At 40.7% G+C, this 72,089-nt stretch overlaps 1 long non-coding RNA gene across 1 annotated transcript; it reads right to left on the bottom strand.

The window, feature by feature from the left end:
- Positions 1-48,178: 48,178 nt before the first annotated feature.
- On the bottom strand, positions 48,179-71,870 carry LOC125619442. Its single transcript, XR_007351005.1, has 4 exons — positions 71,859-71,870; positions 62,374-62,381; positions 56,385-56,388; positions 48,179-48,600 (listed from the first exon to the last, which is right to left on the bottom strand). It is a non-coding gene; the product is annotated as an uncharacterized LOC125619442 (long non-coding RNA).
- Positions 71,871-72,089: the final 219 nt, after the last annotated feature.

Here is a 72,089-nt window from a genome sequence, read left to right as displayed (position 1 = left end):
AGTCCCCTCCAAGGCACACACCTGACTTAGCCAACCCCCACCCCCTCGGGGGCCCTCGTCCCAGTAGCCCATGGAGCAGGATCTAGCACTTCAAGGCATGGGCCGCGGGGAACACTCAGGATCCCAGCCACAGTGCCGTGAGTATCACATTGACGCCAGCTTGATGTATTTAAAATCAGGTGCAGATTGCCTCTGAAGACAACTTCCTCCAGATTTCAATCCGTTGTTTCCCCTAGAATCTCTTTTCTCCAGTGGGTGAAGGGAAACGCCTTCATGTGTCCACATCCTTCCAGCCTCAGGTGGGACGATGCTCTTGGAACCCTCTGCATCTCTGCTCTGATACTGGAATTCTCAAGTTCAAACATTTTAAATACTGAATTTATATGTGTTTTGTGAGTGTAAGTGAGAAAAGGGAATACTATGAATGATTTAAAATGTCATAGTTCATTCTTAAGTTTTTATTCACAGACAAGGAAAAGACACCCGAAGAAAAGTCATTAAACGGGCAACAGGAGCCCAGGACTCTTTTTACTAGTGCATCCCTCAAGTTGCCCTTGGTCCATGCAACAGTTGCATTGTCTGATTCCTGGCATCATTTAAATCTGTTTTATTTGTTGGTTCAGTGCTTTGAGGGAGAGTGAAAACTCTGATGAGATTCTGTTCACGAACACTATATACTTATTCTAGAAGAATTCATTAAATTGTGAAATCGGCCAATGAATAGTGGCTGAATAAAAATGTTCAAGACAGGAATATTTAAAAGAATTAAAGTGGAAAAAAAAATAAAGTTCCACTACAAACTGGAGTAGTCCCTGGCTAGAGTGAACCTGAGGTGCAGGGAAAGTGACACTAGGCCAAGGGAGGTGACACTGGTGGTGGCCCTCCACGTGCAGAGCGGCTGCTGTGCTCTCTTCTGGCCCCATGCCCGTCCTCCGGGGCTGCCTCTGGGTGGTGCCCGTGGTCGATGACGTGCGGTGCCCACACTCGCCTCTTTCTGGTCACAGGAGAGGACTTGCCCCTCGCACTCTGGTTCTCTGTTCTGTTTCTCCTTCTTGTTTCAAGTGGACTTTCGTGTCTCCTTAGGAGAGGTGCAGGATGCTTTCTCTGAAGCATGTTTTTCTTCTTTCCTTCAAGGGTCAGGAGTGCTTCATGCAGATTTGTACCGTCCATCACAAACACAAACACATGCCAGTCACAAACTTCCCCCAGGTTTCCACATTGCCCACGTGGCCTTCTCACGTCCAGCACAGACAACGAGCCGTGGCTCTCATCTTTCCGCTTTTGGAGGTCCTCCCAAGTGAATACGGCATGAAAAGTGCCAGGCACGGCCCTGGAGGAACTGCTAAGCCGTTTTGCAGGTGGTCAGGCTGGCAGGTTTCAACGTGTGAGTGAAGACTGTTTGTGGTTCCCCGGCTTCGCCAGGACGCTGATTTTTCTCTCAAAGTTTCCACTGTGATCCCGAGTATCCTGGATACTTGATACATAAAAACACTGGGCAAATGTATGGCTTACCTCAGTTCTGGAGGACTTGAGGGGACACTCCAGATTGGCTGCTGCGACATAGCAGAAAAATCACAGACTGGGTTCTGGAAAACTTAGACATCTGAGATGGACTAGCTACAGGCTCAGCTACTTGGAGTAAGATCGTCTCCTTTCTGAACTCCATCTTCTTCATTAATAAACTAGGAATTTCATCTATTTCAAAGGGATCATTAAAACCTGGTAGAAGTTTGTAATGCACAGTACTATCCTTAGCCCCTGGATGTGAGCAGTGTGGTGGGATTACCTTGAATCCTTGCTGTGGTTGGAGTGTGGTGTGTCCCTTCTCAAACTCCTGTTGAAACTTAATCCCAAATATGAGGTTTAAGAAGGTGGAGCCTTCTGGAGGCACTTAGGATGGGATGAGGTCATCAAGCTAGAGCCACATGAGAGAACTCTGGTGGCTTTGAGGTCAGAGGGCACAGACACAGGTTCCCTGGCGTCTGCTCCCTCCGGACCAGCAAGACCATCACAGATGTGGCCCCATGGGTGAGCACCTCAGGACCAGCATCCTTGGTTAAACCTCACTGGTCCGTGGCACTGTGCTAACAGCAACAGAATCTAGGCTAGTACGACCCTCATTAATATCATCTTCTTGCATTTTATTCCGTGTTGAGAGCCACAGCCGAAGCGGCCCCAGCAAACTTCCAGCTGCCAGCAAACTTCCAGCTGCCGGCTGATGATTGGCTCACAGCGCCCCAGCAACATCTAGCTGATTGGCTCCTCTGCGGTGATGCTCATTGGGCTGTTTCCCTGCCCTTTCAGACCACGGAGCTGCTCATTGGGGGACTTTTTTGGCTCTGCCCACGTGACCCAGCCAATCGGCCTCAAGAGCAGGAGGATTGTGGGAGGTGGGGAGAAGCTTGTGGGGGGAGAGAGAGGCTTGTGGAAAGCCGGTGGTGGCAGTTGAGGCTCTGAGGGTTTTTCCTGAGAGGCTGTTTTGTTTGGCGTGTGTGGTTCTAAAAATAAAGTTACTTTCTTTTGACAAGTGGCTCCTGATTGTGCCCAGCCAGACTGCGGCAATTCCGGAATAATTTTCAATCATATTCTCAATATATGTAGGGTGAAATTTTGATTTTACCATAAATGTGTATGCTAAAAAACTTTGGAAGAATGTATTCATTGCCTTTTTTTTTCTTTTTCTTTTTTTCTTTTTTTGTACTGGGAATTGAACCAAGGGATACTTTACCACTGAGACACATCCCCAGAACTTTCTGGTTTTTATTTTGAGGCAGGGCCTCACTCAGTTACTGGGACGTCTCACTAAGTTGCTGAGGCTGGCCTCAAACTTGCCGTCCTTCTGCTTCTGCCTCCAAAGTTTCTGGGGTTGCAGGCCTGCACCGTTCTTGCTTACTCTTTTAAGTAATTTGAAACACACACACACACACACACACGCACACACGCACACGCATGCATGTGCACACACACACACATACACATACATTGCTGAAAGAGAGTTTTTGTTATTTAGGAGAATTTTCATTCCTCTTAAGTTGTTCATAATGTTTGACCTGGAGTTCTTTGTGTGCTTTTGCCTTTCAACATTTTAGTCACAGCCACCAATCCTGTAGGTACACACCCAGGAGCAGCCTCAGTGACCTCTGGCCCCTCTCCTCTTCTCTGACCCATGAGTCAATGCCAGTGGAAATTGATGTCTCAACCATTTTGAGACATCTTGGCTTTTATTGAAAAATTGGAAAGGACACACAAGAGTTCCTCGGGAAGCCTTGTTAGCTAAATGCTGCAGTGAGGAAACCAGCGAGCTCCCTGCTCTGAGTGATGCCAGAGGCCTCTGTCCATGTCCAGGAGGCCCCCGAACAAGGGAGTTCACAGCCACGTCCTTACTACCCCCAACGCTGGGCCTGGACTGAGTCCATCCTTCCCATCAGGAGCCCAGGGAAGGACTCCTAGGGTGCATCAGCCATCCCATGACATGAGAAAATGTCAACAAATCAAGTCCTCCCAGAAGCTAACAGAAACCTCACTGGTGCACACAGTGTCATTGTGAAACCTGGGAGAGAGAAGAGAGAGAACAATGACTCAGAAAAAAAAGACCTTTCCCTGACTCCTTTTAGTTCATGACACAAAGGAAAATGTCAAAGACATTTGCTTCTTATTCTAAGGAATATAAAAGAAAGCTTGAAGACAGGCCCGGACAAGAAAAGTATGAAATTCAATGGGGAATAATTGCCAAGTAAAATTTTCACTGGAAAGGGCAAAAGGCAGATTTATAGTGAAGAAATTTACAGGAACAATTTAGAAAAAAGTGTTTAAGGAGCTAAACAAAAAAAAAAATAGAAAAGAAAAATATGGGAGAACTGAGTGTTCAGAGAAATGAACCCCTGAAATCAAGGTTATGATTAAGCAGCAAGAACAGGTGAATCAGATTAAGTAATCAAAGAAATCAGTGGAGAAGACTTTTCTGGTCCCTGCTATCAACCTCAGAGACCCATTGGGTACAAGTGCAACCGGTGCCCACATTTCAGAGAAGCACAGATACCTGGGTGTCCATTCCTGACTTTATCCCAAGGTGTGGCCTTCGCGGTGAACTTTGGCTTAGAGTTCTGTGTACTGAGGACATTTGAGCATCCACCGCATGGAGTAGATGCTGCTCTCAAAAATATGAAAAGGAGAGAATTATTGTAACAACTGTATTTTTGACCTCATATGGTCATAAAAAACAAATTGTATCCGGGTGTGGTGGTGCAGTCCTGTAATCCCAGCAGCTCAGGAGGCTGAGGCAGGTGGATTGGCGAGTTCAAAGCCAGCCTCAGCAAAAACTAGGGGCTAAGCAACTCAGTGGGACCCTATCTCTAACTTAAATACCAAACAGAGCTGGGGATATACCTCAGTGGTCGAGTGCCTTTGAATTCAATCCCTGAAACCCCCACCCTACAAAATTGTAAATTTGAAAGGGTTGGTGATAGCAAGCAAGAGAGCCAAAATATGGCGTCTTTTGTCAGAAGGATTAAAGGTGGTGGTTTGTGTCCAGATGACCAGATAAACACAAGATGAGGAATGTCTGTGAAAACTGTTCAGTTAAAAGTGGGTTGTCTAATTTACAGGTTATTATAATGCACAGGGAACAAGTTGTGGCAGGCTCCTGACTCACTACCCTTTTTGTCCCTAGTAAATTTACCTCAAAATCATAACCAGTCCAGTGATCGACAAGACAGCAGGACTGTCTTGTCCTCTGCGTCTGGGAGTGGGCACATGTCCCTGTGTGAACCCTGGGGAAGGTGAGGAGCTGAGCCCAACCTGGGTGAAGACTCCCAAGGAAGAAATTGACACTTTCTCCTTTTTGGTTCCTGGCTTCGTTATGTATACAGGTCATCTAATGGGCGATTGATTGGTTGCCTTAAGGGAAGAATACTTTTATAAAAAAAGAAACCAGGCATACATGTGGGGCCAAATACTGATATTAATTCATAAAATTCATCATCAAATAAAGGGCTTTGAAAATCTGAAAATGATGCTATCATAATCTGTTTTAAAAATATTTGTTTTTAAACTCTGCTTTTCACTCATGATCATGAAATATGGCCGAACGCTCCATTAACCTGCATTCTCCCCCTTACCATGTCCTGGGTTTCACTGGGTTTGTTCTTCATATAGACTCTGCTGTAGCTCTTTTTTTTCTGACTTCCTATCTCCCCTCATCTCCCCTTTAGATCCCTGTTGATACTACCCCAGTCCTGGCGATTGCATCATTGATCTCAAACTCTTCTAAAGCGTTAAGCATGGACATGTCACACAGCTTTCGTGAACTTATCAATTTTTATAATCATTTCAAAATCCCAACTTCTAAAAAACCTTTGATTTTTGTTTCCTGCAACATGAATTTTCACATTATTTTGAGTATGTTGGGGGGGTTACTTATTTATTTTTCATTTATTTCTACCTTTTCTGAGGCACAAAGTAAATTATTGATTTTAGGCCATGCTTTTACTACCTCTAACATGAATAATAAAACTATTGAAATTCCCTCCAATATTGATTTTGCTGTATCCCACAAGTTTTGATAATCGTGTTTTCATTATAATTCAGTTCAAAATAGCTTTTGATTCTCTGTTTCGTTTTTAAATTTATTCATAGGTAACAAGGTTTGGGGATCAAATATTTGCATCTTACCTCCTCTCAATAGCTATAAAATATTATTCCAATCTTATAGATAAGCATAAATATAACAAGCATGTTGTTTTAACGGATCATGTATTTTTCCAGTTGTGTGTGTATGTGTGGTGCTGGGGATTGCACCCAGGGCCTTGTGAACGAGAGGTCAGCTCTCTACCAACTGAGCTGTGTCCCCAGCCCCTGCCACTTTTGTTTAAGCCTTTTTCTTAAAAAAAAAAAAAAAAAAAAAAGTTTGTGGCACGTTTATAGATGCTCCTCTCAGCCTCTCATTATCTTTTTTCCTGCTCTTTCCTTAGTCTCCAGGAGAAAAATACCAAAATAAATTAAGTTTTTTTTCTTTGTTTTGCATCTTTGAGTAGCTATATAGACATATATGAAATAGGGTGTTTTTTCATATTTGTAAACTCTATTATAACTACAGAAATATACACACATATCTTAAGTCATTTCAATTTTTTCTCAACCCTTTATATTTGAAAATTATCTATATGAATACATATAACTCCAGACCTCTGATTGCTCTCATGTATTTAATCATATGAACACATCTCTTCATTTGTTGGCACAATGGTGGATATATTTAAGTTGTTTAAAATTGTTCTATTACAAGTCATGCTTTTTTTTTTTTTTTTGTACTGAGGATTGAACCCAGGGCTACTTTACCACTGAGCCACATCCCAGCCCTTTTTATTTTTTATTTTGAGACAGGGCGTGTTAAGTTGCTTAGGACCTCACTAAGTTTGCCAGGCTGGTGTGAAATTTATTATCCTCCTGCCTCGGCCTCCTGAGTCACTGGGAATACAGGCATGCCCCCCTGCGCAGCTGCTGTGAATAGTTTTGCACACGCCTTCTGCACACACACTTAAACACATCTCTGGGGTAACTGAGAAGTGAATTGCTTGGCCTGGGGTTCATGAGCCTCCCACTTTAGTTGCTATTAACAAACTATCCACCAACTTCAGGGCACCAGCATCTGTGAGATTTCCCCTTCCCCTACATCCTCATTATTGGCATCAACTGACAATTTTTAAAGGTTTTGTTAAACTAGTGTGTGTCAAAAGTTTTTGGATCCTTTTAATTTTCCTTCCCATGATTCCTATATTTATCACTCTTTAAACTCTTCCTTTAGAAGTTGCTGTGTTTTCTTTGATCTTTTTCTGATTGGCTTCTCTATTAGTTTGTGTATATGTGTGCATTCTCTAATCATGTAAAACATATCTTCAAGTTAAAAACACTGTTTCCCAATGTTTATTGTTAATAGGCTATGGCAGTGTGTGACTTGTTTATTAACTTAACAAAGTATCTTTTTATAGAAGGTTTAAACTTCATTCCCTACCTTGAAAACTTAAAGATAAGTTATATCACTTTGTCTAAATGATTTCTAAATTTATCTTCATATTAATATCCTTAATCCACTTGAAAATTCATTTTCAAGTTTTAAGGATCTAATTTTCCTTTCATCACAAAAATAGCTCATCTTTCCAAGATCAGGTTTTGATTTATTTCCCTACTAATCTATAAGTCTCCAAAAAGACATCACATTTTGAAATATCTATACTACTTTTTATTGATTATCTGTTTGACTCAATGTTATATATCTGTATGAATATAACAGTGACTTTGTAATTACAGTAAATCTGGATAAAAAAGTTGGTCACATGTCTCCTCTTTTACTTTTAAGAATTTCTTGGCTGTGTTTTTGCCCCTTTTCTCTCGTACATAAATTTTAGAATCAAATTTTTCACTTCCAAAAATAGTCTTTGAGATTTGACTTGGAATTGCCTTTTACCTTCTTAATGAAGGGGGGGATATTTAGTACCATGGACATTTTCAATATATGAATAGATCTCCATTCTTATACACACTAACGTTCTCAGTAATTATGTGTCTTACGCTTATTTTCCATGAGTGTCTTGCATTAGACTTGTTAAATTCATTCTTAGGCCCTCAAGAGTCTCTTTGGTGTGTATGGGGTGGGGTACGTGCTGATCTTAGCACTTGAGGCTTGCAGCCTGCTGTGATATTTCAGATCCACAGACTGAGTGTCCCAGCCACTGGGGTTCTTGGCTCTGTTTGTCAGTTGACCAATTTGCTCTCTCCTGCCTGCCCTGGTGTGTTTTCTGTAGATCCCACTCACGCCACCCACTGCCTCCCTCGGCAGCCGTACCTTGTGCTTCAGTCCTGCTTCCTCTGCATATTTTAGGCAGCGTTGCTAAGTGCGTGGAGCTGAAGGCCATCTCAGCATGGACTTGCCTGGGAAGGTGCTGAGTTTGGAATGAAGGTGGTCCTAGACACCATGCGCTACTCAAGTCTTAAACCCACATGTTCAAGCACTGACTCATGTTGTCCATGTCATTCTTCCTAGTCCACAGATGAAACTGATTTAAATACTCAGAAAATTATACAATCTGGAAACTTAGGAGGAAAAAAGAACAGGGTTGGGGAGGGTAGGTGTAAAACAACATTCTCTTAGAAAACATGAATTAGTCTTCTTCCTCTAACACCTCATATGACGATGACTCTTCATACTGCATTCTTCAGTACTCGAGAAAGGTATGCTTTGGCCTCTCGGTCATGAGCTCATTTATCCAACACGTGTTGAGTACTTTGAATGCTAGGCTCTGCCAATAAAATTGAAATAGTCTTCAACATTACCTTCAAGAAACAATGTGTAATTATAACGGGGATAGTCTCAAAATTACACAGTATAAAGGAGGAGGGAATAATAGTGTTCCCTCATGTTTTCTGGGTTCTAGAAACTGCATCATCAAATCTGTGATAGTGTCAAGAATTACACAGACTTTTGTTTTTATTGATTATGTTTCTATCAAGAATTACACATTTTTAATGATTACATCATTGGCTTTGTAGGGCAATGACATGGATTGTAACTGTTCCAAGAGTGCTAAAGACAATAGCAGAAGGTGTACTTAAAGGGGTATTATCTTGTTCACCAGTAACATTATGTATTTTTATCAAATTGACACTTGGCACAATTTATACATATATCAAAATATCGCATTGTATACTACAAATAGATACAATTTCATTTTCCAATTAAATCTAAGGTTGAGGAAAACATTAGGCATGTACTATAGTTCAAATATGTCTATACTGATATTTCTACATTTCTCTGCCATTCTTACATGCATCAAGAACCTCTAGGTTAAAATTGGCAGAGAAATAACTCTGGGCAGGTGGAAAGGGAAGGTGGAAAGAACTGAGAACATAAATTGAGAGAGCAAACGAGCTCGGTTTGGAAGAGGGATTACTCCGGGTAGAAAAGGAAGCAGAAGTCTAAGCAGGAGCAAGAGCAAGTGAGTCGTATTTCTCGGACCTTCCCATGGAGAGAACAGGAAGACTCGTAATTCACCCTCGCCAGGGACTGAGTTCACAAGACCCACAGGAGAGGGGCAGGCATTAGAGCATACTAAAAAATTTAAAAACATATAACACAGAAACACAGGCTGCAGGCTCAAAAAAAAATGAGTGCAGATATAAGGCGTTCAACACAGTGGACAAAGAGAAATAAAGGTATTAGCCCAGATTTTATTCAATATCAATCTTCTAATTTACCATAGTTAAATTTAATGTAGAAACTTTCCACATGGCACTTTTATCTTTTGAACTTTGCTTACTTTCTCTAGCTTTATTACTTTTTGTAATTAATTAAAAAAACTATGTTCCAAGTGATGAGTTTTATCAATGTTCTGAGAGAGTTAAAATTAAAAATGTTAATAAACATAATTCAATAATTATGTTAAAATTATTTTATTACTTCCTGAGGGGAGATTATTTAATCAAAGTCTAATTTAAAAATTTCTTTATATCTTGACAGAACTCTGTACTACTGGCTTATACATGAAAACAGAGCTTGAATGAGCCAAACTTATTGTAAAATAGTCATAGCATAACATTAAAATGTATATATTACCAAAGACATATTTCTTTATCTAGAAGTTAAAAGCCTAAAATAATATCTTAAATAATATGCTGCATTTCATTAACAAATCAATTATTTATTTTTTAAATATTTAATTGATTTTATTTTTTAAATACGTGACAGTGCAACAATGCATTGCAATTCTTATTACACATATAGAGCACAATTTTTCATATCTCTGGTTGTATATAAAGTATGTTGACATCAATTCATGTCTTCATACACATACTTTGGATAATGATGTCCATCACATTCCTCCATCATTGCTAACCCCTGCCCCCTCCCTTGCCCTCCCACCCCTCTGCCCTATCTAGAGTTCATCTATTCCTCCCATGCTCCCCCTCCCTACCCCATTATGGGTCAGTCACCTTATTTCAGAGAAAACATCCAGCATTTGTTATTTTGGCTAACTTCACTTAGCATTATTTTCTCCAAAGCCATCCATTTACCTGCAAATGCCGTGATTTTATTCTCTTTTATTGCTGAGTAAAATTCCATTGTGTATATATGCCACATTTTTTTTAGTCTGTTCATCTACTAAGGGACATCTAGATTGGTTCCACAATTTAGCTATTGTGAATTGTTCTGCTATAAACATTGATGTGGCTGTGTCCCTGCAGTATGCTGTTTTTAAGTCCTTTGGGTATAGACTGAGGAGTGGGATAACTGGGTCAAACTGTGGTTCCATTCCCAGTTTTCCAAGGAATCTCCACACTGCCTTCCATGTTGGCTGCACCAATTTGCAGTCTCAACAGCAATGTATGAGTGTGCCTTTTCCCCCACATCCTCGCCAATACTTACCATTGTTTGTATTCGTAATAGCTGCCATTCTGACTGGAGTGAGAGGATATCTTAGAGTAGTTTTGATTTGCATTTCTATAATTGTGAGAGATGATGAACATTTTTTCATATATTTGTTAATTGATTGTATATCCTCTTCTGAGAGTGTCTGTTCATGTCCTTGGCCCATGTATTTATCCCTGGGAAGACGCATACTTTACCCATTACTCATAATTTTCCCCCTGGGGGGGGCGGGCAGGGAGAAAATCTAATTTTCTCAACATTTTTCTCTTCTAGTTTACAGGTTTTTCTCAAGTGTGAGGAAAGCTTTTTTTTTTCTGTGATCTTTCTAGAAGAAAGCAGTGGACTGACTATCTAAGGTTTAAAAAACCCATTTGACATCTTCCCAGGGCAGCAGGATGTGTCCCCCTGGTTCTTGATGTGCTCTAACACAGAGGCCGAGCTGGGCCACGCGGCCCTCCCAGTCAGCAGGGCGCAGGGTGGCGGTGTTGTGCTCCCAGCCTCCACCGCCGTCTCCACAGCTTGCTCGCTGATGACTCGGTGTAACTGCATCCCTCTCCTCCTTCACTCACTCCAATATCTGCCAGCTACTCCTCCACAGTGAATTCTGGGGGTACACTTCTCTCCCAGGCACTTTTGAATTATAAAGTTAAGGATTGTCGTCCAGATGCCAACAGGGCTGGCTTTCCTCAGGGTTCAGAGGAAGGACGGAAACAGCTTTGATATAGAAAAAGAAGGAATGGCTCTGATTTTTAGTTTCCTCCTGGCATATCCCTCCTTCATCCGTGACACTCAGAAAGGTAGGCTTCAAGGAGTGCTACCTTAGGAGGCTGCAGACCAAACTCACCCACAGATTTTGTCCTCTGTGCCCATTCCAATCACTTAACCCTGGTTTGCTGAGGCCATTTCTGACATTGGTAGGGCACAGTGGAGTGAGTAATTCATAGTCCACTATATGTGTGTGTGACTGTGTGTGTATACATATACATAATACAAATGTCTAGATAGACAAGTGTGTGTGTGTACATATACATAATACAGATGTATTTTTATTTATGTAGTGCTCTGCATGTGATGTTGAAGCCCTCTGGGGGGAGTGGTGCCAGAGGATGGAACCCAGGGCCTCATGCGTGCTAGGTGAGTGCACAACCACTGAGCTACACCCCAAGCCCTACATTTTTAAATAATAATTTTACTATTAATATGTTCAGTGAATCTATTTGTTAAAAAAAAAATAAGCCATGCTTACAAAGTGTCACAATTTCTCCTTTTGGTCTTTATTTTGAGCTATTAAATAATAAATCCAAGACTCGGGAACATGTATTCCTAAGTCTCAAACTTTCTGTGTGTAACTATTGGGATTTTTACTTTAATGTTTTATAGTTTTACTTTAAAGGTAATGAAATACTTCATTTTCTAATGCTATTTGTAAAATATAGAGGTAAACCTAATTTGTACTCTCTGATGATAAAATATCATCATTTTAGACTTTCTCTAAAAGTCAATATTTTCCAGGACTCCAAATCATAGAATACATATAACACAAAAATAATATATACTACATTCATATATATATATACATATGAACATATAATATATGTGAATGTGAGATAGAGAACTCCAAGACAAGGAAAGGCGATTTTGATAAAATGACCTGGGCCCTTTAGTCTGATTGAGGATTATTGGCCTCACTGGATTTAAGTACTACATTAAATAATAAAGAAGTAAATATTTAAGAGTACATAAATTAAATAAAGAAAATCTATTTTTAGTTGAGAATGTCCTTTGGCACTGACAAAGAATATAGTACATTTTTAGTTTCATTTCATAGCTTTCAATGAAAAAATAGTATATAGTATTTGTTTTTTCCTTATATATTAAAAATAATGTAAAACAAAACTAGGAAATGGGCCAAGTTTCAAGTGTGAAGTAATTACAAAGATATTCCCCCAAAGATGGAAGCAGATAGAGGAGTAATTCAGAGTGGTAAATCATGGTGGTTCATGAATAAATTTTAGGGATGCTTTCTTTGATATATAAATGACAGCTGGGATCTTTTTTATTATATTTTTCTGCTTTCTTCTTAATGCTATTCCCGTTTTTAATTAACAAATAACATTGGGTGTATTTAAGAATACACAATTTCAGTTAGATGGGGGAATAAGAGACCTAGGGTATGTGGTGGTTACTAGTTAATAACAACATATCATACAATTGAAAATTGCTGAGATCAATTTTAAATTGTTTAGCATTATTAATAAAGCACTCTTATTACACTTGCAATATGAGAGTGGCATTTTCACTTGGTGTAACCTGTGACTTCTTAAGGGCAGCAATTCACCATGTCTTATTGATTCTATTATTACCAGTTTCTTGAACAGAGCCTGGTAGAATTTCATTTAGTTCATTAAATAAATGGTTGAATGCAGAGTTAGCTTAAATGGAGTTTATATCTTCTGGCATGTTGTATATTTTGGTACTCATTTTAGATACAGCTTGCTGTCTATGAAAAATTTTCAAAGAATTCTAATTTATTTCATTGACATGACAAGGGAAGCACTGTATAGTTGATAAAGCACTGGGGTTCTGTTCTTCTGATAATATATTTTGGAGTCCTACATGTGATTTAGCATACGCAACACATTTGTTATGCAGGTTGGCCATCTTAGTGGGAATGTCATTTCTTATATTCAGATAGCAAAGCCCTAAGCAACTTGGCAAGACCCAAAATAAAAAAATAAAAAGTACTAGGGATGTGGCTCATTGGTTAAGAGCCCCTAGGTCCCATCCCCAGTACCAAAACAAAAAACAAACAACAACAACAACAAAACCACAGAGAGAGAGAGAGAGAGAAATTAATGTAACATCACTTTGCAAAGAGTAATGTTGATTTTTGTCATCTGAATAATTATTGCTAATAGATTATTACTATTACAACATTAAAGTAATGACTATTATGTGTCAAAATTTATTTGTTTTGGTCAATATTTAATAAGACTAGTGTTTTTTTTTACTTTATTTATTTATTTTTATATGGTGCTGAGGATAGAACCCAGTGCTTCACATGTGCTAGTCACGAGCTCTACCACTGAGCCACAACCCAGCCCCAGTGTCTTATTTTTGATTAAAATTAAATAAGGAAACTTTATGTTGCTCATGTTAGACAGAGTTTGTTGACTTTATTTATATAGACTCTTACCAGGGAAAGCAAAACCAAAGACACTATTGCAACCGATGTGACGTTGCCAAATCTGTTTCTTTATGATTTCAAGTTTTGCTTTCTCATGTGTAGCCAGAATTTATAGACATCTCTACAGAATCTGAATAGAGAATCTTGACAGATTTTTATAATTTTTCTGCTGATATTTTATGGTTGTCTCACCCATATCTGTTTTATCAGCAATTTCTTTTCAAGCAGACGTCTAGTATTTATTATTCTCATGGTATTCTATTTAAATTTTATGGAAGTAATACTCTTCTTACAACCATACATCATTATTTTGTGCAATATTAAATTAAATTGCATAATGATGGTATTAAGTAAGACAGGCACGCACAAGTTGGAGAGTGAAAACATAGTCATCAAACTCTGGAAAGCAAATAATTCAAATGGCTGGGAGCCTAGCAGCCTCAAGTGTTCAGCATTTTATAGAGGCAATGGAAATTTTGTTAATCTTAGTAGCCAGTTAAGCAGAACCCAGAGTTTCTCCAATATTTCCTGAATTGTTCATAATTAATATGCATTACTGGAGTAATAAGAAACTAGCAGAAGAACTTCTCATTAATGATTAATGGTATTTCTTTTTATAACTATTGGAATGAAGCATAGAGGAGTCACACTTTATGTGTATTTAATGGATATCAAATAACTTGCACCCGATATACTTGAGGCATATGTTAAATTTATGAGAGACCTATATTAAAAAATGATGATAGAAATAGCTCACTCACTAGAGCATAAATCCAGACATAGTCTAAATATTTTATACCTAATTAATGAAAATAACTATTTTCAGTTCCTTTAAATATGACCTTGATTAAAAACAATAATTATCCTATCACACATGATATATTAAAATATGAGGCAAATATGAAGTTAATAAGGTAAAAATCTATAAACGAATCAACAGTAAGGTTCAGAAGTTACAATACTGGCTCAGCATTTTACATTCCAAAGATTTTAACCATTTGAAAAGTTCATGGCAGGGCAAATAATACCTAAACATGCTGCTTCATCTGATACACCTTAGTCAAGCTGCCCAGCGTTTCTTACTGTGAAACGTCTTCGAGTGCTTTTTGAAGAGTCATAAACAATCTTACAAAGCACAATGCTGAAATGAAAATGGAAGTTTCCGAGGAAAAGAGCCAAGAATCAGGTCAGTAAAGTGTATCTCACAAAACTCTGGGGCACCATTAAGCAACGCTTCACAGAGCTTCCTCACAGTCCTGCTCATGGAGCTGATAAATAAACTTGCTACTCATTTGGATGGGACTCAGGCTGTCTGTACAAAATAATTCAGAATGTTTCTGTTGGCCTCTGCCACAAATGGTACTGGTGCACTTGGTACTAACTCTACACATGATCAAGGCCATTGCTAGAGTTTATCTTTCATAGGAAACGTCCCTGAGAAGAACTGTACACTAAAGCAGGGGGTCTCACTTTCCTCAGTGACAATTTCAGTAGGATTTAAATATCATACTATTTATTCACTCATAAGATACATAATTTTTGTGTGACAGAATATAGATTTTTGAAAGATTTCACTATGGAATTTCACATGAATCAGTAAGAACAAAAACTATTTCTGCTTCAAGAAATTAATATGATCATCAAGGAAAAAATGAGACCACTGATTCATTGTCCATTCATTCCAATTACAGTCTTAATTGGCCACTTTTTAAATCATCTCATACCATATAACCCTTATACTGAATTTCTACATGTGACAAAATATATATGTAAATTATCTATTCTATTCATATATAATAAATGTCTCATTTTTTTTCTCAGAAGTAGGAAATGCATTTTCATTTTATTTAAACAAAGGATATGACTGGCCCATTGTCAGAACCATGGGATGGACACCTTTTTCCAAAGTTGCATGTGATTTAAGGAAGAGATGAAGGTGCCCTTGAAGGGAATGACAGACCGCCATGTACCAAGTAAAGGGTGACCTGCCACAGCAGAATATAAATGCAACCTCCTTCTCATTCACCTTTAATAAACAGTATCTGGAGTGACTTATGGGTCCTGAGGGCTGGCAGCTACGGTGGCTTCTTTCCCAGATATTCATAAAACATACCAAGTGATAAATGTTTGAAACTGAATGGGGAGCTCAGTCGTTGTAGGTGTTTACTGTACTGCTGTGAACTCTGATCGCCATGGCAAACTCTGAACAGCAGCAGCTTTTTGTTTTTTGTTTTTGTTTTTCTCCCTGCAGGTCCATTCTGGTGTGGAAAGACAGAGAAATGAGCAGACCGGCGACTAAGACTCTCACGTGAAAGGGGAAGTCAATTGTACAGAACGAGGGCTGTGTTCTATCAAAATGAAGGGCTTGGTGGTTTAACCAGCCTTAAAGTGACACAATTAGAGATAGACAGTGCCTCTCCAGTGCAGCCATTCAGGTTGTGTCTCTGCTCATCAAACAGCCTTTATTCTGGGACTCTAATGCCTTTGCTGTGGGCAGCCATCTCTTCCATTGCTCCAGACCCCAGGATCACTCAGTCACCTCAGAGATGCAGCCAGGTCAGAACACGGGCCACCCGTCTGCCTGTCCTGCCCACCATGGTCATTTCAGCCACCTCCTCTGTCACTGTTCACAGGTACTACCAGGACAGTTCCTTTGTCATACTCCAGGGTTTCACAATGCCCGCTTCCGAGGTGTCATTGCCAACTGCCACTCTGTCATCAGAAGACAGGCTCGGCAGGGTCTTACCAGGAGGCTGGCTCTCTCACAGCCTCCTGATGCTCTGCCTAGGGACCGTCCTCTCCCACTCTCCTCACGGGCACCTCCGGACAGACAGCAGGTCTTCCAAGGGCCTGGGGAGTTGTCTGAGGAGTCTGTTCCCTAGGATGAGATCAAGGTGGAGGAAATTCAGGGAGCCACCCCAGAGCAAACAGGCGAAGACTACCACAGGCACCCCAATCTGTATTTTAATGATAGCCCAGAATAGAAGTGGGTGTGGATGACCTGCCCCCTGCATAACCTTGACCAGATAATAACAAAATAAGATCTCAGAACGAAACCCGTCACAGATTCCCATCTTCTTCTTCTCATTATTAACAAGACTGTTTATACGCTTCTCTGTAAGCTCTGTTACATTCCTGATATGGTGTGCTCTACACACAGCCTTCATGGAAGGGTCACTTGCAAATGACAAGACAACTTTTTAAAGGCAGGATTCTATGGAATTGGAGTTGATATCGGGAAGCCTCTAGACTCAGGAACATCTTGGATTTAAATCACAGGCATTATCCCTCAGCAAACTTGAACAGGATTTCTAGACTGGGTATCTCTAGGACACAAAGAGCCCACTTATCTTGTCTTTTATTTTCCCCTTTCTTTCTTTCTTTCTTTCTTTCTTTCTTTCTTTTCTTTTCTTTTCTTTTTTTTTTTTTTCACTTAGAGACAGGGCCCTGCTGAGTTGCCTAGGACATCACTACATTGCCCAAACTGGCTTTGAACTCATAATCCTCCTAACTCAGCCTCCGGAGCCCTGGGATGCCACACTGTGCCCAGTCAAGGGCCCATTTTTCAATGGTCATTAAACTCAACAGAAAACCACAGATGCCTCACTTGACAGTAAATTAACAAAATCTCTCAGTTTGGCCGAGTCAAGGATGGGAATCACTCTAGGAGACGAGACTGAAAAGTTCGCTTCTCAGAATAGTCCTCGCCGACTGTGTCTTGAACGCAGACTCCCGAGTAGCCAGGTGACTGTTCCCAGAACGCAGCTCAGCTGAGGAAGGTACTGCAATTACTGTCCAAGAAAAGAAGTTACTCTAAAATGATTACAGATATCTTAATCTGTTTTTTCTCTGGGTGGTGGGTTGTGGCATTTTTTACCTTTCCGTGTTGAATTCCGTCTCTCACTCCCTTCCCTCCCTGGTTTCCACAGTGGAGGAGCCCTGGTGGGTGATTTAAAGAGTCCCAGAAAGACTCAAATCTTGGCTTCACCAGCAAAGCTATTGTTGTTCAGATGGAACCTCATTGTCTTGTGCAGAAATTTCTGCCATTGAATCTTGTTTAGTTTCTAACCTTTAGTCTTGCCAACTTCCAATTGATTCATTATTTGTATTTGCCAGAGAGGATTTTGAAAAGTCATTTCATTTCTGGGAAGCATGGTTCTATTTTAACTGTCTTCTGGGGAGTTCCTCTCTCCTCTTCATAACAACCAGGTGCCAACAGGACATTCAGTGCTGTTTGTGGTCTTGCCTTTGCTTCTCTTTTACTTCTCCTTGGATACTATCTTCTTCCCTCTTTTTCTTCAATTCTGTTACAAATTGCTGTTTTCCCATCCTAACAGCTATGTTGTGTGAAATTACCGAATCTTTATATCTCTGTTCTTTCTTCTTGAATTAATTTACCTGTCTTCTTTACCTGGTTAATCTTAATCCATTCCATAAATTCAAGTGCTATCTTGTCAAAAAGAATTTTTTTTTTTTTTTCTGATGGACTGAGTCATGATAGGTCTGATATTCCACACAGGAACTCTGGAACATCACCAGGCTCTTTAAAATATAAACTTGACTTACTACATTATAATTATCTTTTTATCTTTCCTTCCAGTTGGCTCCAAGGTCAAAGTCAATAGTTTGACTTTTGTATCCTCAAGCCTTAGAACATTGCTAAAAAAAAAAAAAAAATAGAAGCACAATAATTATGTCTTAATTTGCTTCAATTAAATGTATAGAACTGTGATCATGGGCTTGTTCTTTAATTTCTCTGAGCTTGTTTTATTTAGAAAGTAGGAATACTGTATATACTTAGGGACTTACAATGAGTATTAAAAAGATTTACAGCTCTGAGTGAATATCAAGTGCCTGACAAAAGTTGGCCTGCACCGTGTTTCCACTGACTGTAATGCAAACTAGCTGTAAGTTCCCCAGAACACCTCGGGGGGGTTCTCTTTCCTTCTCTGCGGTGCAGTATTTATTGTGAGATGGCTTCCTGGCCCCAGCTGACAGATTCTGAGGGACACAGCAAGGAACGCCTATCCTGGTGCAATAGCCTCTTGAGCTCAGTTTTGCTTTCTGGGAGTTCAGTCACCCAAGGTCTACACTGCAGTCTAAAAGTCTTAAGTGGAAAATTCCAGAAACAAGCCATTGATAAGTTCTGAACTGCAGACTGTTGTGAGTGGTGTGAGGAGGTAGGAGTGTCCAGGGCAGTGGTACTTGTGTTCTCATGGTCCTTCTTTGACCCGATAACAGGCCCAAGGCACAAGACTAGTGACGCTGACATTTTGGTTCTGCCAAAGAGAAGCCAAAAAGTGCTTCCTTTAAGGGAAAAGTATCTAGACTGAAAAAGAAAATAAATATACCCTATGCTGAGGTCTCTAGAAGAATCTATAAAAATGAACCTTCCATCCATGAAATTGTGAATTAAGAAAAAAGAAATCCATGTTGGTATTGCTGTCACAGCTAAAATGCAGAAGTTAGAGCCACAGGGCATGACAAGTGCTTAGCTAAGGTGGAAAAGACATTGAATTAATGCATATATGCTTAGGGAAAAGCATAGCCTGCATGGGTTGATACTGTCCGCAGGCTCAGGCACCAGGGAGGTCTTGGGTGGCATCCCTGACAGGTAAGGGGCCCCTGTCCTTGGCCAGAGAGTCAGGGAGACTGTTTCCAGCTGTGTGTCGGTGTGTAAATGAACGTGGACCACCAGGTAACCGTGGGGAGGAAGGAGCAGAAGGACCTGGAGGGCATCCCCTATATTCTTTGCTGTCAGGTTTCGCTACAGTGTAGATGGATTCCTGTCTTTGAATCCTGTGGGATGTTCCTGTTTTCATCAAAACCCATTTTGCTCATTGTTGGCTTTCTATTTCTGCAAGTGAAATCCTAACCAAAAACCAGAATAAAGACTCTTTAGAAGAAATGTAGCAATATTTTATGGTCTTCATCACAATATATGCCAATAAAATAATCACTAGGTGATTGGTATGGACTGATACACTGTGTTCACTTTCAAAACAGTAGGTGACCCCCCCAAAATGACCCACAATTTTCATGACATTCAATTTTCAATCTGCATGAAAGAAGCATCTAGAACTTACTGGGTGATCAATGAATATGTGTTCAATGTGCAAATGAAGAACATACTGTTCGCCTCTTCAGTGGATACTAAAGCTGTTTGACCATTGCACTGCTAAGCCAACTCAGGAGTTGTAAAATGCGTCCCTGCTGTCCCTGGTCTCTCCCTGTAGACCCCTCTAAGGATCAACAGTGCCTTAGCCAAGCTCCTTACCCAGGTCCTCAGGAGTGCTGCCTACTGCTCTGCCCATCAAGCCCAGAGCACCACAAACCTGTTTAACTCATTGACTTTATGATGATTTGAAATGCTAGTGTGCCAAGGATTACATCATCTGAGATTTTTAAAGAGATTGAAATGCTTTATTGCCTTTCAAAACAAAACAAAACAAAACAAAACAAACAAACAAAAAAAAACAACCACTAGAAAAATAGTTTGTAAATGTGTCTAGGCAAGAAGAAAATATCTTGTAAAACAGGGTCTGAAGAAAGCAATTTTTACATATTTTTATGCAATGAATAATGTTGTAGATGGCGTCTTTGAAACCATCCAGATTTGGTTTTTAAAAATCTGAAGCAGACCACCCTCCAGAATCTCAAGCTCAGAGTGCACAAGTTATGCTGCGCATTGGTGTTTCCCCCAAGCTTTGGATTTCGTGAACTGGACCAGCTCACCATTTCCAGCGCAGCCCCACAAGCATTTCCCTGCAGCCCTCCTGTTGGTATTTCCCCCTCACGTCCCAGCGCTCTCATAGCTGCCTGCCTCACCGAAACCAAAACAAAAGCCCCAACAACAACAGAAGAATTTTGACAACTCAATGCTTTCTTTTAGAGATCTAATCATCATTCACACCTGAAGAGGACTCCTCTCTCATGTGCACTGTGGGTTTCCCACATGGCTTGTAAGAAGGAGTCAAAACTATTCCTGTCCCTTCAAGGGAGTAGACTGGCACATCTAACCAGATTATAGGTGCATGTATATCTGTGCATATTATATATTATTCTCATTTATTTCTATACATAGAAAAAACTCATAAGCGGTACAGATAAATTATATGTGCTACTAAAATTATATAGTATATAGAATTATGTCTAATACACTTATTTTACGTATATGTATATGTTATAAATAACAAACTCCTTTATCCCCCTTAGAAATTTACATTTTCTTCAGCAGGGATATTCTATGATTCTAACATCTCCCACTCTAGGTAACATGTGCTCCCATGTCCCGAGGTCAGTAATCATTGTACCAAGGGAAGGTAAACATAAGGATTCCAAATACTGGATGCATTTCCATTTCTCAAGCAAGCCACTTCCCCACTTAAAAGGCTTCCTGTGCTGCCTCCTCCTCCTGGAAACCTCCTCTACTCACCCTACCCTGGGCTTCTTCAGAACTTTGCTTCTCCAAGGGGCCGTCCCTGAACTTCCAACCTAATCATGTCCCTCTCAGACTGCCCCCCACAGCACCGTGCTGGCTCTGGTACTTTTGCTTTGCAAAATGAATTCAGTGGTGGGATACCTAACGCCTAGCGTCCATGTATGCCAATCTCACAATCAGCTATCATCTATCTAATCACTCTGCCAAGTTAATACACCAGTCACTACTGAGGGAGAGAGAACGATACAGAGATACAAAATGATAGAGAAATAAAGACCTCACCAACTCATGCAGTAGGAGGCCTGCTCTTATGGAAGAGCACCTTCTCTGGCTAAACTCAAGCTGACCTGGAGTAATTATGCCATGATGAAGGATCTCGTCTGCTGATGGTCACGACATGGAGAGTGGATGCGCTCTCGTTGGTTCAAGGCCTGGTTCTACAACTTGGCAGCCATTTGACCTTGGCCAAGTCCACCCTCCTGTGGCTCGGTTTCCTCATGTTCCGTGTGAGGATGAGAACTCATAGCTGCCTTAGTGGGGTTGTGAGGACGTCTCAGCATGTGGTGAGTGGAAGAGGTGTGGGTGCCTGTTGAGAACCTGAACAACTTTCTCACCAACAACTTTGATTTTATTGTGTTTTATTTATTTATTTTGGTGCTGGGGTTGAACCTAGGGGCTCCCGCATGCAAAGCATGTGCCCACTACCAACCTACACCACTGGGCCTTTATTTTTCTAACACAGTGTCCTATGAAAATCTGACTCAAAATCACCATTATAAAGTAAATTTTCTAGTCCAGTGTATGACTGTGCAGCTTGGGTTGGGAATTCTGTGAAGACCAGCAGGGCTGTTGCTATGCCGAGTGAAACCTCACTCAGATCTTTATCACCAGCCTGTTCACACCCTCTCCTACTCCTCGCCTGACTGCTTCAGGATGCCCTTTGCACGCTGGTTGTACTACTTGATCATTTAGGACTTTCGTTATCATTGACTCCATCTTCTGGACACTCAGATCTCTGAAGTGAGCCACCTGTGTTTGTCTCCTCTTCCCAACTCGCCTACTGTCCTTGAATGTTCTGCAACATTCCCTTAAAGTGACCAGAGCTCCGCCATTGCCAGTCCACAGAGAAATCGGAGTCTACGAGGCAGCAGCTTGCTGGGCCCTGTGACAGCGCCCTGCACACTGTCCTTCCTGGAGCCGTTTCTTCCTTCAGTCTCCTGTCTCCTGGCTCTTGTCACCAGCACCTCTGCATCTCTTACGAGCACTCCTTCCACTGGACTCCAGCCCAGGCCTTTGCCCAAGTCCCAGGATATGTTCTAGGCTTTATAGACAGGCACCTGCTTGAATGCCTCTTTGTATATATAATTGCTCTTAGGTAACTCGGGGAGGTACAGGGTTTTATACTCAGCAGAGAGATAGAGTCTATTGGCTGAATGCAAACTGAAGAATTTCTCTGAAACATCTTGAGTATAAGAGAATCATGAAGTTGGGAAATAGGAAAAGAAATCCCTGGTAACTGACAGTCTGAGTTCTTTGTAAATGGTTTCCCCCAGTTAATGCTTACCATGGAATAGGATGTAACCCTGATGGTCAGGATTTATGAGTGGAGTGAAAATAACAGTGAAGGTAAAATGGTGAAGCACACATGCCTCTGGCCAGGTTATTCAACGCCATTGCCCACAGGGGTTGAATTCTGTTATTTCTGCCCAGCAGAGGACCTGATTTCAGCTGAGGCCCCATCAGGAAGCTGCTTCCTATGCTAGCAAGAGTGGAATATAATAAACTCCTCTCTCACTGCTGGGTGACAAAGGACATGAAAGGCTTTGATTCATAGAAACCACAGGCAGAGTTGCATTGCCCATCAAAGGCCCGCAGTACCTGGAATTTGGTGTAGACGTTTTTCACAGCACACCAGGGAGATGCATTTTCTACAGCTTGCAACTGGTCTTTCTCCATGGGACAAGTGGAGTGAGTCCAGTCTCAGCAGTCTCTGTCCTGAGAGTGATCCCCAGAAGAGCAAACCCGAATGGAGCCTTACCTGCTACCTGTAAGGACATGCATTATAATAAATATCACCACCCTTAGTGCCATTTTATCCCAATACCAATGTTTAAAAGTCTTATAAATTTTGACATGAAATTCTGAATGATTCATAAATGAGATTCATTTCTCTTTGTACCAATAATTTATTAAAATGTTAACTATACAAAATGTTTTTGGTGCAAATGTATCAGTAACGAAAACCGATGAATCTGCTGCCTTCTTGAAGTTTGCATTCTACGTAATACACTCAAAATTAAAACCAATTCATGTCATAAACCACTAGTAATAGGGAAGGTGATGGTAGTAACTCAAGTCGTCTCCTGAATCTGAAGAGGTTCATGAGCGACTAAGGGAGTCGATTCATGAGGCCCGCGAGGACAGAAGGGAGAACACCCGAGGTCCCTGTCAAGCACCGGTGAATTCAGGGTCAGCAGGAGGCTGAGCGGGAGGAACTGGGGGAAGTGAGGCTGGAGACCAGCACCAAGGGCCTCATGGAGGATACAGAGCATTCTTTCAGGATAACGGGAGTCTTGGGTGATGCTTAACAAAGCGTGGGACTGCTCTCATGTGCCCAGCTAAAAGACCCTTCTTGCCCCCAGGGAAGCCTGTCGCTTGGAATGGGGGCAGGGAGGTCGCGAACCCTCCCCTCGCAGTGGGAAGAGCCACCTGGGTGGCACCCGCGGGACGCGCAGGGGCTGGATGTGCGGTGAACGGGTGGGGTGGGGTGGGGGACGCCGCCGGCCTTCCCGCGGGGGCAGGGTTCGCCTACATCAGGGCGTAGGTGACCCGGGGAGGGNGGGCGTAGTGACCGGGGGAGGGTTCACCTAGACCTGGGCGTAGTGACCGAGGCCGCAGGTTCGGCAGCTCTGGGTGAAGCCCGGCAAAGGCCGGGCGGGGCACAGAGGCGGTGGGCAGCTCTCAGGAAGGAGCTCAGGGCCTAAGTACAGGGCCTTGGGGGTCAGGAAACGGAGGTCAGGGAGGGTGCTGCGGGCTTGGGACCTCAGTGAGGGCCCACAGACCCCAGGTCAGCCACTCAGGCCTGCTCCCTGGAGCCCTGAACTGAGCCGAGGACCAGGATACCCTGGGGGTCCCACCAGCTCCCCAGCTCCCCTGGGCGCCTGCTCCCAGCGGCCCCTGCTGGCCGCGGGGGGGATTGCCTCCTGCTAGTTCACGTGCGGTGATCCTGTGGGTCCCCAGGATACTTAGACCCACCGAGGGGTGGGTTAAGGAAAGACCTGCTGGGAATCCATGTGCTTTCGTCGTTTCCTATTAATCAGCACCTGGATGTCAGGAGCCGTCTCCGGGTTGCCCGTGGATCACTGCATGGAAGCCTTATGGATAAAGACATCTGGTGTCTGGGAATGGCCAGTGGACATTTCCTCTGGTCAGATGCCCAGGGACAATGTGAATCTCTGTCCCGCTCTGGGAGGCCCACGCAGCACCTGAGATGGGTGTGACCTGCCAAGATGTCAATCAACCTGCAGACTACAAGACATCAGCAAGCAAGACTCAGCCCGTGAAACCTTATCCCTGCCCATGATGAAACCCCCCAAATAAACCACCGGAGCCATTTGGTCTTTGTCTAGTTCCAGAACCCATGTGGACTGCATCTATCAGGGCCTTCACTTTCTGTGAGTATATTTCTGAGTATTTGTGCTTTGTTGTTTACTAATTATTTGAGATTGTACGTTTTAGGGTGGCTTGGATTATCCTGAGGAGGAAGAAGAACCCCTGAATGAGATGCTGACCCTTGTCCCCCCATAACTGGGAATTTTAATATGTATATATATATATATATATATATATATATATATACACACACACANTATATATATATATATATATATATATATATATATATATATATTTTAAATCTGTAATTGACATACACCTTTATGGGGTATGTACGAGGTGATATTTTAACTTTCGAGTCTTTTGTGCTGACACCAATTTTATCACTCTTTCAGGGATGTAGTACAGCTTGTGGTTTTGCCCTTTTTGCACATAAAGGAACTGTGATAGGTAAGCCAGTTTTATGAACTTCTACTTGGTTCTTCCAAATATATAGGAATTTCAATTCAAGGGACATCTTGGTAAAGGAAGGAGTCTGAGTTTTCAAATAAAGAGAAATGCTGATGGCCAATTCCATGCACACACTGAGCTCTGTCTACCACAGACCCTGTCCAAAACTCGGTTTACAATGCGGCTGTCACAGCGTCCTCATGGGCCATGAAGGTTGTGGGGTAGGTGATCAGTAACTCCTCAAAATTCTGAGAGGAATATCTTCCTCTCAAGGTCACTAGAAGAAATCAAATATACAATGTCATGAATATTCCTGTAAGCCACCATGACTGTGATCAGATACCTTAGAAATTAAATGAGGCTTTCAGGAACCCAGCTACTGGCTGGTCTTGGACTTTGCTGGTGGATATAGAGATGAGATGACCAGGCGCACTAAGAAAGGGGACAGGCTGGTCAGTGGATGGACCAAGCAACAGTGGCACAGTACAGTTGCACCTGTGACTCCGTGACAGGCACCAGAAATGAAATATAAATAATTTTTATTGTAAAATTATTTCAGAGTCCTGTGTTATCAGTGATGAATGCTAGGCATATTCTGTCAGTGAATTAAAATAATATTGAGAATCAACTATGAATGAAAATAGTTTTTTGAGCCCTACGATGTATTAGATTTAAGGATATGTGTTAGGTTTAGGATATTTAATCTTCTCAGTCTTATTTTGATATTATACCCATTTGTCAAATGATAAGTCTTTGAGAGATTATGTAACTTACCTTAAATCATTTAGTTAGTAAAAGCTAAATTTGAGGTTCACAGATAAACCTGTTTCTATTCTTCCTGCTTTCAGTACCCTCAATTCTGGTTCCTTCTTATTCTTAAAAAGAGTAAAGGTATAATATATATATATATACACACAAACATACATACACATACATATATACACACACACACATATATATGATATGTTATATATAATATATTACCATACATAAGACATTTTATAAAATCTTCCCCATCACACTCTAGAGTGGTACAATTAAGTAAGCCTATTAGAGAACAGCATTTTATAAATTACAGAACTGTAGAGAATCGGCTATACAAAGGGAGTTATAGATCATCCATAAATACATTAAATGGGAAGTATTATTTCTCCAAATGGTGATTTATGGCAAAATCTGATTTTAAAAAAGGTGGGGGAGAATGGAAGGAGGAGTCAGGAACACAAATTATAACCAAATTATACACAAATTGTAAGTGAATCCTTCACTTATCTAGTAAAAATTAAAAAGTTGGTCAGTAGCCCATTTTAGCAAAAACAACTCCTAAGTCTGTGAAAACATAGAGATGGATGGAGCATCAAGAATAGATGAATGGATAAAAAAAATGTGGCATTTATACACCATGGAGTATTACGCAGCACTAAAAAATGACAAAATCATGGAATTTGCAGGGAAATGGATGGCACTAGAGCAGATTATGCTAAGTGAAGCTAGCCAATCCCTAAAAAACAAATGCCAAATGTCTTCTTTGATATAATGAGAGCAACTAAGAACAGAGCAGGGAGGAGGAGCAGGAGGAAAAGATTAACATTAAACAGAGACATGAGGTGGGAAGGAAAGGGAGAGAAAAGGGAAATTGCATGGAAATGGAAGGAGACCCTCATTGTTATACAAAATTACATATAAGAAGTTGTGAGGGGAATGGGAAAATAAACAAGGAGAGAAATGAATTACAGTAGATGGGGTAGAGAGAGAAGATGGGAGGGGAGGGGAGGGGGGATAGTAGAAGATAGGAAAGGTAGCAGAACACAACAGTTACTAATAGGACATTATGTAAAAATGTGGATGTGTAACCGATGTGATTCTGCAATCTGTATTTGGGGTAAAAATGGGAGTTCATAACCCACTTGAATCTAATGTATGAAATATGATATGTCAAGAGCTTTGTAATGTTTTGAACAGCCAATAAAAAAATAAAGAAAGAAAGAATGTACAGCAAAAAGTGGTTACAGTGAAAGTAACTGAGAATTGTGGATAGTCAGACCAACAAGAGATTCCAATGACATTCTTGAACATTTATATAATTTCACTGACTATCTAAAAGCCAAACTGTCTATATTTATAACTCATTTAAACAGAAAGTCTGTGCAGTCCCTCCCTCTCCCTCCCTGTCCCCTCCCCCATCTCTATTTTTTCCCAGTAGGGCTTTGGAAGGAAGGTCTTCTAAAAGACTGAAATTCTCAGCAATTTCAAACATCAGACTAAAGCCCACTCTTTAGTCAAACTGTGAAAACGACCAATCTGGTAGATAAACAAATGAAATTCATAGGAAAGGTAATACCACTACCTGTTTACTGATTTTGTTTGCTTCTCTCAAACAATTCCACAAAAATTCAGATGAGCTATTTTAAATTGGAAATATTGGATTATGATATTATGACCTAATTCATATCATATTAGAAATTTTGAATAGTATAGATATTATTGGATTCTTAAATCGTAGCACAAAATTAAAAGCTGTTTTATTGTTTTTTAAAATTAATATTTTTGTTTTTAAAATAAGCCAATTACTTAATATACTGAAGAATTCACTTAAAAAGGAAAGAACTGCTAAGTTTAAATTTAGTAGTGTGGGTGTGATGTATATAAAGTTAGTTTTATGTCTCAATTCTTCTATTTCTACCTTATCCTGACTCTTACATGTACTTTCATATTGAATTTTTAGTCCAGAAGAGAAGAACAAATATTGACCATTAAGCTAATGTCATAAAAAAACTTTTAATAATATTTAAACTTTGTATTCTTTTCCTAAGTAGCAGTGATTTCTCCATAAAGTAAAAAAATAGACTTACAAAAGAACTTAGTTTTAAACCACATGTCTCCAATAAAATACACAATTACAAACACAGCAATAATCCAGTGGAGTTAAAACTAAACATATTAAGGAACAGAAAAATTAGAGTACAATAAGGAATATCTGTCACATCTAAATACATAGACAATAAAAGAGCATTAGAAACATAGAGGATAGATTTTCCATGAGATTGGAAATAATGACTTCCCTCTGGACATTTTTTATGCATTCACCTAATTTATTCTATAATCGTCCAGGTTTCTTCCATTTTTTTCCCTCTTATTTGTCAGTATCCCAAGTAGAAGGACTATAGGAGGACGGAGTTTAAAGCAGCCATCAGAAAAGATGATCCAGAACTCTCTCCAAGCACTTACCTACAGCAAGACTTCAAGAACAACTCAGATGCCCTTGACTTGCACAGTCTGCACTTGCCATGGAAGAAATAAGGGAAATGATCCTCAGGGTCTGTTAAGGACTGGAACATTCAAAAAATCATAGAAAAGCCAATTCTTTTTGTACTTTCCTCACTGGGGCAAGTATAAAAGATCATTTTTTTTTTTCATTGTGGCCAAACATTTTTTTTTCTTTTTATGTTTTCATTGTTTCCTTGTGAGAACTGGTTCATGGGGTAAACCCAGAAAACACTTCCTGACCCCCTTGGAAGACATATAGACCTGCTGCTTCTCTGTTTTGGCCAACCAGTGCATATATTTTGTTGGTAATAAATGATTTGTGTTAAGCTCACCTATTTATTTTAGTTTCCCCCTATATCCATAACAACTATTAAATCATTACATGTTATGGAGCATTATAACTGCCCCCCCTTCTAGAAACATCCATCACTTGGCAATGTCAGAGGTAAGCAAGTTTAAGTTAGGGACAAATTTTAAAAATTAATTAATTTATTTATTTTAATTAGGTATATATGACAGCAGAATGCATGTCGAGTCATTGTACACAATTGAAGCAAAACTTCTCATTTCTCTGGTTATATATGATGTAGCATTGCACCATACATGCAGACATACATGTACCTAGAGTAATGATGTCCATCTCATTCCACCATCTTTCCTGCCTGCATGCCCCCTGCCCTCCCTTCCTCCCCTTTGCCCAATCAAACATCCTCCATTTTCCCATGCCTCCCCCATTATGAATCAGCATCCACTTACCGGACAGAACATCCGGCCTTTGGTTTTGGGGGATTGGCTTACTTTGCTTAGCGTGATATTCTCTCACTCCATCCATTTACCTGCAAATGCCATAATTGGATTCTCCTTTAATGCTGAGTAATATTCCATTGTGTATATATTACTGTAAAATGTATATATACACTTTATAGCTCTTAAACAACTCACTCAAGGAAACAAACAAAACAATGATGACTTGAGAAAATAAAAGCTGTATAGAAGAAAAGGACCAGAGGATGGGACGGGGAGGTGCTGGGGAGGGATGCTGTCCAAATTACATTGTTACATATGTGCATTTATGAATATGTAATACCAAGTCTCATCATTATGTACAACTAAAATGCACCAATAAAAATATGGGGGAAAATCAGGTTATAGCAGTAGGAAGAAACAAATAAATAAATAAAAACTATAGAGGAACACCAAACAAGAAGAGCATATCGTAAAATAGTAAAAGACAGTTAATAGGGTTTCAAACTGTTTGCCCAAAAGTGCTTATTACTGTAATATAATAGTATTATATTTACATATAATAAATAGTACTATATTAAATAGCATTATATTTACATATAATAAATTATATGTATTTCCTTCATTTTCACATATAAATAATATCAATATAAGTAGAAGAAATAATTCAGAGCAATGATGTGGAATAAAGAGGAGAAACTTTCTCTAAATCCAGTTTCTCATGTGCAGGGTCATGGCAGCCTCCAGACCTTGTGCATTCTCAAGGAAGAGAAGGAAGTCTGACCACTCTTGACAGTACTTCAGTTAGGAGAAAAATATCAAAAAGTTATAAAATCTCAGAAAAATGTTTAAATTCCAACTCTGAAGACTTTCCCCCAACTGCACATACCAAAACAACATCATCAACAACAACAACAAACTATTTCCTTCAGATTAACTTTTTCTGCTTCTTTAATTTGTCCTGACTGGGTTTTGGCAAGACAAACAAAATAAACTTATTGCCTATCTTCAGTTTGGCACTAAAGAAAACTTCACATTGAATTAGTGATTTCCTAGGATGTCCCACATTTTAAATGATTACCTGGACTTGAGCAGAAGTATCCCTCCACTGAAATGCTAAGCTTTTGTTCTAACTACTGCAACAGATGTCTGTCCTCAACTAGCTAATGCAGCATTTGAAATTCAATATGTCTTCTCAGATATACTCTGAATGATATAATCAAATATCATTCCCCTGACTTTGCACAGATTTTCCTATGCAAGGAATACCATTGGATACTTAATTAGCCTGGAGAAGCACTTAATTTTCCATAAGCAGCTGCAATACTGAAATACTTTTCCCCCTAGAAAAAGACATCATTTTAAATCATCATAACATACTGGAGCTTGCTGGCGCTTTGCAGCCACAGCCATGAGTTTCAATCCTGATTCAGCCACTTTAACTTCAAAAATTTACTGAAATTCTCTGGCATTAGCTTTCCATTATTTCCATAATGCCTGCCCCACAGCTATCCTGGAGCTTAGAGACCATGGTTGCTTTCAACATAGTGTATACTGTGTAGTTTGCACAAAAAATGGCGACACTGTTGTTTTTAAATGTTTTCTAGACCAGAAGAATGAACTGCATGATCTCCACATATCCACTGTCCATTGAATGCTGCAATCCACGGCAGTTTACCAGAGTCTCAGCCTCTTGTATTTTTTTTTTTTACTTACCCTTCTCCTCCTCCATTATTATCCCTTAAGATGCTCCTATTTTAATACTTGAAATACAATAAGTATTTATTATGGAATTAATATGAAGTATTAAATGTTAAAGTAATATTTAATACTTCTTAATTTAATACTTCTCCTAGAACAAAGTCCCCTACTGGGTCCCTGGAGGGCTGCTCTAGGAGAGGGACTGCACTCTCCCACAGCTTCCCCTGGAACACTATATGCAAGAGGGACTTGTGAGATGGATAAGTGTTGGGGATCAAGAAGCAAGAAGATTGAGTTTGCACACCAACACTTAGGAGAGCGCTGGAAGGGATCCCCTGCCCGCCATGTGCAGAATTAGTGCTTCTCCAGCCCCAGGGACACTGAGTTTTTGTGAAGCCCCTGATGCTGAGTGCTTCTTGGAGAGCCCCAATGGCCATGCATCAGATGGTTTCCCTGGGCTCCACGCTGGAGTGGTGATAACTTTCCAGGGGGTGTCCATCTTAGTGTCCTCGTTAACTACTGCTAGTCCCTTTGCTCAGTTAGAAAAATTCCTAACCTCCCTGAGTGAGCACAGGATCTCCCATGAAGCCTAAGTTCTCAGTCATAACCTGGTGGTACAACTCTAGGCCAAGGCACCATAATTCACATTAAAGTGAAACTCTCCCTGTGATCCTCAGGCTCTATCGGATCAGCTCAGGGCAGTTTCCAGGGGAATCATCTTGTCACCTGGCTAAAGGGCTGTCACAGTGCATGACCTGGAGCCCTTACACACAGCTGTGCCTTGTAAGTATGCTGTAGATAGCATTACAAAGTCACAGGTGCCATTGAGATGACACATGAGAAATAAATTTTTGAAAGTGCTTTGTGAATTCTAAAGTGCTGTAAAATAGTAATCATTTTAATACTTCTGCAGATTTTGAAAAAGATATAAACTCCATCATTTGAGTTTATGCTTTCAGAGTGAAAAAAGACAACAACAATATTAAAAATACAATTGAAGGAGATTTACATTTGTCTTCATCATGAGTTTGCTAATGTGTATTTCTAATAATATAAGCAATAAATATTATTCTGTTTTCTCCATTAGATTATTTCTAGAATATTGAGTGTTATGCAAATAAGTAAAACTAGAACAAAGCACTCAGACCCAAAAATATTAAGAGTGGTTTTCTCTGGTAGAAGGGGTTATAGGAATTATATACTGTTTATTTTACTTTTTTGTTTTCTGAACTTTATATTTGTTCTGTTTGATTTTTAAATATGAATCAGCTGTTTAAAACATAATGCAAAGCTATTTCCATAATGCTTTTACCTGCTTTAAATATTGAAAATCAATATTACTAATGTGATTCTGCTGTTCAAAAAGTGGTTGTGGGAGGCCACTGTCCTCCATTTTCCAGAGACTTGTGTATTTTACAACACGGTTTTCAAGCAAGTTATGAAATATAACATTAAAAAGATTACCATACACATCATGGTATCATTTATGTTCAACCTATTACTATGAAAGATTTATGGCACCCTTAACAAAAATCCACTATTTTTTTTTTCCATTTTAATCAAAGTTGATTTTCTCTGTGGGATATACATCTTCAATGTCATTTTAACTCCTCATCTTATGGCAGGTTTAAATAATGTCAACCTAACAGGCCTGTGTAAGTGACCTATCGAGAACAGTGCTGGCTCTGCTCCCCTGCAGGGACGCCTGGGTCAGTGCTCCTCAATCTTTGCTGAATTGCTGTTCCTGTCACAATTGAATGAATAGAACTTTCTTATGCAATAAATTGCATATATGAAATACTTTTTTTAATTGATAATCTTTGCTTTATTGAAGGCTTGTAATCATGAGCATGTCATTTATTAGCAGTAATTGTTGGTAAAGAATTCACAGCTGGTTTGAAGCAGATGCTGATGGTTTTGTTTCCAGTAGAGATGTAGTTTTAAATACATCTTTCAAGCCAGTGTCTTACTCATTGATGAATCTCCTGCAGCTGCTGGATGTGAGTGTTCACAACCTGCTCTAAAACCTTCCTGAATTGTTTTTTTAAGACTATTCTGAGGATGCAATTCAAAAGCTAAGCCAATATTCCTATTATGAAAATCACAAAGAGATGCATCTTTCAGAATTCACTATCAAGGAAAACTGTGATAATTATACCAGTTATTTCAATTTTTGAATATCATAGAGAAGGATGATCATTCAGGATTCTTTGTAAGTGCTGGCTAGCAGCAACTGCAGAGTCTGATTTTTGGAATCATATTTAATTTGTGTGTGTGTGTGTGTGTGCGCGTGCGCGCGCTCGCAGTGCTGGGGATTGAACCCAGAGCCTGGTGCATGTGAGTCAAGCACACTACCAACTGAGCTATATCCCCAGCCCCATATTTAATTATTGCATTAGATTCAGCACACTTTTAATTTTTTTTCTTTATTCTCATGCACTTATTTTAAAATATTAGGCTTATCTGTATACTTCAACTAGTTTCTCTTCTAAAGTAATCTGTAGTAGAATAAGTAATAAAATGATTATACTTTTTTCCAACAAAAAATTTACACACAGAAATACAGTGTTACTGAGAGAAAATGCACTTCTGATACGTGTTCATTTAAAGGTGCACATACAGAAAAAAAACCCACTCCTCCTTAGGATTTCTACTGGTTCACTATTTTTAAAATTTGAAACAACCACACAGATTATGACATTGCTGAACTCTTTTAACCAAATTCATAGAAAGAGAGCCATTCAGGTCTGGGGTAAGGATGTTCAACTGCTTTCTTCATCTCTATTTTGTGGTTATAACATATTATTAGACAAGGAAGGACCCCAAGGTCCAGCATATCTAGTGCTTAATTGAAGAGGGAAAGGTCACTGTGTTCTGGTCAACAACTCCAGACCCAGAAATCCACTCGTTTCTGGTGTCTCTACACATTAGAGGGACCACAGAGATGGAAATACTGAAGAGAAGTTCCCAGCCACTGAACTCTGAGGCTAGCTTGCACACACCAAGAAGAAAGGAGTCTCGGATCTTGATTTTTAGATAGTGTTTTAGTCATTTTTTTCACTGCTGTGACCAAAAATACCTGACAAGAACAACTTTAAAGAGGAAAAGTTTACTTGAGGGGCTAACAGTTTCAGAGATCTCAGTCATAGATGGTCAACTCCATTACTATGGCATGGGGTAAAGCAGGCCATCCTGGTGGAAGGATGTGGCAGAAGAAACAGCTCCTAACATGGAACAGGAAGCAGAGAGAGACTACCCTCACCTCCAACAAAACAAAAACCCCAGGGGCACGCCCCCAAAGGCCCACCTCCTCCAGCCACACCATACCTGTCTACAGCTACCACCCAGTTAATCCCTATCAGAGACTGATGCACTGATTCGGTTAAGGCTCTCATGACCCAATCATTTCACCTCTGAACCTTCTTGCATTATCTCACACATGAGCTTTTGGGAGACACCTCGCATCTAAACCATAACAGATGATAGCAATCTCAGTGGCAGTGGGCCAGTTCCCAGGGTGCAGCTTCTGTCTCTAGGCAAATGAAACCTGCTCATAGACACCTGAGAACAAAAAGAAACCAGCAAGTCCTGCATGGTCTCAGCAGAGTCCTTAGACTGCCTGATGGGGCACAGCAGGCAGGAAAGAATCCTCCCTCAGCAAACAGGCTGGGTATGGCATGGGGGCATGGTGATGACGGTCTGGCTACTTTAATTTCTTGCTTTCTTTATCCACAGGAATGTTAAGAATGTTTAATATAATCTACCTGGGTGGTTAAGGAGCTGGGGATCAATTCTCTTCCCTTTTCCATCTTATGCCTTTGTGAGCTCTGAGACTTTGGATACTTGATGAATCTCAGATTGCATGAAGATGTTAGAATCACATGACTTGCTTTCACTGAGCACTTAACCTCACTGAGATGCAGAATATGTTCAAGAACAGACTTATTCCGTTCAGGCTGCTATAACAAAATACTATGGTGTCGAGCAGAGGCTCAGACCCAGGAAACAGATTTGGGTCCCAGCAGGTGAAAGAAGACTCAAGACGCAGTTAGGATAGTAGACATGCTTTTATCCAGGGGTGGCAATAGCCCTGAGTCAGGCCCCGGCTCCAGCTTCAGCCTCCAGCCAGTTCCATTTTGCCCATCCAGGACCATTTCGCCCCCTGAGTCTTTTCCAGAGGCCTTTTAGTTTTGCAGGCCAGACCAAAGGCACACTGCCAATAGGTTACATCAGTGGATGCATGCTCACAAGCAAATGTTTGTGACCTTGATTGCATTTGCTGGATCAGAGTGTTTATGACCTTGACTATGCACCAACCATAGCATCACTGATTCATGACCTGCACTACATACTAGAAACATAACATAGGCTGCTGGAAGCCCAGGCAGGGGAGCCTACCTAGAGCCATTTGAGCCTTCCCCAACACTAGGGAAGCTTATAAGTAACAGAAATTCATTTCTGCTAGTTCTGAAGCCTGAGTACTCCAGGCACCTGCAGACTTGAGCTGAGATGAGGGCCTACTTCATATCCCTACATGAGGACTTCTCTCTTGTCCTTACATGGAAGAAGGGGCCTGGTAGCTCTGTGGGGCCTCTTTCACAAGGTCCCTACTTCCATCAGTGAGGCCTCTTACCTCATGACCTAATCACTTTCACAAGGCCCACCTTCCACTAGGATCCCTTTGGGGTTTAGAATTTGAACAAAGAATGGGCAGCACAAACATGGCGTCTGTAGCAGGAGCTCTCCTAAAATGTCAAATAATGTGCTTACCTTTCCTAGAAATTACCCATCTAGACATTTTTGTCACATGTCATTGTAGTGTGTTAAGTAAGTACTGTCCCTTCAAATCCACATTCACTAAGAACCTCCAAATGTGACCTGATTGGGAAATAAGATTTTTTTGCTGTTGTAATTAAGGATTGAAATGAGTTCGGGTGGGCCCTGAATCCAATGATAATGTTCTCACAAGCATAAGAAGAAAGATTTTTGGAAGAACTCCAGGGAAAGACTAAGGCAGAGATTGGAGTAATCCAAGAACCACCAGGAATCTTCAGAAACCAGAGGAGCAAGGCCAGATTCTCCCCAGAGACTTTGCAGGGAATGCAGACATGCTGGTACTTAAACTTGGTTCTGCTGGCCTCCGGAAGGGTAAGAGAAGATATTTCTATTGTTTTGAGCCACTCAGTCTGTGAGAATTTGCTAGTGCATCTGTAGGAATCTAATGTAGCCATCTAAAGATTACTTAGACAAATGATTTTACGTGTGAAATGACCTAGATAGGTTTTTGATGATAATTTTTCTGTTTAAATACAATTTTGCTTTGACTACCAGAAACATTCAGAAGACAAGATATTTACATATACTCCTGGTTCTTGTAATTTTAAATTGTTTTTCATCAAAATAATAACTTGATGTTACAGTTGAAATGTCCTTTGGATAAAGGGGCCCATGCTTGTGTTATCCCTTCAGCTGGTGAGGAAGCAACCAAGAGTTTCTAAGTCCAGCAAATGTGTCTGAATAATTGGGGTTGAGTAGGGCGAGGGTAAAGTGAGAATCGACACCCAGTGCAGGTTCAGAGCCCCTTTGTTAGGAATACTTTAGTTATAGCAGGTGCTTGCAGTCGCCTAGAGCTGGCATACGTAGAGGGGTTTGGGGGTTGCACATGGCAGCAGTGTGGGTTGTGTGGGTTAAGGGGAGACCCCAGAGCCTTTGCTGCTGTGTTGATGAAGGGATGGGGAAGTGGCCAAGATGCTGAGACAAGTCGGGATGACTTTGTATTGGCAAGTCGGGCTCTAGCCTTACTGGCACAGCAAGCTCCTCAACAATGGCAGTCTGGAGCCTCAGGGCCAACCGATTTCCACTGGACACACAGTGGCAGGTAGACAGGCCATGCCCCAACACTTGTCTCGTCTTAAAGTAGGCGGTATAAAAACTGAGGAGCTGGGGCAAACTGAAGCTACATGCATGTCCTGAGCTGTTTTGAAAAATAGGAACGGCACACAGCATAGACAAAACACCTGAAGCAGTGGTGTTTGCTCCCACTTTTACACAGATATGAAAGGGTGTGATTTTACTTTTTATGATCTTTCTCAGAACAATGGACCCTGATTATTGCTTGACTTCTCCATTCACTTGGCATTTAATAACATTTAAATTTCTTTTATTGGTGCAAAAAAAGTTGCAATGCTCTAAACATGGGAAAAATAAATATGCAAATATTAACAAAAGATTTCACTGTAATACCTCCTGGAGATAGTATATAATGAAACTTTTGAGTTTACAGTTGTATTGTTTGGGTTTTGCCTTTCCAAATGCTAGACTGTAAAGGAGTGAAAAGTGAAAGGAAAGTGACCACAACACTCGGAGCAACCAAAAGATCTTTATTGCAGCAGTGCAACAAAGAGAAAGGAAAGAAGGAGAGAGAGAGAGAGAGAAGAGAAGAGATGAACAGGGAGAGAGCAAGAGCAAGAGAGAGACAGAGAGCGCGCGTAAGAAAGATAAAGAGCAAGAGAGAGAGAGAGCAAGAGAGAAAGAGGAAGAGAGAGAGGGAGAGAGAGGGGGGCCTGGCAGGAGGGAGTTTTTATAGCCCAAATCTAATGGGGCCTCTGGGTCTGCAAGCTGCCTTGTTGGCCCAAGGTGGGGGTTAAGTGTTCAGCCTTAAGCAGGGTTGAATGTTCAGACTTGAGGCAAACAGGTGATAAAGGACCAGATAGAGGGGGGTTTGAGTGCGTGGGCTATCTTGCAGCCAACATCTGTTCAGCCTGCCCTGCAGACAACAGAGTTCAGCCTGCTCTGCACCCAACAAAAAGAATTGGGACATAAAAAATAGGAAATAATGAATGTAAGGTAAATTTATTCTTTTAATTCTATTACCATCGCAGAACGGCTCAGTGACTTTGTTCTCCTTCCTCTGAAGTGGTAAGGTCTCTGTCAGAAGCTCCTGTCATTCACACCTTTCCTAGGAGGTCTTCCTACCATTTCTTGGGATGGAAATCTGCCACCATGTTGCTAAGCAACACCGCCATTGAGACCTGCCACTCGATCCTATTTCAGTTTTCCCAGCTGAACACTTGCAATCATGGTATTCCCATTCAAAATCAACTTCATCTCAGTGCACATTGGGAGAGAAGGTATGACATCACCAAAGGCAGCCTCACTCCCAGTGAAGACCAAGTAAAGCAGGGCCAAACCTCCAAAATAGAAAGAGCTGTCGGAATGCCAAGGTGAGGAAGGACGGGCCATCATCATCAAGGATGCCTTTCATTGCTCTCCTGATTATACAGAAGGAGCACTGAATTTGGGGAAGTGATTTCTGTATTCAATTTGTATTCTTCTCCTTCCTCTGCTGTGATGACAAGGGAATGTCTCAAAGTACCCAAGGAATTGAATGGGAAGCAGACACAGGAGTATATGAAGGGCCTGAAGGGGCAAGTCCCCAACTCTAGAAAGCCAGTAGTGTCCTCTCTCCTCCCCATGGACACCCCCATCCTAACTCAGAGTGTCGGGGTGTTACTTATGGGGTGAGAGGGACTTGCAGATGTGATTGATTCTGACCGGAGTTCACCCTGCATTATCAAGGTGAGTCCACATAATTTCAAGGATCATGGGGAAAGGAGGCAAGGTCAGAGGAGGTAAAAGGTGATTTGGTGCAGGACTGTCACCCAGGCACGTAGGTGGCCACTAGAACCTGGACATGGCAAGGAAATGGATCTCCTCCACAGCTTCTTAGGATGGAGCCCCACCAACCTTGATTTAGTTTCAGTCAGAGTTGTTCGGACCTCAGCCCTCCCCACCTGTAGGGAAATACACACGGGCTGTTTAAAGCCTCTTCATTTGGAATAATTCATCTCAGCAGCAATACAAAACTGACCGATCTCTTGGCTCCCACTTCTTCCAGGCCCAGCCAGTAGGGTTCAGCTCCTGTGGATTCTTGCCTCCTCCCGGCAGGTTCCCCTCCCACTCTGAGGCTCTGGGAAGATGGTGACTGGTCTCCTTCTGTATTTAAGTAAATTCCACTCAGTGATGGCAGAAGATAGCAGATCTGTCCTCAGGTTAGCTGTAATCAGACCATAAGTGACAACTGTATAAGAATTAAAACTATCCAACCTAAGTTTTTATGCTTAGAGATACAAGAAAGCTTTAGAAACCTCTCATCCTTTTTCAGTAATAACCCTGTCTATCCATATATCATACGGTTTCAAAGTATTCAGCATGCAGGGCTTTAGTCTGCGATTCATGATGACTGTACTAGGCAGCTTCCCAGGAACTGATGACTTCGCTTGAAAGATAAAGAAGCTACAAATGAAAGGCCAGAGAAGACCCCGGGCTGCATGCCACTCAGACTGGGACCCACACTGAGGCTTCTTATTCAAAATCTCCTATTTTCACTCTCTCATCAAAAATCTATGTGTAAAATCTCACTCTAACAGATAGAGTTCACTTAATTTCCTGTTTATTCTGAAAACTTCAGGTTCATAGGATGCGTTTTATCAAAACAATTAGCTTCATCTCGCACAACTGATTAGTTATTACATAACTAATTAGTTATTAAAAGGGAGATAATAAACTAAATTTTAGATTTGATAGAAGCTTGATCATCAGCACATGGACTTAATCTTGCATGCTGGTCAGGTTATTCCTCAACAAGACAGAGTTCAAAATGTGAAACATCACACTTCAGGTAATGGCAACAATGTACTTCAGTGACACAAGGTCATAGTGACAGCAGAGAGTTCCTCACCCATAAATCCAGGAGAGATGGAAGGTCTTTGTGAATGAGCCAAGAAATATTAGATATTGTAAAAGTACATATTATAAACACTTGGCATTTCAGAATCAATGCAGAAATCCTTATCCTGCTTTTATAATACACAAATTCAAACTTTTGCACTCAGGCAAGGGTTCGTGGGGAGATAAGGCCTTCAAAACCATAAGTGAAGAGCAGGGCCAAGAGGGCAGCTTGTACTGGGAACAGGACAGAGATCATAGATGGGAACAGAAAGGGCCATTTCAGAAAATGAGCAACTAATTTATATGAAAGATGAGTGAGAGAGACCAGGAGGGGGTAAGATTGTGAAATTAGATTGGCAGAGGCCTTACATAAGGCTACAAGCCCTGTGTTTTGTTCATGGTAAGTGGACCTTTTTATTGTGTAAGCAGGACCACATTATGGAAAGGTTACTCTGAATGGAATGCATGTGGGTGACTGTGGGGGAGAGGGCTGCAGATGCCTAGGACCGGGCAGTGGCCCAAGTGAGATGGAGCAGGGTGTTACGCTGTTTCCATTTCTTGTGCTAAAATGAGCAATAACTGCCAGATCCAGCCACAGTCCCTGGGCTCTGTTAGCACCTACGGTGATGACTCATTTATTCCTTATGACTGATGAATGATAGCTATTATCATCCCCACTTACAAGTAGGGGCGTAGAACAGAGAGAAGTTAGTCTACTTGCCAATGTCCCACAACTGGCAATTGGTGAGACTCGGTTTTGAATCCTGGACCTCTGGCATGAGAAGCTCTAAGTCTGTGCACTCCTCATAGGTGATAAAGAATATGCAATGTGTAATGTGTGAATATAAGAATACTCCCTGAGGTGGAGCGAGGTGTTCCCTTTCTATATGTGTGTGTGTGTGGGTGTGTGTGTGTGTGTCAGTGTGTGCTGTGTACAACACTCAGTTTTATTCCTGCTGGAAAGAATGTGTCTAGGTTCATTTAGGAAGAAGCAAACACTTGGACAGAAACACTACCCTCGGGCTGCTGCCATCTTCATTGCTCTTTTGCTCCACGTCACTATTTCAGTGGATTTATTGAGTGCTTACTGTTTGCCCCTCATTGAGAGACTGACGACAGGATTTCTTGTCATAGAGCATGGGCTTCTCTGTGTTTAGATACTCTAGGTGTCCCAACAGGATGGGTGGACTAGGCTATCTTCTGTGTAAAGTCATTTATACTGTGTCTGTCTGCAGGTTCAAACTGGTTTCCTTTTCCCATAAGCATTAATATACCATGGTATGCAGGAAACGCTCAAGGCTTTGAAGTGCTAAGTCTCAGTCACCATCTTTCCAAAGCCTGCAGGGCTCTGCCTTCTCACGGTCAGGTCTCCTAACTGAGTATGCTGAGCTAATGGGGCTGCTTTGTGAGTTGAATTCAAAGGTTGCATGAAACTGAGTGTGTCCTTTGATATTAAAATGGTTACATCCTACCTACTTAAAATAGTCTGATACTTAGTAACATAAGGTAAGGGTGTTTCTCTGTTCAAACCTTTAGGTATTGAAATTGAATTGCCTGAAATAGTCTTGTCTTTAAATTAGCTCTTTGACTCCTGGGTACATTCAACTTTGATTTGATTAATAATTGCTCTTTATACTTAGGTTCCAGCCATAACTAATACATTCAGGGACACTGAATGCACATGGCTTATTGGTAAGGTTTTGCATGTTTCAAAATAGAATTACATTTCCGTTCTTTTTGGTATACTTGCTTCTCTTTTAAACTTTTTCTTAATTGTATTTTCTTTCTTATATGTCTATGTCAGATGTTTTTTACCTATATAGCCTTTATATTTTTTCTTTCAACTTTGAGTCTACAGAAAGCTTTTCTAAAAACATTTTTAAGAATGTAAATATTACAATGATAAATGTTTTAGAAAATATTTATGAAGAAATATAGAAATGTCTGAAGCAATATGCTATGCACATACAAGTCTTGCAAAATTATTTTTATATTTGTTTGGATAAATGACATGGACAGAACATGAGAATTCAGTGACAGAAATCTCATAGTTCAAAACTGGGAGACAAGGTTTCTCTGGTCAGAGGTAGGCAGACCCTGAGCCATGAAAGATGAAGAACTTTCCCCAGTGAATTCAAAGGCATTTTGGAACAACTGAACTACAAAAGAAAGAAAGATTATGTTTGTCTTCCGTTATCATTTCTATTGTAATAGAAAGGAAGACATAAAGAATCTTCTCTCATTATCTTTCTTTACAGAGCCTTGATTTGCATTTGGCCAGTGCACCATCTGACAATATTAATTGGATCATCCTCTGAGGCACCCAAAATAGCTACTGAACATTATGCACAACCATCCGTACCAGGCCAAGCCACCATTTCTGAAGGAACAAATCCTTCTGGAAGCAATGTCACGTAGTCTCACGCACATTAGGAAAGAATGACTACTGTGAATAACTGATCCACAGGGAGAACCACACATTATGTAAGTTTAGAAAGGAAAGAATAATAATTTTAGATGCCTGGTACATTAATCTTCTGGAAAGGACTGAAATAGATGATTTGTTTTGAGGATCATTTTTATCCCATGAATATTTCAGTTCACATCTTTGTAAGAGGAAAAAAAAATCCTCAGTCAATTCCTTGCTGCTGGCAGCATGTGGTAGGAGGGGACGTTAGATCATGAAAGAGCAGAGTTTCCCGTCTCAAAGCTGGAAGGAAATTACCCTTCCTTGGTTTCAGATTCCCATCCCTAATCACTAATTTCTGCAATCATGTAGGAAGTAGATGAACTGTGGAATTGGGAAATTTCATTTTCCAGCAACGTGCTCATAAAAGGCATGCAGAAGAAATCCATTAACCTCTCTTCAGAAGTGAGGGGGGAATTAACCGCTGTCTGAGCAGCAGCAACCCCGACTGAAGAAGCCAAGGCCAAGGGTCCTCGACGCCCTCAGTTATCTCCGGGAACAGAGCCTTCGCCCTTCCAAGGCTTCCCACAGCGCCACCCGCCCACAGGAAAGGACTCACACTGGAGATTCTCCCAGCCTGGACCGGTGTGTCTTGAAGGAGGGAATAATTATGAATAATAAGTCGGTGCTAACATTTGATTCTGAAGGAGATTGCCATTAGCTGCACATCTTGTCCAGTCTGGTCTCATTTCTTTGGGGCTCTATGGGATGTCACGTCCTCCACAAGTGGCTTCTGATTCATTTAGTTTCTCACAGGATTGTGGTATTTTCCCTCTTTGTTTCCTCCCACCATTTGCACTCAATGCTATTATGACTCAGAACTGAGACTCATCTTCTTTCTCCTGGAACGTCCCTTCCCAACTCCACTCACTCTCAGTCAGTAATGCTTGCCTAATACCCGAGCCCAGAGCTTCCTGCCCCAGGAGTCTGAGCCCTGCTGGTCAGGGCTGCCCAAGTGTGCCCCTCAGCCACCCTCCTTCCTCATAGTAATGAGGACCTTCTATCACTGTGGGAATGGGCACTCCTTGCATTGCCTGCTGGTCTGTGGACCAACCAGGTATGCTCAGACATGTAATTCTAGTGTTGTTGATCTACCAGGCCATACCTGCTCTCTGTGTAATTCACCCTCCTCTGCAGCAGATGCTCTCTTGTGAACATCAACCAGGGTCACAAAAAGCTGTTATCTTTCTGCCCAATATCTTACTGCAGCTACCCGCAGTTCTCTGCCCCCCAAAGAGGTCATCACTGCCTGTTGAAATGTGTGGTTTCAGGTTCCTGATCAACAGCTAGGGCCTGTGCTGCTGGTCAGGACCTGTGAATGTCTTATGTAGGTCAGCACCTGCTCCTCACCAACGTGATGATCTGGATCTCTGCCCACTGTCCCTCAGGGCCACAGTTAGTGGGACCCCACTGCAGCAGCAATGCATTCTGGGCTTGCACCAAAGTGTCTATTCAGTCATGTATGAGCCGGGCCTTCACTTTTCTCTTTTTTAGTGCCTGGTCATAGGGATCCCCCATGAAACCACAGGCACAAACTGAGAGAGAGCCTTGGGGAGACAGAGTTGTACATGGCAAGTTACTTGTGCCCCCCACACCTGATTGGGCATGACTCGAAATGCTTAATTGCAAACGCTGCCGTGACTTGCTGGTTTGCATAACACCTGGTCACGACGGGCAGCTCTTCTTGCATACTCATCCCATGCTTCACGCTCAGTGCTCAGGCCACAGGGCCCAATAGCGAGTCCAGAGCTGCCTTTCAACCATTTGTTACATTTGGCACGTCACAGCCCTGAGACCCTGAAATTTCTACCAGAGTTGTCCAGAGATTTCAGCACCATATTGTCATGTGTCAGGGACAACCAACTGATAACTTTCCAAGTTGTCTGATGAACAGGGTGGAGCCACATTTTCAAGAGTGGGTGTGCTGGCTTCACAATCAGAAGAGGACTCCCAAGCTCTGCCTTCCCCTAATAGTGGAGTGCAAGGTGCAATAACTGGTCCTTTATCTTGGAAGAGCTGTCTTAGCATGACCCTGCTCTCTGGACACTTAAATATGATAGCTGTGAGACACGTCCCTGAATGTTTTGTGACTTACCTCACACCCTCTGATGCACAGGGCATACAGCACTCTGGCCACCTGCTTTTCTCCAGGTCAGGTTAACAGGGTTCTCCAGTGTAGTACATCAGCATGATGTCATGTGTCATGTGATGTCCAGACGTCTTCAGTGTGACAAGTGTCAGGAGAGGTAGCATGATCCCAAGACACAGTTGTGAGTGTATTTGGCTGTTCATTCCGAGCTAAAGTAAATGAATCTGACTCTCCGTGATATGGATGCAAAGTGTCATATACCATGTCCTAGAGCCTGTGCACTATCTTAAAGACACCACCTCCCATAAAGTAGTGAGACTGTCTGCTGCTTAAGTAATTCATGGTTGTCCCCTGACATTGCTGTCGTCTATGTGGTTTTTAAAGGGACCAGGCTGGTGAAATAAGCAAGGATCTAAGTAACACTAGGAGTCTGAATCCCTTAAGCTACTGAGGGTGACCCTGCCATGCTACTGGAGTGTGGCATTGCTCTGAGTTTCTGCACTGGCCAGGGACAGCGTGATTCGGCTTAGTCTGTGCGGCCATCACAGCTTCACTCCACTGGTCAAGAAAGCAACCAGAGAGGGAAGCCGGCGAGAAGCTACCCATGCCGGGGCAGCACCGGGTAGACCTGGAGGGTGGTTTGGCCCAAGGAGAGGCACCCTTTGGCCAGGATCCTCCTGTCACCGGCCTCCACATGTGCCCACTCTAACAGTGGGGCGTGATGGTGTTTTGAGGGTCCAGGCAATATTGGCATTTTAGATTCTGTGTTCAAATATCCTCAGTGTTCTTATTCTGTTGGTGTATATATATGTGGCAAATGGCTAAATGCTCCCTTGGAAATGCTTCACAGAGTCACTCCCGTGGTGTTTGGTGTTCCTTTTCTGTTCTAAACAAGAATCTCTGGGGCATAGAACTGTCCCACGTGGAAACTGGACGAGACCTGTTGGCCGCCGACATCAGCCCTCAGCTCTTGCAGTTTTCATGTTTTCTGGTGTATGAATCACTGAAAGCACTGGTCATCTTTTGTCCTTCTCACCTCTAAGAACATGTGGTGCGTGAGCTTGTCATAGATTTCTACAGGACAGGGCCCCTTAGACAGCTTCCACTGCATGAGCTCAAGGCTGCTACATGACCCCTAGTGTTCTAGAGTAAAGTGGCTCCATGGACCCTAGAGAGCCCCGTGCCATGGAGCTTTGTTCCACTGTCTCATCAAGAACACTCATTCCAGGCACCCCATGGCTCAGCGACCAGGAGAAGGGAACCCCGCACCCACACGGAGAGGAACCCCAGACTGGGGTTCCTTATTCACCAAACCGTGGCTCCACAGCCCAACATTAGAGAACATATAGGCTTGAAGCTGCTGCTGCCACCAAGTTGGGACATTGCCGCTTCTATCAAGGCACAACTGACAGCAATAAGGACCTGGTAAGATGTCACCAAGGTCTCTGTGGCCTGGCTGCAACAGAGGTTTCTCTACTAGGGCTGCTAACAATTATCCTGTTACGGAGGTAATGGGGAGTCTTGCATGGGGTTGCCTCTCTCTTGTTTCTCCTGCTAACAGCCAGCTTCTTATGATTACCCTCTCATTAGTCATATAATCTAATACTTCCATATTCTCACATCCTATCTCATAAACATCTCAGCCAATCCCCCACCCCCCTTCTAGCATTACGCAAACATATTGACTATATGGTAGAAGATAACTGAACTCATCATTTCTGATTATAGAGACAAAACTGTAAATGTCAAAATAGAAGCTAGTTGATTTATAGCTGCATGTTGGGTACACTGGGTGCTATAATATTGATATACCCCTTAAAGATGAGATATTAGTAACCTGTAGGGACACTATAAGACAATAGGACAGAAGCTATAATAACTCAGATCTATACTACAAGAGAGGAAGACACATAGACATCATGAAAAAACAAGGGAGGAAAGTGCCCCAAACAAACCAAGACACTACAAGACACTATAACAATAGAATCCATAGATAGAGCAGTAGGTAAAATGTCAGGGAAGGAGTTCAGAATATGCATAACTAAAATGATCTGGGAAATTAAGATTGACCTAAGAGAGCAAATACAGGCAAAAATCGATCATTCCAACAAAGAGATAAGAGAACAAATACAGGCAACATTGATCATACCAACAAAGAGATAAGAGAGCAAATATAGGTAGCAAGAGATTACTTCAAGAAAGAGACAGAGATTCTGAAAAACAAAAAACAAAGCAAAACAAAAAAATCAAACAAACAGAAATCCTTGAAATGAAAGAAACAATAAGCCAAATAAAAAACTCAACAGAAAGCATCAGCAACAGAGTAGATCACTTGGAAGACAGGACCTCAGATAATGAAGACAAAATATACAATCTTGAAAATAAAGTTTACCTCACAGTGAAAATGGTAAAAAACCATGAACATAACATTGAAGAATTATGGGATAACATCAAAAGACCAAATCTAAGATTTATTGGTGTTAAGGTCTGTAAACAAGTCAGGATGGCATAGAGGAAGGCTCAGAAATACAAATCAAAAGAATGCATAATCTATTCAATGAAATAATATCAGAAAATTTCTCAAACATGAAGAATGAATTAGAAAATTAAATACAAAGGGCTTACAGGACACCAAATGTACAAAATTAAAACAGATCTACATCAAGGCGCATTATAATGGAAATGCCTAGCATACAGAATAAGGATAGAATTTTAAAGGCTACAAGAAAAAGAAATCAGGTTACATATAGGGAAGACTAATCTGGATCTCAGAAGATTCTTCAACCCAGACCCTCAAAGCCAGATGATCCTGGAACAACATATACCAACCTCTGAAAGAAGATGGATGCCAACCAAGAATCTTATATCCAGCAAAATTAAACTTGACATTTGATGATGAAATTAAAACCTTCCATGATAAATGAAAGCTAAAAGAATTTACAACAAAAAAGCCTGTACCACATACTCTGCAAAATATTCCACAAGGAGGAAATGAAAAACAACAATGAAAATCTGCAAAGGGAAGAACTACACTAAAGAAAAATCCAACCAAAGGAGAAACCAAGCCAAGTTAAATACCAAAAATAAACAAAAAGAGCTGGGAATATAAGTCATGACTCAATAATAACCCTGAATGCTAATGGCCTAAACTCACCACTGTCTTCTGACATAGACTGATAGATTGGATTAAAAAAGACCCAACTTTATGCTGCCTTCAAGAATCTCATCTCATAGAAAAAGACATCCACAGACTGAAGGTAAAAGGTGGGGATAGAACATACCACTGACATGGTCAGAGAAATAAGCAGGGGTTTCCATCCTTTCAAATAAAGTAGACTTCAACCCAAAATTAATCAAAAGGGATAAAGAAGGACATTTCATACTGCTTAAGGGAACCATACACCAACAAGACATAACACTTATATATGCTCCAAACAATGGAGCATCTACATTCATCAATCAAACTCTTCTCAAGTTCAAAAGTCAAATAGACCAGAACACAATAATTCTGAGTGATTTTAACACACCTCTTTCACCACTGGACAGATCTTCCAAACAAAAGCTAAACAAAGAACCTATAGAACTCAATAATACAATCAATAACTAATATAGAGTATTTCCTCCATCAACAAGCAAATACACTTTCTTCTCAGCAGCACATGATGCTTCTCTAAAATAGACCATATATTATGCCACAAAGCAACTCTTAGCAAATATGAAAAAGTAGAGATACTACCCTGTATTCTATCAGATCATAATGAAATGATATTAGAAATCAATAATAAAATAAAAAATAAAAGCTACTCCAACACCTGGATACTAAATAATGTGCTATTGAATGAACGCTGGGTTACAAATGATATCAAAGAGGAAGATTAAAAAATTCTTAGAGGTAAATGAGAACTCAGATACAATATATCGAAATCTCTACCACACTATGAAGGCAGTTCTAAGAGGAAAGTTCATTGCATGGAGTTCATTGCTTAAAAGAAGAAAAAGTCAACAAATAAATGACCTAATATTACATCTCAAAGACAGGAAATAATTGAAATCAATAAAATTGAAACAAAAGAAACAATTAAAAAACTTGACAAAACAAAAGTTGTTTCTTTGAAAAAAATAAATAAAATTGATAAACCATTAGCCTTGCTAACAAAGAGAAGGAGAGAGAAAACTCAAATTACTAACAAACATGATGAAAAAAGGAACTATTACAACCGACACTACAGAAATACAGAAGATTATTAGAAATTATTTTGAAAATTTTTACTCCAATAAAATAGAAAATATCAAAGGCATTGACAAATTTATAGAGGTATGTGATTTGCCCAAACTGAATCAGGATGATATACACAACTTAAATAGATCAATTGCAAGCAATGAAATAGAGGACGCCATCAGAAGCCTATCAACCAAGAAAAGCCCAGGACCAGATGGACACACAGCTTAGTTCTACAAGACCTTTAAAGAAGAACTAACACCATTACTCCTCAAACTATTTCATAAGATAGAAGAGGGAATATTTCCAAACACATTCTATGACGCCAATATCACCCTGATTCCAAAACCAGACAAGGACACATCAAAAAAAGAAAACTTCAGACCAATATCTCTAATGAATATAGATGCAAAAATTTTCAATAAAATTCTGGCAAATAAAATACAAAAACATATCAAAAAGATAGCGCACCACGATCAAGTTGGGTTCATCCCAGGGATGCAAGGTTGGTTCAACATACGGAAATCAATAAATGTAATTCATCACATCAATAGACTCAAAGATAAAAGCCATATGATCATCTCAATAGATGCAGAAAAAGCATTTGACAAAATATAGCACCTCTTCATGTTTAAAACACCAGAAAAACTAGGGATAACAGGAACATATCTCAATATTGTAAAAGCTATCTATGCTAAGCCCCAGGCCAACATCATTCTAAATGGAGAAAAATTGAAAGCATTTCTTCTAAAAACTGGATCAACACAGGGATGCCCTCTTTCACTACTTCTATTTAACATAGTTCTTGAAACTCTAGCCAGAGCAATTAGACAGACAAAAAAGAATTAAAGGGATATGAATAGGAAAGAAGACCTAAAATTAGCACTGTTTGCTGATGATATGATTCTATACCTAGAAGACCCCCCAAATTCCACCAGATATCTTCTAGAACTAGTAAACGAATTCAGCAAAGTAGCAGGATATAAAATCAACACCAATGAATCAAAGGCATTTCTGTGTATCAATGACAAATCCTCTAGAAGGAAAATGAGGAAAACTACCCCATTTAAAATAGCCTCAAATAAAATAAAATACTTGGGAATCAACTTAACAAAAGAAGTGAAAGACCTGTACAGTGAAAACTTCAGAATGATAAAGAAAGAAATTAAAGAAGACCTTAGAAGATGGAAAGATCTCCCTTGTTCTTGGATAGGCAGAATTAATAGTGTGAAAATGACCACACTATCAAAAGCACTATACAGATTCAGTGCAACCCAAATCAAAATCCCAATGACATCCCTAATAGGAATAAAAAAAGCAATCATGAAATCATCTGAAAAAATAAGAGACTCAGAATAGCCAAAGCAATCCTTAGCAAGAAGAGTGAAGCAGGTGGCATCATAATACCAGACCTTAAACTATACTACAAAGCAATAGTAACAAAAACAGCATGGTATTGGCCTCAAAATAGGCCAATGGTACAGAACAGAGGACACAGAGACAAACCCACATAATTACAGTTATCTCATATTAGACAAAGTCACCAAAAACATACATTAGAGAAAAGATATAGCCTCTTCAACAGAAGAGGGGGGAAAACTGGAAATCCATGTGTAACAAAATGAAATTAAACCTATATCTCTCTCCATGCACAAAATTCAACTCAAAGTGGATGAAGGACCTAGGAATTAAATCAGAGACTCTGCACTTAATGGAAGAAAAAGTAGGCCCAAATATCCATCATGTTGGATTAGGCCCCAACTTCCTTAATACGACTCCTATAGTGCAAGAATCAATAAATGGGATGAATTCAAACTAAAAAGTTTCTTCTTGGCAAAGGAAACAATCAGTGAGGTGAACAGAGAGCCTACAGAATGGGAGCAAATCTTCTCCACAGAACATAAGAGAGAGCACAAATCTCTAGGTTATATAAAGCACTCAAAAATCCAACACCAAAAAAACAAATAACCCAGTCAATTAATGGGCTAAGGAGCTGAACAGACACTTCTCAGAGGAGAATATATAATCAATCAACAAATATATGAAAAAATGTTCAACATCTCTAGTAATTAGAGAAATGCAAAGCAAAACTAAGAGTTCAACTCATTTCAGTCAGAATGGCAGCTACTAAGAACTGTGTAATAAGAATTATAATGCATTCGCTGTCATATACAAATAAAAAACAATAAGTGTTGGCGAGGATGTGGGGAAAAGGCACACTCATACATTGCTGGTGGAACTGCAAATTGGTGCCAATCTAGAAAGCAGTATAGAGGTTCCTTGGAAAACTTGGAATGGAACCACCATTTGACCCAGCTATCCCACTCCTCGGTTATACCCAAAGGACTTAAAAACAGCATACTATAGGGACACAGCCACATCAATGTTTATAGCAGCACAATTCACAATAGCTAAACTGTGGAACCAACCCAGATACCCTTCAATGGATGAATGGATAGGGAAAATGTGGTATATATACAATGGAATATTACTCAGCATTAAAAGAGAACAAGATTATGGCATTTGCAGGTAAATGGATAGTATTGGAGAATATCATGCTAAGTGAAGTAAACCAATACCAAAAAACCGAAGGTCAAATGTTTCCCTCGATATGAGGATGCGGATCCTCCCAGGACACCTGAGTTAAAGGGAATGAAAAGTTTCAAACCCATAAAGATTTACCCCAAAGCCTGGAAGATTTTCACTTAGAGTAGGACAAAGAAAATTTGCATTCTCTAAGTGAGTCGGTGTTTGGAGGTGTTTGCTGAAGGAGCACAGCATAGACACACAGGAACATGCCGCATTTGCCACAGGGAGTATGAATATCCTCAGGATCATTTTGAGTATTAGGTATGTGTTTACTAATCAAACTTTATCATAAATGTTTAATAAGTACATAAATGTTTTTATAAAAGTAGATCAGGGCATGATTAATTGCTTTTCATAATAATTTATACTATAAAATATATACAGTAATATCTGAACAAATTTAAAACCCAAATATAAAGGGCTATTCTCACCAATGACTGGAATAAGGATAGGTCATGGTCAGGCAATGGGCCCCTATTAATGTCTTATTCAAAGGCGGAGGCCAGGCTAGGAGGCTGAACTGAGAAGTATTGATGGGCACTATCAAGGCCTATTTCAAATTTAAAAGACCTCAAGGCTCACCTGTGGAACCCTCCAGCCAACCTCTTGGTCCCAGGGAGGTGGGAAGATGGGAGGTAGGAGTGGACCCCGTGGGAGTTACAGGAAGGGTTAGAACTCAGGCTACGGGAGCAGCCAACAGCTTTGATGCCTTCTCTATGCCTGCTTAACACAGACTTTGATCAATGCTGGTGCCCCAGGACTACCTGGGCCCCTAAGCACACCCAATGAGGTTCTTCCTGCTGTGTGGCCCCCTCTTACATCTTGCGGGTTCTCTGTCTTCTCACTTAAATAAATCCTACTCCATTTATTCTCCCCTTCTGTTATTGTCCATGGATTTTATTCTTCAAATTTTAGAGACAGGAACCCAGAAGGAAGATGGCAAAGCAAGGAATCAAGTTTCATCTAAAAATTTTGGTTTCAGATGGGATAAATGCAAGGACCCCCCCCCCTTTTTGTCATCTCCCTTCTCTCTTAAAACTTCACTGAAATAAAAGAAGAAACAAATTTTAAAATAAATCTTCAGCCATGCTGTGAAATGTGGGAGGTAGCATTAGCATATTAAAAGGAAAAATTTATGAGACTATTAATAAATAAGAGATTAAGTTAGATTGATAATCAAGTCCAATGAAACTAAAATATTTGTAAAATTGTGTCTATGATTGATTATATGGAGTTATAGTTATTGAAAATTTCAGAACCTGTCTCAGGTTTAAATAAAAAGTTTGCTATTCAATTTGCTTCTATAATTGGGAAAAAAAGAAACACAGATTTCCAATGCATTCTGGACACAGTGAATTCTGGGTAAATCTGAAATCTTAATGAAAAATACCAGCAAAAATAGCAATACAACACTCTATTTTTGTGTGGCAAAGGAGTTTATAAAGGAAAAGCATGTCCGTGTCTTTAGCTATGTACTGTGTGTGCAGAGTGCCTTCCAGGAAAGAAAACAGGAGATGAACTCCCTGGTAGACTACTTGCTCACATACCTGAGTTTGGGGTTTAATCCCCAGAATTTAAACAAAAATGCTGTTTAAATTTAAATCAGCTAAAGGAAAAAGCTGACAAATCTGGCTGGATGAAAAAAAATATGAAAAACATTTATGATAATTGATTTCTTTATCAAATCATAGTTTGAATGAAAATTGAAACTCCTGGGCTAGGGATGTGGCTCAAGCGGCAGCGTGCTCGCCTGGCATGCGTGCAGCCCGGATTCGATCCTCAGCACCACAGACAAACAAAGATGTTGTGTCCGCCTAGAACTGAAAAATAAATATTAAAAAAAAATTTCTCTCTCTCTCTTTCTCTCTCTCTCTCTCTCTCTCACTCTCTCTTAAAAAAAAAAAAAGAAAAGAAAATTGAAACTCCTACAAACCAACATGAAAAAGAGAACTTTAAAGGATAAATTTAAAAAGGGATGAGAAAGTAATTACAAAAGACATTGAAAACAGGAAAAAGACAGCTGACAGTTAAAAAAAAAAAAAACCTTATAAGAGAAAAATGAGATACATTTTGAACCAACGGGAAAAGAAGATTCTTCATATAGCATGTGGGAATGAACTGGTAAAACCTTTATTAGGGGAACTTGACAGAATCAATGAAATATCAAAATTTGCCTCTGTGTCACTGCAACAATTCTGCTAAGAACCAGTCCTTACAGAAGCCCAATGCATAAGAGCTAAACTATGAAACCTACCTAGGTGTCTGTCAATAGATGAATGGGTAAAGAAAATGTGGTATATATACTTAATGGAATATTACTCAGCTTTAAGAAAGAATGAAGTTATGGCATTTGCCAGTAAATGAATGGTCTTGGAGATTATACTGCTAAGCAAGCAAACAACCAAAGGCCGAATGTTTTATCTAATATATGGATGCTAATTCACAACAATGGGGGTGGGTCCCCAGAGAAGAATAGAATCACCTTAGATTAGGTAGAGGGAAATGAAGGGAGAGGAGGAGAAAGAATGTGAGGATAGGAAGGATAGTAGAACAGAACAGGTATTATTACTTTATGTACATATGTGACTCCATGACCAATGTGATTCTACAATAGGTACACTCAGAAAAATGAGAAATTATATCCCATCTATATATGATATATCAAAGTGCATAAATGCATTCTACTGTCATGTATAACTAATTAAAACAAATTAAAAAATTAAAAAAATGAAATAAAATAAATCAATTAAAAACTAGAAAAAAAAAGAACCAGTCCTAAAGAGCTTGCTGTCCCAACACATGCAAAAATAGCTCTCTGTATGAATACCCATTACAGCTGTGTTACTAATAGCAAATAACTGGAAACCAGGCTGGGTATTCAGGAAGAGAGAGGTAGCTAGAGAAATGATACATCTGAACTTGGACTATTCTGCTAATAATAGATCAGCCACATTCCAGCCACATGCCACCGAGAGGGGCCCAGCCGAGATGAGAAAACTCTCCCAGCCAGCTTAACCTGTGCACCAGCCTGCAGAATGATGTGAATGTGTAGTTCCTGTGAATGACAGCAAGGATTGCCAATGGTTTATTAGGCAACAGTATTGTGGCAATAATTACTGACAACACATATAACTGACAAAATACTAGTCATCAAAGATTTTAAAGAGGTTTTATGTATCAATTATAGAGAGAAAAGTAAAGCAATGCAAAGATAATCTAATAGCCAATAAACAAAAAGAATGCCTACTACTACTAAAGTTCAGAGGAATGCAAATTAAAACTACAAATGCATACCATTTTACATCTATCAAATTAGAAAAATGTGTAATCTGTCAATATTGTGTAATAGCAAGAAGGTTCCAAGGAATCGAAACTTGGCTTACTGAAGGTGACTATGTGCATTGCTATAACTTGAGAGAAAAGCTATCTCTTACTATTTTCTAGCAGAACTGAAAGTCCACATGCCCAATAATTAATTGTATTTCTAACTCTAGATCTTAGAGAAACTTCTGTACATATGTAATATTCTACACTACCGTGTATAACAACAAACACTGGAATCCAGCGAAAGAACCGTTGATCACATATTGCATTGCAGTATATTTATTCACCAGAATATTATACAGCCATGAAAATGACCAAACCACAGAGCAAGATAGATAAATCTCACAAAGAAAAATATCAAGCATAAACAGAAGTGACAGATGAATTAAAAGGTATGCATTGATACACATAAACTTTTAAATATGAAGATATGCTTGTGGATTCATGAGGTTTAAAAGTTATAAAGAAAAGCCTGAGAATTGCCATCTCAGAAGTCCAGGCAGTGGAAGTAGGTGAGAAGGTTCTGTGGAGTGAGCCAGAAGAGAGGCTCTAAGTTACTTCAATGATTCTGCAGTTGAACATGATGTACACAGGATTAAAAAGAAAAAATGAGATAAACATTGACTTTTTTTAGTAAATAGTGTTGAGAGCCACAACCAAGTCAAGATGGCGCCTGGCATTTTGCCAGAAGGAGTGGTTGAAAAGTATCGCCAGTGAGCCATTAAGATGATGATAATTAAGTTAAGCTGTGTATAATTATTAAGATAATGACTGACTGCTGTAACTGGATGATGCTAAATTGAAACAAGCTGTGTATTCAGTTGTGTATATAAACCTCTGCTGTCCGGCAATAAGGTGGCTCCTGCTACCTCGGGTGCCCGCTACTTTTGAGTTCTCGAAGAGTTCCTGTTGAGTTCTAGAGAGTTCCCGTTGGGTTCGGGCAATAAAGTAGTTCCTGTTTGAACCTACAAGTGGCTCGTGACCTCCCAGTGATTTTGTGCCCAGCCAGACTGAGGCAAAATAGAATGATAGAAAACTCAGTTTCAGGAAAACAAGCAAGCAATTATGGCCATTATATAATAAAAACAGATATTAAAACATAGCTCTTATTTATATGTGTTTATATGCACATAAATACATATTTTGTTTATACCATAATACTATATTATAGTGGAAAACTTTAATTACAGAAGGCATTTTAATGATTCCACATCTCTCTTATATTTTAAAGTGCAAATATGTGTGTCCCTATAAATATGCATGTATATGTGTGTGTAAGTATGCACATCATTTTAATGCTATTTAACATATGTCAATCAATATGTTTTTATAGAACCTCCAAGATTTCATAATGTTATAATGCAGGTATTATGCCACAGAATGGGCATCTGTTTTTCTTTAGAAATGAAGACATGCTCCTTGGTATCTTGACAACAGAATGAAATACTATTAAAAATTTCCAGGAAAAGCTAATAAAATCCTACATATTCAGTTATTCTAGCTTAAGCACAAGGAGTACACTGATACAGGAAGGGAACTTGGAGGCAAGAATGAACAACTGGTGCACACTCCTAGTTCAGAAATGCTAGTGCTATGGACACCTACCCGAAGAATTCTTATCTGCCGTCTACCTGCAGTGTTACCCGAATGAGATTTAAATACGCACACAGACTTCCTTTATGAGAGAATATTTATGTGATATGAAAATCATAGGCTCTTTACAGTCCCTCTTTATAGTCCCTCTTTGAAGCTGATTAAATATAAATGGGATATTTTTCAAGCCACAAAATGTCAATACTGCATTTGTAGATAACAGTCATCATTGGCTAGTGCTTAGGGGTAACGCTGAAGTCGAGACACTTGAATCATTCAAAAACTCACATTAGGAAGGACCAAATCAAAATCCCAAACTTCGCTAAAGAAACTGGGTGATAGCAAGTGCATAGGCAGGTGCCAGGCAGGCCTGAACACAGGGGGTCACCGGCTTGGTCAGGTTTCTCCCTCCTGTCTTCCCTGGCCCTGGCAGTTTTCATGAGGACACAGAGCCTGGACATTCCTGGTCTTCCAAGGCTGGCCGCAGGCCTGCAGTTAGCAGGTGCACCGTGGATGACTGATGCTGCCTGTCATTTTTCCTTTGTCACTTCACTCTTTGGGTGCAGACAGCGAAGTCAGCGTGTGCCTGTTTCAAATCCTTCCTCAGCTTCCTACCAGGAAGGATTCACGGGGACAGAAACGATCCAGGGTGCTCCTTCCAGAGCTGGATTTCCACACAGTCTTTATTGATGGGCGATAATGGCTTCACACCTGGTGACTGCCAGGCGTCTGTGCGGTGGCCCTTCCTTCAGGTGACAAGATTCCAAGAGTAAATTCCTGGTAACTCCAGGGAAAGCCTGAGGGCACCAGAGGAAGTGTCCCTTTTCCTTCCACGTCCTCGCTCGTCCCCTGATAGTTCCAAGATGCATCCGTTGGCTCTGTTATCAGACGTCCTCAAGCGCGCGCGCGCGCACACACACACACACACACACACACACACACACACACACATGGCTTATCTACGTGGGGATCAGCCCCAGGAAGGACTTAGCTGCTGGGAGGCGCAGGAGCTCAGCGAGGCTGGCACTTGACAACGTCTGCCCCGTCGCCCTGTGGGCTGGCTGCCTTCCTGCAGGACCCTGTAGGAGCAGAGCTGGTCTCTGCGCCTCTCGGGGACGCGGCCACACAGGCACGAGGGAGCACAGCCAGACAGCCTCAGGGTCGCTCCTGGGAGGTGAGTGCTCCTCCTCCAGGGCCTGCCCTCGGTGGCTGCTGTGGACAGACGGACGGGTGTAGCCTCCAGTCAGAAAGAAGGCGGGGCCGAGGCTGCGGGTAGGTGGTGGGAGTGGAGGTGGGCAGGAGAGAGCGAGCTCCAGGTCCTGGGGGATCCAGGGACAAGGAGCCCAGCAGAAGCCACAGTGAGCCTCTGTGGGGTGCCTGGGCCTGGAGCAGGGCGGGGGTCCTCCCTTCTCCCCCCCCCCGCACACTGGGGAGGGTCCCGTGGTAGAGGGAACCCTGAGCAGGATGGGGGTAAGGGCAGGGAGTGAAAGGATCTCAGAGGGGACAAGAGCACCCAGGACGCCCCCGCGAAGAGGCCTCCACAGCGTGGCCCTGTGCATCACAGGCCTCTGATGGGGCGGGGCGGGGAGCTCAGAGGGGCAGGGTGTGGCCGGCTGCTGGCCTCCAGGCCCTTCAAAGGGCACCGAGTCTGCGGGCGGGGTGCAGTTTCCCTGTTAGCTCGGCCAGGTAAGAATTGGCCATTGCCTAAAAAGTGCACATGGAATATGGACCTGGAATCTGACCCCAGTGAGATTGCCCCCCACCCTGCGTCCTCCCAACCCCAAATATACAACCTTGCTAATTCAGGAGAACAGGCACAGGTAGACAGGTGACTTGTGATAGAGACCAAATGGAAGCTCTAAGTCAAAAGGGAAAAAACCAGGAATTTGGAAACATTAAACTATCCATATTTTAAAGACAAATGATCCCAAAATTTCTCTTTTTAAAATTATTGCTATCAACAGGAGCTTCAAGGAACTCAAGTCAGAAACCAAGTGCAGCAACATTAAAATTCAAGTACCTTCTTGCACCTAATAACAAGTACAAAAATGGAAACTGCGGCATAGTTAATGAAAAAGTAATTAAGAGAAAGGCGATTGGTGAGTATGAATTTTAGTGACTTTTCATGGGGTTCTGCTGGAGTTATTTTTCTAAATTCTTCCTGTCTATTGCTCAGCTAATGAGGCTTTGTCCGGAAAGCGGGGCAGCCTCACACGCTGAGAGAGCAAGTGGTGGGGACTGTCAGGGCCAGGGCCAGGACCGGAAGTACCAGCCTGGACTTGAGAGGTGTGGCCTCTCTACCTGCACCAGGGAGGGAACCACCAGGCTGGCTCAGCTTCACAGAGTGGGCCAGAAAGGGAAGAGCGGGGTCTGAGGGGCGAGTTATCAGAATCCAGCACAAACACGTGGAATCAGTGTCTTCACCTCCTTAAGCACAAGAAATGACACAGAGAGAAGACCACTGAGACAGCTCCACAGCACCACTTCAACAGGCCCTACCTCCCCGAGTCTAGACCCTGTTCAACCCTAGAGGCACAGTTCCAGAGTCCACAGAGAGAGAGGTGAACAGAATAAAGATTTCAGACAAATGATGGAGAAAAAGTTAAAAATCCTAAAAAGCCAAAGGCCACATTCAGCTAATTCACAAATGACTGAGGATGTGAAAAATTCACCCTCAACAGCACCAAAGAAATACTATCTGTTTTCTTTTTCTTTTCTTTTTGGTGCTGTGGATTGAATCCAGGGTCTCATATGCTAAGCGCATGTCCTGCCTCTGAACTGCACCCCAACCTCAGGAATCCTTTTTTAATACTACACAGCAAGGTGACACTTTTCTTCACAATGGCACAGAGTAACATAAACTATTGGATGGGGCAGTCAGAAGCATCACCCTCTGAGCTGCTGATGGGATGCCAACCGTGCCCTCGATGCAGCCGCACAGGACTCGAGCTTCCAAATCTATAAAGGCGTGGAAACCTGTGGATCTGGCCATTCTGTTGTTGGAACTTTCATCCATTCGGATAAAATAGATGTGCATATTTATGCTCAAGGGTGACGAACAGATATATTGGGGTGGGGGAAATCAAGGTACTTAGGAACAAGTAAATCTCACCAAAAAAAGGAAATAGTTCATAGAAACTACGCTACATTTATTCAATGGATATCTGTGCAGTCTCCGAAATGATATTTTGGAAATAATTTTATGCATAATAGAGTACAAGAATAGATTACAAAACCATGGTGTATACACACATCTGTGTGTGCACACGTGTGTGTGTGTGGTGTGCATGTGTGTGCATGCGTGTGTGTGCACACATACATGTGTTGGTATCCACATCTCCACACTTGCTGGCCTACTTCATATTCCCACTTGGACGTTTAACAAACATTTTTTTGAATGTGATTTTTTTTTTTTTTAACAAAGAGACCTTTAGAAAGAGTTCTCTCCTTCCTGACCTCTTCCTCCATCTTACCCCTTCTCTGTAAATGGTGCCTCCACCCACTCAGAACCCAGGTGGTGTCCAGATCCTGTGGCCACTGGCCCATCCTGTGACTGCCCCTCCAAAGTGCCCTGACTCTGGTGCCCCTTCCTTGGCCTCCGACCCTCTCCCAACTCCAGCCTCCGGCTCCCATCTGGACTGAAGAACAGCCGACTTCCCTGCTGCTCTGCCGCTCCCCAGTCCTCGCCTACCACAGTCCCTTCTGCACCCAAATGGCCGATTTAAGGAAACCGCGATGTGGAACCCTTCTTAATGAGTCTTTAATTACTCTCAAGTTAAAATCACCAGCCTGCCGACCATTCCCATCCGGCCCTTGGTCACTTTCTATTTCCACGCCCCTGTCAGTCCACCTTACCCATTGTTTACCAGAACTTCTAAAGTGCCCTCATTTCTGTCCCCGTTCATTGAAGATCACTCCCACATTAGGAGTTTGCATCTTTTTTCCTAGTGCATCTGGAAATCCTGGGCCTACACTGCTCCATCTCATCATCCAGGCTGCATTTCTAAGGCCACGTCCTCCCCTGCTTTCCTGGGCGCCCAGAGGAAGGGCCCACGGTTCGCCCTCCCCCTGTGGTGCTCTGTCCTCCTGGGGTTGCTTGGTTTCTCGTCCCTCCTCACACAGGACCGCCATCTTGCCGCTCTGACATTGCTTCCCCATGGCATGGTTCCTGGGTGCCCCAAGGGGTCCTGTTGGAAGCCGGGTCTTCTTGTGGTACTGAGAGGTGCTGGAACCTTCCAGAGGCGGGCCTACGGAAGGCTCTTCAGTCTTTGGGGTGCTGCCCCCAGAAGGGATTAGTATAGTACCTGTGAGACCCTGAGATGGTTCTTATGAGAGTGCGTGGTGAAAAAAGGGTGAAATTGGCTCCTCTTGCTGGCCCCTGGGCTTCCTCCACCCAGGCTTCTGCCATTATGTTGCCATCTGCCATCACCAGATGCAAAGGTGATGGCCCACCTGACCTTGGACTTTCAGCCCCCAAACTGCGAGCTAAAGAAACTATTTTTTCTTTGTAAGTAGGCAGCTTCAGGTACTTTGCTATAGCATCAGAAAATGAACTGATATAGACTCCAAAAGCAGAATGTTGGCTGTCTTGAATAGAGTCCACATATAGCAGGTGCCTGGTAGGGAGCTGTTGGCTGATTGAATCTAAGGAGCAAAAGAATAGATATTAACAGGCTTATATGTGGTTAATGAAAGAATGAGTGATTTTCCCAGGTTTACCCTCTCCTGCATCTTCAAGATGTTCTCAATCAATGCACATCATCAAAGGAAATAATTTTAAAATTATGTGAGTAATTTAAAATATTTAAAATTCAATAATCGTTCTCCTCCCTTAAAATCTGGAATATGGAATTTAATTAAATCTCTTATTTCTTCATCACTCTGAAATGTCTCAACAAATTCATAGCATCATAAGACATTTTCCAAATATAGCAATGAAATTTCACAGTTATTAAATGTAGAAGATAAAAAATATAACATTTTTCTGTACAGATTACATCATCTGGATCTGTCTTTTAAAATTATCTTTGTAAATTTATTGCTTATGATTTTTCTTATTCTTATACATTAAAGGGATAACATTGAATAATCATTATTTGAGAATTGTCATTTATTTGCTTCAAGGACCGATAAATTGATTCTGCATGAAAAATAGAATAGTGATAATTATATAAAAGAACTATGTCAGTGTGATTAAAACACTCTTATTCTTCCCATTTTTTTTCTTGGATCATAGAATTCTATTTCTTGCTTAATGCAATGTTTTCCTGGCTTTCATGGAGTGAAATGAAATTAATTGGAAAAAAATCACCAAGGCAGATCATAGGCTAAAGCCGGTGGAGATCATTGCTGGTGCTCTAATTATTGACACATGCTAAATTCCTTGCCTAAATGTATAATTTTATTGATTGCTTGACATAATAAATCATTAATTGCACAGAAGTACAAATTAAGCCCCAAAGGGCAATGAATATAAAAAAGTGAGTCATTTTCCATGTTTAATACAATTTGAGAAATGGAGGTTTTAGAAATACTCTTCATGAAATATACTGCTATATTTCTGATGATTTCTGATTTGTAAAACAGATTTTTCTGGTTTAAAAATTATAGCCCTTAAATGTTTTCCAGACAAAATTTCAACATCCAAATGAAAATAAAATTATTTAAAAGTAAGATGCATTTTATCTCTGTAAAAACTTCTATTCACAAAAATGACTTATATTCCTGGTTTCAATTATCTTGATTCTTAATCGAATATTTGTTGATTTGGCCTAATAATTGCATAACATCCTATTCAGGTTACATCATTGAGAATGGAAGATTAATAAAATCAATGGGTATAGCAGAGGAAAGAATAAAACTGCATTTCAGCAAGATCGTTCATGGATGTCAAAACAAATCAGAAAGAGCACAGAAGGCTGTTTCAATTTTACTTAGAAGGAGGGCATGAGAATGGAGAGGGAATTAGTTTCCTCCTCTTTATTGCTTAAACTATAAAACTATGAAGCATGAAATATCTTCTGGGAATTCACCCAATTTTTGGAGAAATAAAGCCTGATTCTTTGGAATTTGATGGCATTTCTTTCCAGAATATAAGCTCATCCAGAATTAGTGTGCAAAATAAATGCTGGAAACAGGGAGAATAAAAGGGAAGGTGATAAAATGAATTATGATGGGAAGACGATGCACAAGTACCACACACATGAATAATGCTCATCTTGAAGGGTCCTATTTAAGTGACCATGAAAAGTGAGCCCCTGGAGAATGGAGATTAAAATTAAATCACATGCTTGCTTAATAATTATTTGAGTAGGAACTAAACACATGCCTTAGCAAATGCAAATGATTTTTTTAATTAGACATCAACAAATGAGGTCCAGTGGTGGAAGCCAAGCTGTTTGGCTGTGATAGATTTTTATTACGGGGCTCCAGCCTCCCGGTGACATTGCCCTGAGAATTTCTCTGTTCAACCCAGGAATGTGAGTTTACAATGTTAAAATAAAATGTTTCTTTATCACAACTAAATATTTTGAGAACATTTTATTCTATTTGCCTGTTATTTGTCAAAAGGCAAGTGTTTTTCAGTTATACAATAAATTTAAAGAAAAAAATAAAGAATAATATTGCAGTCTGAGTATGCCATGCCATCTTTGATGACATATCACTAGAGATTTACAATGAAAAATATTCTATGAAAGCATTTTCACCCCTGGTGAGAAATTCATCATAAACATGAAAATATATTTCACTTTACTCTGGAAAAGGATGATGAATTCAAATAAAAAAAAATGCTTGTGGGTGACCCTCAGAATTCGTATTCCTCAAAGGAAAGGAATAATAATAAGTGTATATACGATCAATAAAGTCTCCTCTGAATCACATATTTCACTTCAGCACATGTCCCCCAACCTGGGAAACATTAATAATGTTATTGTGCTCCATGGTTGAATAAAAATGGTGCATGAGCTCAAGTACAGTGGGCTGCGTGACGCAGTGTGCAGCTGAGATTTAAAGGACTCAGTGATGGCATCCCCTAATTACTAACCTTGAAAGAAGCCATCTAACACAGAGACAGGACAGACTTGCCCTTTGGTCCACATGTGAGTTCCAGGCTTCCTAGTGAACCTCACATTTGGGCATCTCAGGCTCAGCAAATAGCAAAGTGAATCGCCCTGCCCACCCACCTCGGCAAGGGACACCACCTCACACTCAGCTGCGGCACCTTTGGCTTCTCCTTCTTTCTGCATCCTCAGATGAAGACTTCTCCTGTTACCTCTGTCTCCAAAAACCTCTGTCTTAACTTCCCTCTGTTTCCCATATCTACCCCTACTGAACAGTAAATAAATGATATTATTTACAAATTTCAAAGCCCAGTGACATACCAACTCCAGATGAGTTGGACATTCATCTAAACTATTAAAATAATTCTTAATTTTAAGTTTTTAGTCAGTGGTTTCACTGATTGCTAAAAGTATCAAGTTATTTCTATACATAGGTCTGAGTTTTAATTAAGAAGTAAATGGAGCCAGCTACTCAGGAGGCTGAGGCTGGAGGATCACTTGAGCCCAGGAGTTCAATGACAATTTGGGCAACATAGTTGGCACCCCATTTTTTAAAATAAATTTTAACAAATGGCCTTTAATTTTAATAATAAAATAATATAAAAATTGAATAACTGTATTTGATTGACACTAAGAAAATCGTTAAGTGAACTTCAATTAAATTTTTAAATATTTATTTTTAAAATTAAAATAATTAAATTCACTTTGTGTTGCTTTTGTTGTAAAATTCCATGAATTCAAGTTCATCTATAGATTTGTTACACCTCTACCAGTGTCAGGATAAGAAGGAAAACATTGTTACTCTTTATTAGTGGTACTCTATTGTGCAAATATATGACTGTTTTTCCGTCACCCATTTAAGAAGACTCCTAAAGCGCAAAAAGGAAAATCAAAAATCAATAAATGGGATGGATTCAAACTAAAGAGCTTTTTCTCAGCAAAGGAAACAATCAATAACATGAAGAGAGGCCCACATAATGGGAGAAAATCAAACCACATGTACCTCAGAGTATTAATCTCCAGGCTATATAAGAACTGAAAAACCTTAACACCCCCAAAACCAAATAACTCAATCAATAAATAGGCTATAAGGAACTAAACAGATACTTCACAGGCAAAGATCCAAACAATCAACAAATACATGACAAAATATTCAATATCTCTAACAATTAGAGAAATGCAAATCACCCCAGTCAGAATGGCAGTTATTAAGAATACAGGCAACAATAAATGTTGGGGAGGATGTGGGGGAAGATGTGCACTCATTGCTGGTGGGAGTGCAAATTGGTGCAACCATTATGGAATCAGAAAACATGGGTTGGAATGACTATTTGACCCAGTTATCCTACTTCTTGGTCTGTACCCAAAGTACATAAAATCAGCATACTACAGTGATGTGGCCATGACAATGTTTATAGCAGCTCAATTCACAGTAGCTAAATTATGGAACCAAGCCCTTCAACAGATGAATGGATAAAGAAAATGTGATATATATATATATATATATATATATACACACACACACATATATATATGTATATACACACACACACACACACACACACACACAATGGAATATTAGTCAGCTTTAAAGAAGAATGAAATAATGGCCTTTGCCAGTAAATGGATGGAGCTGGAGAATGTCACGCTAAGCAAACTAAGCCAATCCCCAAAAAAAAAGTCTGAATGTTTTCCCTGATATGCAAATGCTAATTCATAATGGGGGTGTTAGGAAAGAATACTTTGGATTAGGCAGAGGTGAATGAGGGAGGGGACGGTTATAGGGGTATGAAGGACAGTAGAATGAATAGGACATTATTACCCTGTGTGCATATATGACTACATGACCAGTGGGCTTCTACATCATGTACAACCAGAAGAATAAGAAGATACATTCCATATATGTGTGATGTGTCAAAATAGATTCTACTGTCCTGTATAACTAATTAAAACAAGTTTTTTTTTTAAAAAAAAGAGAATATTTGGGTTGTTCCTGGGTTTTGGCAGTTAGGAGCAGACAGTAGTCAGCCACAGTAAACCAAATAACCCAATCAATAAATAGGCTATAAGGAACTAAACAGATACTTCACAGGAAAAGATCCAATCAATCAACAAATATATGACAAAATATTCAATATCTCTAACAATTAGAGAAATGCAAATCACCCCAGTCAGAATGTGAACACGCCTTTCTGTGAGCACAACCAGGGGAGGATTGCTGTGCCATCTGGTTATTGTGTGCGTAATTCTAAAAGCCAAAGCTCTTCCAGGAGGGCCACACCATTCTGCTCTCCTACCCGCGGTGGGTAAGCGTGCCAGCTGCCCCGAGCCCTCACCAGTGGGCCTCATATTCCAGCTTGGTTTCTACTCTCATTTCCCTCTGCCTGAAAAATGTGCTTAGCTCTTTTAGACAGATGGAATGCCAACAAAGTATCTCAGTTTTTCCTGATGAAAATGTCCCAATTTAACCTTCACTCTGGAATACGTTTTCTTTGAATATGGAATTCAGGTTCTATTTTAACACTTGAAAAATATACTATGTGATCTGAGCTCTCTTAAAAGAAAGTTGTACTTGTCAGTGTGCCTTAATTGTTGAAATGGAGGCAAAAGGCCTTAATAAAAATGATCTCATCAATAGAAGGATGGGGACAAGTTATTTCATATATAACTTCCAGCTTTCAATAAAAATTTCACTCAACACTAAAAAAACCTAACTAAGAGAAAAACAGACAATTAGGAGACCCATAATTTATCTGGATATTCTACTTACCTGACACAAAAGTAACTGAGACTAATGCATTCAAAACTATGCCAAGTGAAATATAAAAAAGAAATGCAAATTGCCAGTACTTGGAAGCCACCAAGACGCCCTTTAGAGGTGAAGGGACAAGTCAGTCATGGCACCACAGCACAGAGAAAGAAACCGTCCAGCCACCAAGGGATGCATGGCTAAGGAAAAGCAGCCAGCGTGGAAGACGGCCTGGTGTGTGACTCCAGCCAGGACATTCTGGAAAAGGCGGGCTCTGGAGTTGCCAGGCTTGAGGGGGAGAGATGAGTCAGCAGAGCACAAAGTGCTTTCAGGGCAGGAAGCCACCCGGGATGCACGTCATTTTAAATGTGTTCAGACCACAGATGGCACAACGCCAGGCGGGGACCCTGTGAACACTGTCGACTCTGGGTGATAGTGGGTCTGTGTCGACTTATCAATTGCAGCAACTCTACGCCTCTGGTGAGGGATGTGGAACCCGCTGAGGAGGCTGAGGATCTGTGGGAGCAGGGAGTGTATGGGAAATCCTGTGCCTGCCATTCACTTTGCTGTGAACCTTACATTTTTGGTAAGGTTCCTGCTGACTTCATAGAAGGCTAAGTTACCCGTCCTGTGTGTGTTTTGTAGCTCCCCTCAGAGGAGCTGACCTGGTGAGTCCCTGGGCTCTTTACTCTGCTTCTCAGGGTGATCCCTGGCCATAGTTGGCTAACAGTTCTCCTTAAAACACCGGGTTCCTTAGGATTGCTTAATGTCCCGGGTAAAATGCAATAAACTCCTACGTATTACTCGGTACAATTTTAGAATATCTATGGTAGGCCTAAGTTTAACTGTGGAAATTGATACTTTCAATACAAAATCAAACCAAGGATACTTAAAGAGCATTTTGGTGAAACGAGAACAACAGCAATCCTGGTCTGGAAAGAGTGATCAGGATCACAGGGCGGCTTCCTGTTCTTACGGCCAAAATGAAGGAGAAACCTCGTGGCAGGAGGAGCAGAAACGGTGACAGGGAGCAAGGCGACCTGCCAGGAATGGGTGATCTTTCTTAAAGCACTTCTAGGAGGCAAATTATGTGTCCTCTTCCTCATTCTCTGGGTATTCATTTAAAATAATTCCGCTTAATTTTGGAAATCATTGAAAAAAACGTTGTGGCGGACTCTTAAATTAGCAAGGACTAAAATTTTAAAAGACCCAATAGCGAAAACACATATAATATATACACACATATTTATGTACACGTGGTGCATAAACCTAGGTATAGAGATACAAATAGAGTGGCCATATGTATAGGTATGGCACATGATGCATAAAGTGTGTCTCTACGTATCCACCTTTGCCTTCAGTTCAGTGCTGGCAGCTGAGAGGTCAACATCTCTGCTTTGTTTAGATGCCTTCACATGCTCGATGAGAAACAGACCCTCTTGAAGGAAACAATATTTTTACATATTTCCCATGACCATTTTTATTAGGTAGAAGGTATTCCACATTCTCTCTCCTTGAGATTCATGATCTGAAGTCCCCTTTGATCCATAAAGACAGGGATCACAGACATCACGTACTAATTGCTGATGTGGCTGACTGTTCATCTTTGCTTTTGCTTCTGAGAAGCTCTACCCTGAGCTCCTGTGTTAACCCCTCCCAAAAGGTCGGATCATTACAACTGTTTATTCAGTAATTGTTTATTGAATGTCAGCTATGTGCCATGAACAATTATTCTAGATTTGGAGAATATATCAATGAACAAAACAAACAGAAACCCCAGCCTTTACAAAAGCCCCGCCTTGGGATGGATATGGAGGGTTCTATTAGAAGGGGTGAACGACATGGCAAAAAAAATAAAGTTGTAAAAAAGATCATGCTGACTAGTTTGTCCATTAAAAAGAAAAATTCTATACCTGTCTCTCTTTCTCAATCATTGAGCGACATCCCTAAAACCATATATAAAATGAGGGGGAAAGACTGAAAAGGACACACACACACACACACACACACGGTACTTCAGGATGCCCAGAACACAATTCACTGAGTTTCGACCCTTAAGACAACATTGAGTGTGCAAACAGCGTAAGACACAGTCCTCTTGCCCTGAAGGAGTTCTGTCCTTGCCGATTGGCATCATCTGAAAGTCTCGGAAGTGTTCCATTTGCTCTGAGCCATACACACGGAGCCAAGTACAGTGCCAGCCATCACCAAGAGCGCCCGGGTGGGCCACTGGCTCCACACACATGGGTGTTGGACGACTTTAGATATTGGAGGAACAGTTTCTCTGGCAAAAAACAAAACAAAACATTTTTTCCTTTTTTTAAAAAAACTGGATGGGTAACCCTATTGAAATTGACTTTAAATAGCAGCTACTTTTAAGCTCAATACATTGAGTTCTGCAAAGCATAAGAGAAGGACCAGCCTTCCCAACTGCAGCCAATTGTGGTAGAAATCAGAAGCTCTTGAGGTCTGCAGCCCTGTGTGTTTTCTTGTTATCAGAGTCGCTGTTGAAGCCTCATGCTCCAGGGCCTTCATCCAAAACAGATGGAACCCGACGAAATCTTCATGTGGAAAGGCCTGCACAAAGAGGTTGGTTTGTTTTGTTTTGTGCTCTAGGGGTGGAACCCAGGGCCTCACACATGCTAGGTTAGATGTATCACTGAGCTACATTCCTAGCCTCCAAAAGGTTACCTTAAAACCCTGCAATAATTAGGTTTTTCTTTTTTATGTAACAACCCAGAATGTCCAAAAAAATCTTTGTGGTTTTTTTTTTTTTTTTTTTTTTTTGGCCAGAGAGGAAATGGCTCAGTCCTGTTAATCCTCATGTGAAGTATGTCATAAAAATCACTATGTGGAATGATTTAAATTAGTTTACCATGGAAAATGATTCCTATTTGGTTTCTTCTGCCCCATATTTAAATCATTTAGTCAGAATACCTGGCAAAGAATATAGTCCCTTTTTGACTGCGTGCAGAAGTTTTGCATTCATTGTGAAAATACTTTAAACTGAATCAAGCTTTTAGTGTATTTTCAAGTTCTATGAATTGTTTTTTTAAAAAAAGAATGAAGAAATAAAATCAGGGAACGGGCAAACCACTACTAGCATCCCCTTCCTTGCACACGGATGTGTGAGAATATTCATTTGGGGGACAATTCACTGACAGCTGACAGCGGAGTCTTGGAGAAGCCAGCCCCTCAGCACCAGCAGCTGCCCCGTAAGTGCTTCCATGTGTGATAAAGCGCAGGCTCCTGTTTCTTCTCCCCACTGATTAGGAAATCAAGACTTTCTTATGCAATTCAAGGGGAGAGACTGAAAGCACCAGCGGTTCTGTCAGACTGCAGTAAATGCACGAGAACACAGAGATTACATGACTGCAGGTCTTGGGTCCAACTAAGTCACTAAGACAAGTCACGTTCTCTCTCCTTCTCCCACTTTCTTCTGACAAGACCACCATACTGTTCTGGATCATGGTTTGATGGTGTGGCTACAAAAATCTGTAGATAAGACACTGAATATTTCTAATGCTCATTAGCTCAAAGTTCTAATATACAGATAAGGACACTTGATAATATTATAGTCATCAATGTTGTGTGTTTTTCAAAGAACATCCCTGTGGAGTTGAATGATTTGGGATTTTATATACGTTAAGAAGCACTGACCTTTTAGAGTGGAAGCTAAGTTCTGGTTTTATAGGTATCAAGTTCTGCTCACAAAGAATAAAATACGGGATCTTTCTTAAGTGACTTATTGCCTATTCCAAACCGTGGTGGGAGGGACCCGAGCTGCCTGTTGACCACAGCTAGGGGACACCACCAGCCTCTCCTGTGTGCATTTGGCATTGTGTCATCGTGGAAAGTAACCAAGGCAGGTCTGCAGTTTTCAAGTATTCTTAGGAAAATGTGCTCATTATTTCCACTATTTTTCCTTAAAATCTTATATCCATGAGTTTCTATGAAACCTGGGTGCAGTAATACGGTCTGCATGTAACCTCCTGGAATGTAACTGAGGGCCCTGTGCAAACCTGTGCTGTAATTAAGTGGGGGAGTCTCTGTTGGCTGTGGGGTGGGACCACTCCAGCAGGCCTGGGAGTGCCGAATGGGGTGCACAGAGTGGGAACAGGCACCTATCAATCTCCTGGGGGACACAGGGCCAGGTCCTCTGGCCAGCCTAGGCAGGAGCAGTGCGTCAGGCTTGACAGTGGCAGAGGACCTGTTCCCACCCTCCTGGGCTCTGTGTGGGCAGGGCTGTTCCAGTAGAGGTATGGCAGCAAGATGGGCGGTGGGAGGCTGGTGGGGAGTGGGTGTGGCTTGGAAAACCCCTGCAGCAGCAGTCTAGGGAGGGGAGGGCACTGTGTGGAGGGGCTCCCATCAGAACAGGAGGCACAGCTCCTCAAACTGGGCCCAGAGTCCAGGAGGGCTACAGGAGCATCACTAGCAGCAAGAAGTTCAGGGACCCTGAACTTCAGTGGGGCTGGTATCAGTGGGTCTGTTGGAGACCTCCTGGTCATCTTTTCTGTTATAGGAAGACTGTCCCATGTGCCATCTGGCAGGGACAGGTGGCACTTCATTCCCTCCTTCTGAGGCCATCTTGAGTCTATGTCCCAGTTTCTGAGTTTTCATCCACGCTGCCCTCCTGCACTCTCTGGTGTAGCTGAACAGAAGCTCTCTATCTTTGTGGTCTTCCTTTGTGGGAGGACAGTGGGCCAATATCTCTAGCTAACTGCATTGCTGGAAGTCTTCCCCATCTTGATAACGCCCTTGGATGTGAGGAAGTTTCAAATTTCCATAAAGTCAAATTTATCTGTTTTTTTTTTCCTTTGTTGTTTGTTCTTTTGATGTCATATCTAAGACTCCATGGCAAGGTCAATGCAAGGTCATTCATTTTCCTCATGTTTTCTTCCAAGGGTTTTATGGTAGCTGTTGTCTTAGGTTGTTTATCTATTTTGAGTTCACTTTTGTGGAGCGTGTACAGTACAGGTTCAACTACATTCTTTAAAGAGGAAATCCAGTTATCCAAACACCACTCCTTGAAAAGACTTCTCTCACATATTGATTAAGCCCCTTGTCAAAATCAATTGGTCAGAGATACATGCATTTTAGAACTGTTAATTATATTCTATATCAATACTGTTTTGATTACGGTAACTTCGTATTGTGTCTTGAAACTGTGAAGTACAAGTGTCCTGATGTTATTTTTTTTTCCAGATTGTTTTGACAATTTTATCTGAATTTGAGGATCAGCTTTTCCTTTTCTGCCACAGATACTAATGGAACTTAGGGGTTGTGTTGAATTTGTAGATCACTGTGGGTACTTCCCACAGTGTGCCAATATTGTCTCACGCATCTGTGAACATGAGCTACCTTCCATTTCCTTAGATCTTCTTAATTTCCTCTTTGGCTTTCAGTGTACAAGTCGTTCATCTCCTTGGATCAGTTTATTCCTGGACAAGATCTCCTTTTGGTTTGTTCATTGACGGATATAAAAACACCACTATTTTCCAAGAGCTGACTATGGATTTGCAGCTTCACTGAACTTGCTCCTCAACCTAGTAGACTTCTGGGGACTCTGGGGTTTTCTATACATAGGATCATGTCCTTCAGAGGGAAGTTTCACTTCTTCCTTTCACATATTTCTTTTTCTTTTCTGATGGCTCTGGCAGGAACTTCCGTGTAGTATTGAATGACCATGGTGAAAACGGACATCTTGATCTTGTTTTGAGCATGTTTTAAAATTAATTTTGGAAGAAAATTTAACCACTAGAAAATTGGAAAATAAAACAGCAAATAAAGATAAAGTAAAACTGCCAACAAAACTAAAAAGTAATAAGAGAATTTATTAATACATACAATTTTAAAATCAAAAGGGATAGAGAATTACCTAGATTGAAAAAATACTGGCAAGCAGAAACCAACCTCAGGTTGTTCATTATCTCTGGATGGCTACATAGAAACATTGCTCTAGAACATGATACAAAGTAGGTTTTAAAATGTAAATTTTCTTTGACTGTCTCCACCTAAGATGGTGGGTTCCTGAATGTTTGTTGTATAATTCCCTGCACTTCTTTGTGTGATTCGAATGTGTAAAGGGTAGCAAAATGCATGTGCATGTGATTTAAAAGAAGATATAATAGAATGTGTAGTTGTGACAGTATTCTTTAATATTAAAAAATACATTTGTCATTTAGTTAGGTTTCATGAAAAAAGATCCCAACTAAGGAAATAGATATGAAAACCTAAATAATTTTCTTGCAGAGGAATCAGCAACCACTGGAGATAGGGGAAATCTACCATCATAATGAAGTTCAAAGATACTGATTTTATTTTTTTAAGTTTAGGGAACTTGTTCAAATTAACTGCCCTTATTTCCAATCTGTTCTTGTTTAATTGTACAGTACTTATTATTTGTATTGGGTGATATGAGGGTAGACCATATCACCACATAT

This window comes from Marmota marmota, unplaced genomic scaffold (genome assembly GCF_001458135.2).
Source record: "Marmota marmota marmota unplaced genomic scaffold, marMar, whole genome shotgun sequence".
Taxonomy (NCBI): Eukaryota; Metazoa; Chordata; class Mammalia; order Rodentia; family Sciuridae; genus Marmota; species Marmota marmota.
Note: the sequence above shows the minus strand (reverse complement) of the source record. Positions and strands in the feature narration are given on the sequence as shown.